This window comes from Zingiber officinale, chromosome 3A, assembly GCF_018446385.1.
Source record: "Zingiber officinale cultivar Zhangliang chromosome 3A, Zo_v1.1, whole genome shotgun sequence".
Lineage (NCBI taxonomy): Eukaryota > Viridiplantae > Streptophyta > Magnoliopsida > Zingiberales > Zingiberaceae > Zingiber > Zingiber officinale.
In genome coordinates this window covers 6,270,558-6,334,237 of record NC_055990.1, presented here as the reverse complement: position 1 = coordinate 6,334,237, position 63,680 = coordinate 6,270,558, and the positions used below count along the sequence as shown (strand labels likewise).

At 34.3% G+C, this 63,680-nt stretch overlaps 1 protein-coding gene across 3 annotated transcripts; it reads right to left on the bottom strand.

The window, feature by feature from the left end:
- Positions 1 to 5,612: 5,612 nt before the first annotated feature.
- Positions 5,613 to 47,350, bottom strand: LOC122051101 (phosphatidylinositol-3-phosphatase myotubularin-1-like). Of its 3 annotated transcripts, none has more exons than XM_042612056.1 (19): positions 47,184 to 47,348; positions 47,017 to 47,088; positions 45,191 to 45,265; positions 39,372 to 39,443; positions 37,895 to 37,964; positions 36,385 to 36,434; positions 33,229 to 33,518; positions 33,040 to 33,113; positions 32,839 to 32,899; positions 32,685 to 32,744; positions 21,355 to 21,466; positions 21,087 to 21,200; positions 18,819 to 18,988; positions 17,896 to 17,980; positions 17,131 to 17,358; positions 7,666 to 7,725; positions 7,487 to 7,551; positions 6,710 to 6,989; positions 5,613 to 6,575 (listed from the first exon to the last, which is right to left on the bottom strand). In XM_042612056.1, exons 1-19 carry the CDS (start codon positions 47,235 to 47,237, stop codon positions 6,066 to 6,068), a joined length of 2,502 nt encoding a protein of 833 aa, XP_042467990.1. In that variant the 5' UTR covers positions 47,238 to 47,348; the 3' UTR covers positions 5,613 to 6,065. The 3 variants fall into 3 exon arrangements, with proteins under 3 accessions (XP_042467990.1, XP_042467991.1, XP_042467992.1); XM_042612057.1 differs by having other exon boundaries at positions 21,367 to 21,466; positions 47,184 to 47,347; XM_042612058.1 differs by lacking the exon at positions 5,613 to 6,575 and having other exon boundaries at positions 6,709 to 6,982; positions 47,184 to 47,350.
- Positions 47,351 to 63,680: the final 16,330 nt, after the last annotated feature.

Below are 63,680 nucleotides of genomic sequence, written 5' to 3'. Positions count from 1 at the left end.
TTGACAGTTAAACCTTTGAGAGTAGTCGGGATGGTGAGACTAGAGGGAAGGGTTGAATAGCCAATCATTAAAATTTTAAGATTAATACATAAACAAAATAAGTAATGTAGCAAAAAGAAGGTAAACAAACTAAAGAATTTGGCAACACTAACAAAATTTTACATGATTCAGAACCTTTGATTTTTACTCCACGATATATGATTTATCAATGAATCACTCCATGATTTTTATGGTCTTCTTATTCTTACAAGGATGAAATCTTAAGCACAAAAGAAGAGAATACAAATGGGGAGCTAAGTAAAGATTATGAGCATTAATGAGTTTGAGTTTAAGATGTCAAGAATGAACGTAAGCCCCATATATATAGCTTTCAACTTAGTCTTGTTCCAGCCTAAAAGCAGCTAATTTACACGAGAACAATTTACTCCAACTTTATCAAGTAAATTGATTCCATTTGTATGTTAGTCTTTTATGCAACAATGGATACTTCAAATGACACAATCTACCATCAATCGACCAAACTATTATACCATGTAAACAATTGACGATCATAATCTTCCGCTTCAGTTCAATAGTCTTTTTGTTAGATAAACAATCAACTAAATCCAACTCAATCTATTGTCCACTCAACTCAACCACGTATAAAAATATTTTGTTTATTGGTTGATTAACTTTGAATCAACAACTTAGTTGATTGACAAAGAAGATAATTGAATTTTACCTTCAATCAAGTCAATCTTTAACTTAAATTACTTCTAAGGCTGAGTCTTTGCTTAAGTTTAGCCTTGTAACCCAAATTACAAGTTCATTTGACTGATGTGCCTTTGGGATTTCTTTGTGTGCTAAGAAGCTTTGCTTCAAATTTCAATTGTTTTCAACTTTAATGGAGGAGATATGTCCATGTAAAGGATAAGAAAATAGTACTTTCAGATTTGGATCTAGATGATATTCACTTAACCGATGATGAGCTATAACCATTTCCATCAGCCGAGAGTAAGAAAGAACTTCTAAGGTCCGAGATACGTTATCTTTAAAATCATCTATTTGTACTAAATATTTTAAGAAAATAATTCTTCTATCTGAAAAATAGGTGTAAAATATAAAATATTGCAGCACATCTTATATATTTCAATCAGATGATGATTATGAATTATTGAAGTGACATATTCAAACTAAGCACCAGTTGAGTTTGAAGTCCTTCTCCATCACAATTATCCAAATTATCACCAATTAGGGAAAATACAAATTTCTAATTTATTTAAATATTCTAATATTTAATTAAGAGAATTATTAGCTATCGTCGACGCTAGCACCCTGGTCTGCCTCGACTATTGTGGCTTCGGCTTGTTCTCCTACCTCCCGAGCTTCCAGGCCTGAGAGTCCTCTGCATTCAACGTGTCTTATGACGCCGAGAAAGGCAGGCTAAGTACGACGTCTAGACCAAGATCATGGACTACCTCAACATCCCCGACAATGAATTATAGTCTGGTGTTCACCTTCAGTCAGGGCTCTGCCTTCACATTGCTTGCCGAAACCTACCTGTTCCGCTTCAACAAGAAATTGTTGACGATGTTCTACCACGATAGCCAATCGGTGAACTAGATGGCACAACTCGTGAGGAAGAAGGGAGATGAGGTCCATAGCGCATCATTCAAGTGGTCGACCCTCAAGCTCTGCTCCACCAAGTTGAGGAAGCAAATCTTTGGCAAGAGGTGGAGGAGAAAGGACTCCGCAATAGGGCTCTTTGTGTTCCCAGCCCAATCCAGAGTCACCGAAGCTAAGTACTCGTACCAGTCACCAGTGGATGGCCCTCGCACAACATGACAATTGGAAAATATAATTTTATTAATTATAGTAAAAACATGATTATACTCATCCTATGCGCTCCTTACAGTCCGTTTCCAGGTTATATGAAGAGAGGTAAATCGCATGATCAACTTAAGGGTGTAAATGAGTGAAGCTGCTCATGAGCCACTCATGAGTGACTTACTTATGAGGGGAATATAATTTTATCAATTGTAGCAAAAAGGTGATTACCTTCACCACATACGCTCCTCATAGTTCGTCGAATTACGGAGTCAATTTAGAGGTGTAAATGAGTCAAGCCACTCATGAGGCGCTCACGAGCGGCTCGATCAAAACTTGACTTGAGCTCGAAGTTGACTGAGCTCAAACCAAGAAATCGAGTCGAGCTCGAGCCTAATTATTACTGGCTCGATGGCTTATTAAGTCAAACAAGCTAATAATAATATATATTTTTATAATATATAATATATTAATTTATTTATTAAAAAAATAAAAAAAATTGAGCTCGAGCTTAAGTCCATAATTAAATATCGAGCTCAAGCTCAACTCTACATACTCGAGCGAGCTCGAGCTCGAATCGAGCCAGTATAGATCGATTCGAGCCAAGCTCAAGCCTAGGCAGACTCGAGCTCGACTCAGCTCGTTATAGTCCTAGGTCAACTTATAGCCGACCATAAAGTTAGCTAGGGGGTGGGAGAGATTTTTTTCTCCTGGGACATGCACTCATTGAAAATTGATCCCTTACTCTATTATACCAAGTCTACCACTCTCTAGCCAACTAACATCCCACGGGGGCAATATAATTTTATTAAAGATGATATGGGAAGGGACATTGAACTTGATTATGATAATTCCTAATTGAAAATTCTTGACCTATTCATCAAACCCTAACTCAAAATGAATGTAGTTCGATTAAAACAGAAATTGGCAGAGAACAGATGGGGTTGATTGATGTTATTTATAGTTTTGTTGATAAGTACTTTTATTTTGTTTTCTTGAGTGATCGCATGATCACCACATCTCACATCATGATTAGAAATTTCCTTTTGTTCGGAAATTAACTAAGCTTTTATTTTAATAATACATTTTTTGACTATTGAAAAATACTATACAAAGTTTTGAACGATGTTGAAAATCATATTTGTCTTCAATTGTGTTTAATCAAGCATCCACTACAGCCAATTGAAGGAATAACAAAGACTGTTTGAGTAAGTGCATATATATTTGCTTTAAAGTGAAAGATTGTTAGTGGAAAAGTCTACCTGAAGCAGGAGAAGCATAAAAAAGAGAGCTCCATCATTATTATTATTATTTGTTGTTGTTGTTGTTGTTAATCCAAGTGTCCACATTCTTACGGATCTGGCTAGTCTCGAAGGTGGTCGGTCCTCCCCTAGTTCATCCATCGAATAAATCTAGAAGTGCTCATAGTAGTACATCAGCAGCCAACTTCCACATGTCATCTATCACAGTAGGATTGTGCGTGCCCCAAACCAAGTACTCAAACCATGGATCCTTCAACACGTCTTTTCCTCCAAAATTAAGTGTTCATGTCCAGTTGAGAATTGATTTGTGGTGCTTTGAAAATCCTTCTTGATACCTTAATCAATGTACCGTGCCCATGGAGGCAGGAACTCCATTATCATATTCTAAGAATAGATTACCTTAGGGGGGAGTTTAATGTGTTCCGCATATGCTCTATTCTATGTACTACTCCACATATCTAATGAGTGCATGAAAATTTTCCTAATTTATATTATTGATGTGGGTAGGAAGGAAAGAAGAGAGATTAAATTAATATTTTATTTGGAGAATGAGTGCCCATTCTTATGATTCTATGCTTTAAGTATGCAAAAGCAAGAACTTCAAAAATTGCATATCCGGGTTGGAAGTCTAAGTTAGTCAAAATGACTAGAGATTTTGATAGTGAAAAAGTCCCATTGATGCTGATAAAAATGTAAGAGTATCTTGCAAATGAAGAAGTTTTGGAGAAGTGAATTTCTGATGAATGTAGAAGTGTCCAAAAAATTCTTGGGAGATGAAGAAGTTACAGAGGGTGGTGGAGCAAGAAACTCTTGATTCGACAAGTGTCACAAAAGATTTGTATGTCTGTGAAAATATTAGTTCGATGGTTGAAAGATCCAAATCGAACAATACTCGAAAATGTAAGTTTAGCTTGGGAAGCTTGGACACTCCAAAGATCTAGAGGCTTTGTCAAGTACTCGAGATAAGAGCATTTTAGGCTTGAAAATATGTGACATGGATGAATGATGGCAAGTGAATGTTATTTGGGATATTTTTGGTATGAAATTTCTAATTAGTCATTTACTCGACTAGAGAACATATATTCTAGGTTAAAGTAGACGTGAAATCGAGCAGCTTCAATTAACTAAAGGGTTTATTAGTCAATTGAATAGCTGAGTTGATTTAGTAGTTGACTCATGTCTACTCATAGACACATTTATTATTTTGCTTGAGTCTATTAAATTGTAACTACATATCTTGAGTAATTAACTACCTAGTTAGCTTCTTGTGTTTTTGAATTGAGTAGACTAGAATGATCTTAAGTCGATTTAAGATTCTTTGCCAGATAAAATGTTTAGCTACATAATTTGAGTCTAGTGGGATGACCAAAGTTGATTAGAACTATGCCAACCATGAAATAGCCACAAGGTTATATAAGAGAGTCAGATAATATGAGATTTAGTTGATTAAAGATATTGTTGAGCAATCACGTCATTATCTAGGTAATCAATAGAAGAAAAGATCAGGGCATAACCTAGTTGGTCATCACGTGATGGATTTATAAAATTGAGCCAGGATTGATTTCCGATGAAGCCGGCGAAAATATCCTTTCACATGATGACCTACTTTGATTTTTTAATTTATCTCTATGTGGCTGTGAGGCTAATTGTGTGGGACATCCGAAGTCACCATATGACTTTTGCATAATAAAAAAAGGCCAGAAGTCAATTGACAAAGATTAAAGTAATTAATAAAGAGCCGATGAACAATGGGCGTCGACCGATGAGGATTGAATCAACTACATTCCCTTAGAATCAGATTTTAGAATCAATATTTCAATTGACTGATATAGAAGATTAAGTTGACCAAAGGCCAACAACTTGTGAATAAATAGACGACCGAAGTGACTTCCAACATGTCATCTTCTAATTATTTTCTGACATGCATGCCTCTCATTATTGTCTATTGATAAGGGATTTCTGCTAAAAGGTTTTCATTTTCATTTTTGTATTTCTTTTCCATGCTTGCATTTTTCTATTTATATGGAAAGGAGGAGAAAAAAAAGTATCCGATTTTCTTAACCTCCTAGGAGATTATTTTATGTACAAAAAATTCAAGAGGTGACCCAAATGAAACTTAAGAATTGTAACCATTAGCTTCAACTATTTACATTACTTTTTTGCCATATAATTTTTAATATTGATTGATAATATTTTATTGGGCTTGTATTTGCAATAGCCAAAAGACAAGATTTTAGAATTTCAAAGTTATGAATGCCTTACCCCAAACGCATCTGTCCTAATAGCTGCTAATATTATTCATTCTTGTCACCAAGTTCTGAAAACCAGACCAGTTGAGTCGATAAGGCTAAAAGGTCATTAAATTGACTGGTCGAACCAACTGAACTAGTAAACTAGAAAAATAACAAAACCATACATAACCGTTTGATTGGGTCATACGCATCGCTGCAATTCGTTAGTATCATAAAGGAAATCCAAATTTGTGAATGAATAAAAGCAAAGTCTAAACAAAAAATTACTCTAACAAGAACACAGTACGTGATGTCCAACGATATAAGAATTTGGATTGAGAATTCTCTCAAACCAATATTATGGATTAACTAATAGAGCAGATTATTTCAATCATCATAGCCAATTACATCCAGCTTACAAAGAATAAACTTGTTCACTGTTTTGACTCGTATACTCCTAAAACATGTGATGCGCTCTGTAAAAAATATTAACAGGGCACAGTTACGCTTATGGAGGACGTATGAACAAATGACAAGATATTTTGGATTATTCGTTCAGGTCAAAGCCAACCTTCCATTCACGGCAAAGTTGATACTTAGCCACTCACAGTTATCCAGCTACTTGTCCCTTGTATAGCAAGCTGGTCATTTTAAGTGGCTAACATATGGCTTAAGATGGTGTCGTCAGTGATTAGTGGATGTGTTCTTCAGACAACAGGAAGGAAGATGACCATCAATAGGATGCTAAGATGAAGGTAATGAAAAACTAATCGGCTCCAAAATAGCTATCATAAATTGAAAGTCTGTCGAATGCATCGAAGTTAGCCTTCAATCCAACAAACTGACTACCAAATTGAGCACATGCAGCATCAGGCCACTTGCAACCCTCTCTTGAACGCAAGGGACAAATGCTCTCACATACAAAGCTGTCGGGGAAGTCACATACCCTGCTATCCTCAGTAGCTGAAATGATAACAGATAGATCAGCTTTTTCGTCAGGATGCCCTCTGGCATCAGAGTCGCTTCTAGAAGAGAATGATGATCCTTCTCTTGTTTCTAACCATGAAGTATTCACTGCATCACTCCCACCCCCTAAAAAATTCACTTTGCAGCCAAGTGACTGTACTGCTCGTTTTATAGCAAGACATTCCCTGTTGGTTCTTTTAGCCATGGCTAAAGCTGAATTGCGAAGCTGTCTTTCTTTTTGTAATTCTGACACTTGTAAGTCCAATTTTAACTGGAGCTCCTTAACCTCCATTTCTGCTGTCTCTTTTTCCTGGAACAAAAAACATAAGAGAAGTCCAAGTGGGACATGGGAAGACGATTCATTGAATCATGCGAATAACTGCCATGTCATCAAAGAAATGTTTATAGACGAAACAAACCTAATGGAATAAGTGATATGGATACCTTTGTAGTTTCGGAGAATTTCTTAGTCATGGTACGCCACTGAGATTGTATCTCATCAGGTCCTGCTGCTGTAGGGCAAGCCCAACGCAGATGAAATTGAGGCCAAAGAGTGGGAGCTAATGCTGCTGCTGGAGGCAACAATGCGCCATCATATTTCACTGGATCAAAGAATGGGTTATAGTGGACATGAGAGTCTTCTGCACCAAATCTTAAATGTGCCAAATATACCCATAAACACCCACAAGTGTCTGCAACACCTTTTTGCTGCCTCTCCTTCTCGCTTGCCAATTGACACATTCCATATTTCAGCAAAATAAAATTCGAATATAATATGAAAGAAATAAGCAAATCAAAGCACTCCATTTGAAAGCATAAATATCAATAAATGGAAACATAATTGCAAGAATAAAAGATCAGATGAAATGCTTCAGTTGATTAGCATTCAAAAAAGTAAGGATATATCATTATATAAAATTTTACAATCCATAAAATAGTATTTACATAAAGAATATTATATATTTATAAATATTATGAAAACAATAACAACAAATTTAAGACAAAACCATATGATAAAATAATATTTTCAGTACTGCTACTTTTAATATAATATATTATCATGTGTTGTGACATCAAGTCATCAACAGTATATTGGAACCCACTGTCCAGCAAATAGCAACTCCATAATGAAACAAGTTAAAAGTCAATTGATGCAAATTATATATCCATATTATTGATTTAATATTTTCTGAAGCAAATTAAGCTATCTGAAAGAAGTACCTGTTAAACAAGAAGTTCCCAAACCGGTAAGAAAGCACACAGTCCAGGAAGTCAACCAGAAAAGCCTAAACAAACAAACAAAACCAATGATAAATTAAAGACATTCAATTGATCTCAATTGTTTGCAACTGCCATCATGCAATTCAGATACCCAAATCTGTCAGGATAGAAAGACTTACTGAAGAGAACTCAAAAGCATATGGATACATGCGTAATAGCTGCGAGACACAATCAATCCACTGGCAAAAGATCCCAAATAGGGGAAATGGTTAACATAACCAAAATAAAAGAAAAATCTAATGTAAAAGTTTACATATGAATGCCCCTATTAAAGTATATTCCATGCAATACAGTTCTATAAATTAAAAACGGCAAGGATAAAGATAGAAATTCAAACCCACCTGCAATTACTAGGAGTAAAATAAATCAACTTAATTTGAAAATAAGACATAAAAGGTACCAATGGTTCATATCTTCATTTGAATAAAGGGAAAGGGGATACAAGGAGAAAAGGATGATTCAAAAAAACTCAGGATCTAGTCATGGACTATTACCTACCCTACCCCTCTACCTTTGCAGGATACAGACACTTTGAGTTGATAATATCTTTTATCTTTATTGATCACATGTAAAAAAAATAGAAATAATTGCGATGGGTAGTTGGATATATATACATGTGTCAGTATTTATACCAAATCTGAGTAACATAGTTTAAGAAATAAAAGCAATTATTTCCTGACAAAATGCTGACGAAGTTTTCACTAGGGAATAAACAACATTCACAACTACAATTGATGTGCATATATTACTATGCAATTCAATTTCTAAGCTCATGATATATTACTTTCTGCAATGGGAAGGGCAGATCTGGGATCAAACTGAAATTCTTTGATTTTAATATTTCAAACCAAAATCAAAGGGTTAATATATAACTCTATCACAATCTTTTGACGTTTTTAAATATAATTCAGCCTTTTATTTTTTTTCAAATATAGAACATTTTTCATAAATTGTGCTAAAATCTAACCACTATTAAAAAGTAGATATGGAACTCAGGTGGCTTTATGTCAACAAAGTGCATATTTGGTGGTCTACGTGGGTATTAGAGTGTATAAAGATAGACAATCTATAAGTCATATAGGTATACCAATATGCACTTTGTTAAATTGGCATGATGTTAAATGAGTATCAAATTGGTTGTTTAATGGCCAGCCAAACAAAATTTGGTTGGTGGGTGTTAGATTTTAACACAATTTATAAACATTGAGCTAGTTTTTTTTTAAAAAAATTGAAATTTGTATTAGATTTGTTTAAAAAAATATGCCAAAAGGTTAAGTAAGATAATATATTAACCCTTTCATAAATATTCCAAACCCAAGATATCATTTGGCTTTGGTTCGGTTATGTTTAAATTGAAAATTGAAAAACAGATATATGTCAAGAAAAAGCAAATAAGAATTTCTTATAACTACAAGGTTTCTACTCTTAATAACAAGGGATATCCAATTAAAATATTTAATAACTGGAGACATATATGAAGGAAAACAAATCATAATATGACATCACAGATTCACAATGGTAGAATTGGGGTTGGTTATTTACGTGTATATACATCAGTATAAATTTACATTTGTTCATGGTTTGGTAGGATTTTAGTGATTTCTACATGCTTCAAAATAAAAGTAGATCAAACAAATAGCTTCAACTACTTTACAATTGAAACCAAACTGACAAACCACCATTTTGGTTTGGTTTAACAGTTTCAGTTTATGAATTCCCTGCATAACTCTCTGTAGCGAAAATGTATCAGTCTATGTTGAATGCTAGGGAGTTTATGCTGCATTAATATTAATTGACATAGAAATTAGTAGGACAGAGATGTGGGAGACAAGGCAAGAAAAGAAAAATAAACAAGAGAAGAAATGATTGAGGGATTAGATTATGACTAGAAAGAAAGTTGAGAGGAACTGGTATTCAAGAAAAAATGATATCAACCAAGAGCAAGACTCATCCTTTTATAATTCCAAGCACATGAAAAATGTCACCTAATTTACCCATAGGAATGAACTTTCAAATCATTGAAATATTCTAAGTGCCGGCGGATGTTTAAGCGCCCATAAGGTAAACAATCCATGTAATCTTTGCAAAATCTTTATTGTTCACATACAAACTTTGGGTCCTCATGAAGTCTACTGACTTTTTATGTCATTATGTGCTTGTTCATTGCACCAAGAATAAGCTCTTTAAAGTTCTTAAAGAACTTAAAGTGGTTCTCCATCACAGCGATAGCAATATTGGATGAGAACCACATATTTCAAGGGTTTAAAGAAGCCTAACCACTCATTTATGAAATAGGAATCAACACTTAATTTCAACGAGTCTCATTCAATAAATACAAACCCAGAGCAGTCCACAGTGAAAGAGACAACATTGGCACAACCCCCTTCATAGAACTAGATCATAACATTATGATCAGATTAGAGGATAAGTTCACCAGTGGAATTTCTCGTTTGTGAAGTTAAAATATGAATAATAAGAGAAGGAGATCATTGTTTTACTGAGAAGTTGAATGACTAAGAAGTGCAAGGCAAATGACCAAATCGGAATCTACACACCTTTCCAGTTTAAACAGATGAAAGAACACTATCATATGTCATTAAGTAAACAGGAAGAATAATAATTATGGATAAATTAGTTTGTACAATTAAAATAAATGAAACCTTCATATCATATAAAAATGTAGAAATTGTGAAAATTGATGCCTATCAACTAATAAAATAAAACCCAATGAACAAATTGCGAGCTGTATAGAAGTTAAATAAGGGTAATCATCTAAAACAAACCTCAAAATTCTACAAAGAAACATGCAAGCAATTTTTTCTTATGCCAGATTCACATGTCTAAATCAAATGGGACATCAATGGTAATGACAAGTTATTGTCTACAACTATCTCTTCAATCACCTATGTTACATAGATTCAAGTACAAGTATCTGACATGGAGGTGAATATAAACGTCCAACACAGCTATTTCTGAAGTGTTTTACATGCGATCAATAGGGATGTTACATGTTCATATGGAGTGTTGGAGTAGTGAGGTTCTACAAAGATACAAAAGGGATGATGAAGAGTCCAAATATCATAAATTATCACCTATCAACATAATGAATGGATGACACACCCTAAAGGATATGCCACTTTACACACTTCCTTGTATATCTAGACAAAGTTATTTATTCTATGTTCCAAAGTTTTCTTTCCTGTGACCATAATATCTAATCGCGCGTATTAAATACTTAAATTATTGTGTATCTTTCATCTTACTATATCTTTTAGGATCAACAGAAAGCTATGATGGTGGTGATCCTGAATCTAAAAGAGCGTGCTACCTTGATGGGTGACTTTATCCTTCATCTTTCTCTCAATACTAGAGTCATCCATTATCAGTGACAATGCTATGTCAGTGTACCCCTAATAAAAAGAGTTTGTAAATCTTTAACTTCACTACCAAGCTCCATTATGAACTTGATAAACAGTGTCATATCTTCTTCTTCCAGTAATCTTAATTAGAGCTTTTCTCTGCTTGATCTTGTCCATTCTGACATTTGAGATCTCAATCATGATTCGACTAATATTGGTTTTCCCTATTTTAGAAATTTCATTGATAATTACTAAAAAATGAACAGGTCTACTTACTCAAAGCTCGTCCAGAGATTCTTGATGAATATAAAGACATTTTGAAATAGAGATAAAGCTTCCTCTTCTATGTCAATCTTGTGCATTGATAAATACACTTGAGTACATGCCATCTTTCTTTCATGATCTGTGCTTCCCAAGGATCATCCACTGTAGTTGATACCTCTCAACAAACATGATCATCAAATGGAACATTCATCATCTTCTCAAGTTGCATACATTAATATTTTGTATGCATGTGCTCAAAACTTTTGAGAGATGCTATTTCTGCCCCCATCTTATTCATCCGGTTCTCCTTTTGTAATTAATGGCAAAACTAATTTTTTTTTCCCATGAGTTTACTTTGCATTTACCATACTGAATCTTTTGTTGATAATGTTCATGCTCTTTGCTATACTTTGAGTATTCAGGAATTCAAGGATTATCGTTGATATGAATCAATGTATTATTGTTCTTATACCTCCTCAAGTGTCGTATTCTTTGAGACTAAGCTATCTTGTGGGTTCTTCCTAATTGTTGTCTCCAACTGTATTGCTTATTCCACTAGCTGCCTCCAGCATCACTAGAATTGTCCACTAGCTCCCCTCTGCAATAGATGCATTCTCCACATAGTGAACGCCATTAGATCTCAGCCTCCATTGGCTTCTTTATCTCCAGACCATTTTCCACTACTATTTCTATCATTAGACAGATTTACTAACTGTTATTAAATCAAGTTACAAGCAAGGATGAGTGCAGCTCCACTATCCATCTCATTGTATCATTCTTTCTTCTTTCATATTGAATGCAGTTTTTTCTCAGCAAAGCAGTTCTATCACTCTAAGTAGTAGTTCATTGGTCACACCCTTGACTATTAGGAGTCCTTCCTAATTGAGTTCTCAAAAGCAATCCAAAGTATACCATTAACAGAGTCCAGATAGGACAGAATGAAAGTTGTATATACTTTCTTTTTGGAAGCCAGACAAATGAAATCCCTTGATTTCAGTTCAGTTTCAGTCAAGTGGAGCTAGAAGAGATTCCATTAGAGGGTAACAAGATTCAATAATGCACCAACAATGAAAGTTCTCTTCTCAAGGTCTGGTGTTTCCAAGAAAAAGTCCCATCCTTCAATAGTTTGATTAAGTCAACCAGGCTAGATCATATGTACTGGAAGTTACAGGTCTCTTTCCTCTATTAGTAGGCATGTGGTGTTGGAGTTTCTTCATAGGCCAAAGACATCTCTAAATGCCTCACAGTACAAGAGGGGAATGTTGGTGCAATTTCCTCTGGGTCAAGGTTGACCAAGTTGACTAAGCTGGAGTTGGCTCAAGCTTGAGTTTTGATGTTTGACAATATATGAAGATTGCAAGTACAATTGTCTATTGGCGATGCAATTCCCCTCTGGTCAAGGTTCGATCAGTTTAATATAAAAAAGAGACAAATAGGTCAAGGATGACCGGATACTTGATTGGGAAGTCCTAACTGGAGTTCAAGGCAAGGGAAAAGTCCAACGGAAAGGTTGGCAGAAGATGTAAGTCCAAGTGAGTCAGTGTTGACCAGATACTTGGTGTGGAAGTCCCGATGAGTGAAGTCGAGCAGTGGGAAAATCTTAGTGAGAGAAACTAAGTGATGGAAAAAGTCCTGGTGAGTGAAGCCACGTGAAAAGCCTAGTGAGTGAAGCCGAGCAGTGGAAAAATTCTAGTGAGAGAAGCTAAATGATGGGAAAAATCCTGGTGAGTGAAGCCAGATGAAAAACCCTAGTGAGTAAAGCTAAGTAGATGGAAGTCCTAGTGAGTGAAGTTAGGCAGATGGAAGTTCTAGTGAGTGAAGCTAGCAGTTTGGAAGTCCTGGTGAGTGAAATCAGGCAGTTTAGAAGTCCTGGTGAGTGAAGCTAGGTAGTTGACAAATCCTAATGAGTGAAGCCAGGTGAAAATCCTAGCGAGTGAAGTTAGGTGTTGGAAATCCCGAAGAATAAAGCCAGATGAAAAGTCTTGGTAAGTAAAGTCAGGCAGTGGAAATCCAAGTGGGTCAAGGTTGACCGGACACCTAGTGTTTAAAAGTCTAAGTAGGTCATGGAGAACCAAACACTTGGTACGAGATGGTAAGTCTAAGTGGTCAAAATTTACGGGACAGGCACGAGGAGAAAAGTCCAAGTGGGTCAAAGGATTAACCGGGCACTTGGTAACGAAGTCCCAGCAGGTCAAGGTTGACTAGATGCTAGGCATGAGGGAGTCCCAATAGGTCACACTTGACCGAATATTGGAATTTGAAACGCTAGACTTGAATTAGTTAAATAAGGATCCGTCAATCGATCAGTCGTTCGATTGAACCAGCGCCCAATCGATCAGTTGATCGATTGGAGGCCACTCGCGCGAAGAGCACAGTGTGCTCCCCAATCAATCAACTGATACTCTAATAGATCGACCGATTGATTAGGGTTGGGTTTCTCGTGATGACGCGAGGAAGCCAGAATCGATTGGTCAAATCGATTCCGAGGTCTTATGTGAGAACACAGAAGCGCACTGGATCGATCAGCCGATCAATCCAGATGCTCCCAATAGATCGGGCGATCGATTGGGAGATGGTCGTTACACGGGTTGCAACTTTTGGACGGCTGAGATTGCTCAGATCTTACGTGACAATCGATTAAGAGTAAGTCCAATCGATTGGGAGTCCTAGATCGCAGAGTATAAAGGCGACAACGAGGTTCAAACGCAACAGCACTTACACGATTCTCTCCACCACTTCTTGGATGATTCAGGATAAAGTGTTGTTGCACTTTCAAATCAAGAGCAAGCTAAGCAAAAATTTCATTGTAAAGTGTTTTGACTTTCATTTGTGCTTGTATTCTTGTTGTATTTCTCCGTGTGAAATTGTACAAGGTTTCTCCACCTCCGGTTGTTCCGAGAACGAGTATTTTGATAGTGGATGTGCGTGAGTGTGGATCCTTGGATTAGTCACCTCTTCTTGAGGTGGATACCAAGTAAATCCTTGTGTTAGCATTATGAGCGTTGCTTCGAGTTTTTCCGCTGCATCATCATCATTGAATCGAAGCGAGCTATTCACCCTCCCCCCTTTTCTAGCTCTAAAATATCCCAACAAGGAATATATTGACTTTTATCATATCTTCATTCAGCTTGTCATGTCTTTGCCCCGTGTGATGCTTTCCATCTCATACTAAGATGTTATTAATGATTATCAGTGAAGGCATGTCATGGAGGAGCAGTACACCCTTCCCACACATGACACATGGCAGTTATGTGTGTGTGTCTTAACATTTTACATAAAGGGCAGCCCGGTGCATGAAGCTCTCGCTATGCAGGGTCTAGGGGAAGGATCCATTGTACGCAGCCTTACCTTGCTTTTTGCATGAGGTTGTTTCCAAGATTTGAACCCGTGACCTTTTTGATCACAAAGCAATAACTTTACTGTTGCGTCAAGGCACCCTTTTGTCTTAACATTTACATATTTCATAATTTATGTGGTTGTGCATGGAATGATATAGAAGGTATGTTGCGTGAGATAAAAACTATGCAAAATTCAATAAGGCGATCTAGAGCTTCAAAGTAGAGTCCTCAAGCATGATTTGAAAAAACTTAGTTAGATAATTAATATTATGTAGCATCTTATCGGTCTCTTCGATGATTCTATCTTCAAAAGATAGATAAGTGTTATATACCAAGGTTTAAGGATCAGGCATTAGGGGATTGAGTGAAGTGAGAATAATTGACAGTAATTTTGATTAAATTGGGGAGTGATTGGGTTGATTTTATAGTAATTGAATCCAATTTGTGTTCAATTTACACTTAGGTTGTCCAATTAATAGTTCTATGAGGTGGAGATTGATTTGAGTTTGCTTTGGGCCAAGTCAAACTCAATTTGAACTCGAATTAGACGTTTTGGCTGAGCCAATGGTGAGACAAGCCGAACCAATTCGGTTTAGTTAGGTCGATAACATATAGGGGTGTTACAAATAAACCCGACCTGCCAATCCAATCCAACCCGAAAAACCCGACCCAATCCAAGTAAAACAAGTAGTTGAGCTCAATAAAAAGCTCCAACTCAACTCGAGCTCAATAAGATTTTTAATAGCAAAGTTAGAACGAGCTTGATAAGTAAATAAACAAGCTTGAACACAACTAAACTCAATTCGTCTCATTTACACCCCTGAAAATACCTAGCCCCTATTTCTCTTTTTCTCTCATGTCACAATTGTGCGGCCAACATAAGTATTGTATTTTATAGCAGTAGCTTTGCTGTTCCAGTTGTAGCCTCAATGCATTCTTCATCAGTTTTTTCTTTTCCAGCAGCCTCTGAGTAGGGATTGAATGCTGCATCATGGAGGTGTTCTTTCACCTAGAATGATATATTTGGCATTGTTTCAATGAATAGAGCCTGTATTGTTAGGTGCCCCTTCTCTTTTCCCTGACACTGACAGATTTGCAAGATGAGGCTACTACGAACCGATAGGGAATGCTAAATTTAACAATTGTGCAGAGGTGCATAAGAGGAGAATTGGTGGTTATAAATCCATTCTGTGAAATGAACCCTTCTGCTTTGCTCATAGTATCTTGGTGGTTATACTCTACCTTTGTTCGTTTTACCCATATCTAGCTTGTCTTTCCTTATTGATTCCCCATTGCTTACTTCTCCGAGCCTCGAGAAGAGGAGTTCTGACCTTTGGTGTGTTATGGTCTATTTTTGCTAGGAGATTTGCTTTAGAGACAATTAAGCAATTTTTATGAGATTTTTGGCTTTCCTTGATCCTCCTTCTTATCCTATTTTACTTGCATAGTTCAAGCAATATATTTGTTTTGATACTCATGTTTCACTTTTGTTTTTTGATCTAGTAAGAAATTGTCTAGTGGCATTTATATATAGTTTGAGCCTTTACTTAACAAATTTTTGTAGTGCGATCTAGTAAATGCAGTTAATATTAGCATATTTCTTGAGATTTGGATTATAGTTGTCTGGTTCCTTCCAGCTTAGCACGTGCATAGGAGAATATCATATAACCATAAGCATAGGAGAATATCATATGACCGTTATGGTTTCCATATCATACCAATAGTTGTGGCAACCTACTTGATGTGTGACAATTAGTCTTTCTTTCTCTTCAAATATCCTCTTTTCGAGTAGATATCACAATTGAACTTAGTCTCCTTTCTCTTCTCAGATGTAATCTATCACTTTTCTACACAACCTTTAACACATTACCATTTCATCCTTGCCAACTTCATAATCTCGGGCATCTATAGTTTGAAGAGAATCAAGAGAATATTTTCCTCATTTGATGATCATGCCAACATGTATCTTTATCATGCACACTACTCAACTTATTTAAAGATCAATCCAAAGCATCACATCATTATTGCTTTATGATACAGTTGTTAGATACAATAATTATAAGAAAAAAGTGATGGATTTAGTAAGGTATTTAATCTTGAGTACTATGCCAGAAACCTATATATGGCAAGAGTACTCTTTTACAAAACTCAGTGTTCTATGATCGTATTAGACATATTCAGGTTGATTGCAAAAGGCACATACTTTATGTTCAAGAAAATCAGCCTTGTCCACGTTAAAAGGCTCAGTTAACGTATCAACAATTTGGTCTTCAAAAGAGGGGTAAAGGCACACCTCTTTTGAAGACCAAATTGTTGATATGTTAACTGAGCTACTTGGTGGAACTTGATTTTCTGCTTTGTGTGAGAAGTTGAGCATGAATACGCTTTAGTCCTACATTGCCCAATCGACTAGGAGTTGTTGTAGTCGGAAATTAAATCTTATTTATATAAGACATGCGATTCTATTCAGACACTAATCAGATTGCATCTTCAACGTACAGGTGAGATCACAGCAGAACATCTTAAGCTATAGTTGATAAACAAACAGCTTGTCCACGTTTTAATAGCCAAGAAAACTCATTTGTCTCCAAAGAAATAAAAAGGAAAAGAAAAGACCATTTACCTGCAAAAATATGGGGGAAGAGTTAGTTGATGTCTGACCATGACTTGTATTACCAGCTGATGATGTGAACCCTGAACCCGAAGGAATTCTTAATGGTGATGATGACAAGCTTCCAACAGAAGATTGCCTGGTTAACTCAGGCATGCTGTTATTTCCAGATAATGTTGGAAATCCCATGCGATCTGCAAATGGATGTCCAAATGCAAGCCAATCCTTTTCCACAAGTGCCTGGTGAACAACAAAGAAAAGTTTATGCTCACAAATCTCATGGTAAACATTCTGACTTAAACATTTGCCAATGAAAAACACTACACCTGATATATAGATACATGGAAAAAGATGGGAGGATTTTAATTGGCTCATACCTCAATATGAAACACTAAATCTGATTTATGGATAATTGCTAACAGATTAGGCCCATAACAAGGAAGTACAAAAGCAAATTCAACTAGGAAAGGCATCTTATCCACTAAAAAGTAAGCAAATGCATGAAGCAAGATAGCTCATCTGAATTTCAATGCTAAAGAATAACAGGATCATGTTCCCAATAACTTTGACATGGCAGCATTGGGTGCAAATAAGAAAGCTTATTGTTTTAACACATAATGAAATGGAAATGGGAATTCTTAACCCCCCAAAAAAAATTTGATTAAAGATTCAAGCATCAATAGGAAAGAATGACTATACATTGCTGAAACCTACAAAGAAAGGAAATTGTAGATCACTAAACAAGCCCTCATAGCGACAATAACTAACAATTCATACCTGGAAACCTTCGAAGGTCCGATAATAGGGATCGAGCAATATGCTAGCAAGTGAGACCAGTTGAGTTGTTCGATCCCATCCATCACTAAAAAATATCATTGGGATATCAATACCAAAAAATAAAGATAACAACAACAACAAAAAAAGGCACTGTATGCTAAATTGTCAATAAATTTATGCTAAACAACTACATTTCCTTTTCTAGACAAGGAACCCAGATTGTGGGAAATGACTAGTGCTTTTTTGTTCAAAATTATTTTCTAAAGTTCCAAATATAACAAATTTGATCAAACATGACTTTTGATCAAACATGGCTTTTAGCTACTGACATCAAAAAGATACACATAATGTTCGCTGACCAATGTTTGAACAAAACTAACAGAATCTAACTGGCAATATATTAGCTAAGGTCAGAAAGCACTGCTAATAATGTGAACTCAGAAGAGGTTTAATTATTATTATCATAAAATAAGGCATGCATTTAAAATAAGTCCAGCTAGACCACAGAAACTGGATTACCTAAGGGCATTCAAATGCTATGAATTCACTGAAATATGCTGTAGCGATCCAACTTAGATAGGTTCTACCAAGGACAATGACTAATTCTAATTTAGATTCACCTTCATACCCCATCAACATTAAGTTTACTAAAATGCATTTTATTGTATTTGGGATCTATGAAGTCAATCACACACGATCCGACAAACCACGATTGTATCACTTGAAATAAATAAGGGGAGGAAGTCCATACATCCCCTCTTACATGGATTTGGCTCCCCTTAGCTGAAGTAAGATACAAATATATTCAGAAAATTTTGGATAATGAAGCTAAAACTAGATTTACAATATCAAACAAAGACAAGATAACTTTCAAAATCATAAATTATGAAAAACAATGACAAAGTTAGAACTGAGATAAAAACCTGCAATGCACAAGAACTGATGCAGATTCCAGTGCAATGCATGCAGCAATCCAAGCAGAGCCAGCCAGAACACTTTGTACATGGATTAACCAACCACTATCGCCAAGGGTGGAAACAGATGCAGACATACTACTTAGGTTGCCACCGCCCCAAGTAGAACCTCCATTTCTCTACATTATAAGATACACATTAGATAAATAATACTTCAACAAAATCATTCACACATATAAGAACAGAAAGTAAAAGCTTGAGATGCAAGACTGAGTAGTCATAGTGCAATATCTAATTCAACTTTTACCTAAAACGTTCTTTATCATAGATTAAATTAAATTTGTATTATATGTATTTGCTAAGGTAGTAGTGTTAATTGAATAATTGCAACACTTATTTAGAAATTATCGACTACAATGGCATTGATCTTTCCCAAATAATACAAGCAAGGTTTAAATTCTCAACCCGTGCCGAGGCTTCGGTCCCGGTCCGGAAAGATACAATTTTGGTATCGTATCGTGCCACACCGATATAATTTTGATATTTTTTAAATATAAATATAAATATAGATGTATATTAATATTTATTATTAAATATGTTTTATATTTTGACATATTGAATTTATATTTTAATATTTTCTCATGAGATAATGCCTATTAAATTTTTATAAAAAATATTTTAAAAAATAAGTAATTCTTAAAATTCAAAACTAAATTTAAAATTATAAAATTATTTAAAAAATTTAAATTAATTTTTTAATGTATTTGTAAATTTTTAATTTTAACAAATTTATTTGAAATGTTTAAGAATTATATATTTTTTAATTTTTTGGATTATTTTAAATTTATGATTAATTTAAAATTATTTAAAATATTTTTAAAATATTTATTAAAATTTAAAATTATTTAAAAAATTTTAAATAATTTTTCATATTTATAATTATTAACAATAGTTTATTTATAAAAAAAATATTTAAAAAATAAAAAATTAACTAAATAAAAAAAATTAAAAAATCACGGTTGCGATGACCCGCAGAGACCAATGCTACACCGCTATCCCTAGAGAGTGTTAGGAATATATAATATTTTGTTAGAATTTTTTAGAATTTTAAATTAATTTTTATATATTTTAATGGGATAATTTAATTAGAATTTAAAAAAATATATTTGATTATTTATTTAAATTAGAGATAATTATATCGTTAAAAAAATAATAACATAACTAAAAATAAATAAATAAAGTTTTATTATATTTTTTAAATTTTAAATAAATAAAATATTTAATTAATTAAATAATTTTATTAAGATTTAATTAAGCCTCTTTTAATTGTCTCCATATCCTGGAACTGTTTTAATTAAAAAACATTTAATTAAAAAAACCTACCGTGACCTCAGGCACAGTCGCGGGGTCACGAAGTCCCTCTGGCGTGGCTGCAGGTGTTGCATAGCCCCTTCCGTGCGGCTGCGAGGGACATGCGGCCCCTTCCGCGCAACCGTGAGGGTCGTGCGACCTCTCCGACGCGGACACGAAGGTTGCGTGGCCCCTTCCCCACGACCGTGCCCCTCCAGCCCAACCGTGGGCATTGCAACGCCCCTCCGGTGCAGTCGTGAACGTCGCAACGCCCCTCCGGAGCAGCCACGAGCATCGCGACGTCTCCGTGGTTGCCGGTTGGACTGGTGTCGGGTTCGTGCCGGTGTCAATCGGCGGGCAGAACGAAATGTTTCACCCATTTCGACCGGCTCGACACAAGATCTCAATCCCTGAATACAAGCTACAACTAGACAAGAACATAGAGAGATGCTAACGGAGTTTGCAACTATCACTAGTAAATTCCACTTAAGATAACGAAACATAGACATAAGGGGAAAAATGATTTTTAACTTCTTAATTTACTATTGTCAGATTATTTCCATGGGAAAAACATTGTAACCCAATGATTCTAGGCAGAACTTCCTTTTTCTAATATACATCTTGTATTGGCCTTTTAAGATACAAACCCAGTGCCATTTTATTGATATAAAAAAGACTAGGTCAAACCCAAAGCTATTCCTCAAATGCATGTCTAGCAAATCAAGAAGCAAATGAGGCAATTTCTTCCTTGGGTATCTCATGCTCACAAGACAACATACACAAACCAAGAAAGATAAAAAAAAAAGTTAAGAAAATAAGGAATTATTTGATAATCATAATATACATAATGAAAGAGCCAGCAGTACTTCATATTCAAGTAACAGAAAAATAATGGTAACTGAGAAGATAACAAGGGTAATCACACACCAGAAAAGATGACATTCCATCAGATGATGTTGTTCCATGGGTATCCAAATAGTCTCTGAGACGAACAAGACTATCTCTCATAACATGAATGTTTTCAATGCCCAGAAAAAAAACCTAAAGGATAAAAAACAATAAAAAAGTAATGTAAAATATGATGAAGAAACACAGTGGAAAGTTGTCTGAAGTGATGGCTACAGAAAATCAATTTATGACCATGAAGGCATGTCAAAGTTCCCATATACAGATAAATGCACATTGACGCACTAACTTGAGTGCAAACCTCAGATTGAAAATAGTTAGCTGATGACTCAGAACCTCCTCCCATAGCACCATTGGCAAGAGCATTCTTCCTAGGCCTTGCATCAGCGATATAGAGCTTCCTGAAAAACATATGGAACTATGATTCAGTAAATTTTCAACTAGAATATAAAAAACTAAAAAAAAAAAAAGGGGTCCAACTTTGTTCGATAAGTATTAAACGATCTACAGTGTAAAGGATCAACTTCTAGGCTTGAGGTGGGTGAATAGATGGTGCTTGCAAATTTCTCATGCAATCAAGGTATAAAATTTTGAGCCGAAGTTTGGTCTCTGACTGGAATAATATGGTTGCATACCGTATTGTATCATGCTGGTACGGTTCCGATAGTTGTTCAATTTAATATTAATTACATTGCTAATATATGTTTGTGTTTATTTATATTTGTTAATGAATTTGATTGCCTCAATCTTAAAAATGCTTGCAAGTAATTAAATTATAATCTTTTTTTAATTGTCCCCTTGTAAAGTATATAGTTCTTACACTTTACGCCTATCATCTATTTAACTTTTCCAAGTAAATTACTTGAATAAATAATGAGGAAAGGAGACATTTCATGTTTTTATATAAATTAGGGCACATTTTCTTTTGAATTTTGTAATATTATGTAATTTCAAATTTGAAGGTCCAAAAGATTTTCATCATTAAGGATGTAATTTTATTTGAAATGAATGTATATTTTTATGGGTTTATGTAATTGTGTTTAAAATTTGTTCATGGGCATTTGTAAGAAATTTAAACAATAAATATATTCTTGTTCGATATGTATTTTGTTTAATAAAACATAACTAAAATTCTTGAATACAATGAGTGAAATAATTCAAAATTATATTATCTTCTTTTGTTTTTAACTATAATTATAAAAAGAAAAGAAAAAAAAAGTGATTTAAGAGTTTTCAAATTTTGGAATGTAAAATATTATATTAGGCTTAAATTAGATTTAAAATTTTGTAAGTAAATTTTTTAATTCTATAAATATAGTTTTTAAAAATGAAAAATATATAATTTGACTCGAATTCAACTCAATAAAATTTGAAATTTTACATTCTAAATTTAATAAAATTAAATTTGAATTTGAAAATTTTGTATACTTTCAAATTGAACTGTATAGAATTTTTTCTTTAAAAATAATCTGTGTTATTCAATGATAGTTATCAAGTATCTTATATTATATTTTAATAAAATAAATTTAAAATAATAAAATTAATAAATAAAATAAATTTTCATTTAAAATGTAATGCCAAACTCTAATTATTTTTTGACATTCAAACCAAAGCTAAGAGAAGACACAAATGATATCGTTGAATCCTAGTTTTCACATTTTGCTCATTTGAACACAAAAAATATATATATTTATAGATATTAGTTATCATATTTTGTGTTTGGGTCAACCTACCTAAAGTCTTAGATAAACCTAACTCTAAGAAATCTAAATGTTAGAAGCTAAGTCCAAATCTTGATGGACCTACAAAAGTTTTAGAGGCCTCAGCCAACTTAGGTCAGCATACTGACCCGAACTACCGAATAGGTTTTAAGTTGAGCTAAGTTAAACTTTGTAAGTTAGCTTCCTAGCACTACTACTTAAGTCAACCTAGTAGAAATCTTAGGTCGACCTAGATAAAAATTTAGGTTTACCTAACTCTATCAAGAAGGCTAGCCTAGCTAATTAGAATGCTTTATCTAGGTTGTCCATACAAACTCATAGATCACCGTAGAATTCTAAGACACATAGTTGAAGCTATTTAAGCTCCAAATCACAAACAATATGTTTAAGAATAAAGCTCCCTAGATAACACTTATGGCTTAAGGCTAAATCGTATCTTTACAATAGTCTACCCCATGGTTTAAAATTTCGAGTCAGGTAGAAGTTTCGATTGAGACCGAAATGATCCACTCATTATTAAATTTATTTTATGTGTTTATTACTGCATTCAGATTTCGACATATTCACTTAAAATGTTTTTATTATTATTGATAAGTTACAGTTTATAAATACATATATTCTATATAACATATATAAAAAAATTATAATTTATACGTTTGTATATATAATTTATATTACAATTCTAAAATTAATTTATTAAAAATATTTAAAATCATATATTTTTTTAAAAAAATAACAATAAAAAATTTTAAAATTGTTTACTACTTTTAGAATTATATTTCAAAATTTTAAATATTTATTAAAATTTAGAAAAAAATTAAAATTAATTTAAGATTTGATTGATTAGCATTTGAATAAATTATAAATACAAATTTAAAATTTTTAAATTAAATATTTTTTTACTTTTTTACTTTAACTTACATTTTTATTTAATATAAAAAATCATAATATAAATTTATGTATTATTATTATATTAATTTAGTTGATAATAATATATATGTTTCCTCGATGTTAAAACGGTGTTTACCCTCGTAAAAGTATAAACAAGCAAAAAAAAAATTAAATGCGAAGGAAGAAAAAAAATTATGAATAAAAAAAGAAGGTCAGCTAGAGGCATGCAACTCCCACAAATGCGGATCTCGAAGAAGGGTCTATTGTATACAGTCCTATTTTATTTTGCAAGAGGTTATTCTCAAGACTCAAATCTATGACCTCTTAGTCACACAGCAGCAACTTTACTATACAATCCTCCAAAAAAAAAAATTAATAAATTAAGTAGAATTTTTTTAAAAAAAAAATAAAGGAAGGAATTTAAATTATCAATTAGAAATGAAAAATAATAAATAAATAATTTTAAAAAAATTATTTATATGAAAATTAATTAATGTTTTTGAAAAACGGAGGTAGCAATCTCACGAATACCTCAACAAGAAATTTAAATTAACCGTTAGAAATAAAAACTAATAAATAAATAATATTAAAAAATAAAAAAACATTTTAAATAAATGAAAACATCCGCAACCTCGCGGCATTATCTTTGCAACCTCACGATGGGCACCGCGAGGCCACGACTTCATCCACGGCACGATGTTGGGGTAGAACGGAAAATTCTACCTATGCCGACCAACACAACACAATATTTGAATATGCACACTCTAAAAGATTATCAAATATAAATATAAAAACACCATGTCTAATCACAAGGAATAAATTTGTTTCCCAATACAACGTAGGAACGCATTCCTATGTTTTTTAACTATGATTAGTAAAAAAAACAATCCCAATATGATCACGTTAAATCAAGTGTGGTCGATCCCATGCTAGCTGAGATCTTCGACACGTATCCTACAATGACTAAAAATCATGCAAAACATCACTCAATTTGATATATTTTATACTAAATTAAGATTTTAAATCAAATTGATTAGAATTGAAATAATTTTGAATTTAATTTAAAGAATTACCTACTTAGGTGACCTAGAAAAAATCTAAGGTCAACCTAACTCTTTCGAGAAGGCTAGACAGCTGGGATGTTATCCGTCGGTTACCCCTCCACACTTGTAGGTCACACTAGAACTCTAATAGTTGTGGCTATCTAAACTACTTAATAGTCATACAATATATTTAAGGATAAAGCTACCTAGATAGCATTCTCTACCTATAATCTAAATTATACTTTTCAATAGTCTACCCAAAATAAAATACAACACAATATGTCTTCGGGTCTAAACTTTAACGTTGATATTCACAAATTAACATGAGTAAACTCCGCCCATGACAAATTACTCCATCATAGCCGGTCTTAAGCCTGTATAAAGGAGGGTTGTGTTAGCGTACCAAGCAGTATTAAACTAAGGCAAATGTTCAATGAATGGCTCCATTAAACGATTGTGTTAATGTAAGTTGTTCCCTGTAAGGAACGCGTTGCAGGGTCCGACTCGGCAAGGACCGCTACATCTCCAGAAGTCAAGTATAGTATTAAATATGCAAGAGTTCGCGTTGTAGAGTTCGATTGTAACGTATCGATAAGGGTCTTGGGTGTAGTGTTAAATAGACAAGAGTTCTCACACCATATGTTAAATAAGAACAAATATTATAGGAAAACTAATAATCTAAGATTTGAAACATAAGAACCCTAATAAAGTAATGGAGTTAGTAGATACAACGATTTGGAGAAGAATTAGTATTTTGTGTATGCAAGAAATAAAATGAGTAGGTGAAAAGGCAAAGATGATAGAGAACTCGAAAACAAGAAAGAGTAAACCAAGAAATAGAGCGAGTATTAATGTCAATAGTTTGTTAAATGATGAAATTGTAAGAGTAGTTAAAAAATAGGATAGAATTCTATCTTTCAAGATAGCAGTGGCAAAAGAAACTATAAACGTAATTAACATATATGCACCTCAAGTAGTCTTAGATGAAAATATTAAATCAAGATTTTAGGACGACCTAGATAAAATATTACAAAACATTCAGTCAAATGAAATGATTATATAATAAGAGGCGATCTAAATGAACATGTTGGAGTGAAAAAAAAGGAATATAAGAAGGTGCATGAGGATTATGGATTTGGAACAAGAAATGAAGAAGGAAAAATTATATTAAATTTTGCAATAATATACGCCCTTATACTAGCTAATATATTTTTTAAGAAAAAAGAAGATCACTTGGTCACATTCATAAGTGGGAATAATAAATCGCAAATTGACTTTCTTATGATTAGGAAGAGGGATAGAAAGATTTGTAAAGATTGTAAGGTCATCCCTGGAAAAAACTTAACTACCCAACATAAATTAGTAGTGTTGGATATACACCTCAATTATATAATCAATAAAATGAAAATATACACGACTTCTAGAATTAAGCAGTGGAAATTAAAAGATGAGAAACAAAACATATTTAAGAAAGCAAAAGTACAAATATTAGATAAAATATACGGTGACTCTAATACTACATACGATAAGATGGTATCAAAATTGAAAATAATAATCAAGAGTGTAATCGAAAAGTCAAAGGGGCATGCACCACCAAGGAAATTTGGTGATAAAATGAGAAAATGTAAAAGAAAGTGAAGAAAAACAAACAGACTATAAGGAATTATATATTTGTAAGAACGAGTAAAACTTAAAAAAATACATATAATAGACAAGAAAGAGGCAAAGAAAATCATGAATGAAACAAAGAATAAAATTTTTGAATGGTTATATCGAAAACTGAATACAAAAGAAGGGGAAAGAGACATTTATAAAATAGTTAAAGTGAAAGAGATGAAGACAAGATATTATCCAAATATGATGTATTAAAGATGAATGCAATAGGGGACCAATAAAGGATGGAGAAATAAAAGAGCAGTGGTAGAGGTATTTTTATCAACTTTTAACGAAGATTTTGATGATCAACTTAACTTAAGTAATTTAAATAGGTCAAATGAGTATACAAATTTAAAATTTTATCGTAGAATTCAAACTTCAAGTAGAACAAGCTTTGAATGAGAAGCAAAATGGAAAAGTTGTTGGACCAGATGATATTTCGATAGAGGAATGCAAGTGTATGGGGAAACAACGTATTGAATGACTTACAACACTATTTAACATAATATTGAAAACGAAAAACATATTTGATCAATGAAGATAAGTACTTTATTTCCCTTATAAGAACAAAAGAGACGCAAACTATAGAGATAATAAACTAATGAGTCATCCTATAAAACTTTGGAAAAGAATAATAGAAAAAAGATTAAAAAAAGAGACCACGAGACCAAAAATCAATTTAGATTCATACCTGGAAGGTCGACAATCAAAACTATGCATCTTCCCAACAAATTAAAAAATATAGGGAGCAAAAGCAAGATTTGCACATAGTATTCCTTAGGAGTGTCAAAAATGAACCTGACTAGCCAACCCGACCCGAGTCAATCCAAAAAATATTGAGTTAGCGTTGGAAGTTTTCAGATTCGAGTTAGGGGTTTTGGGGTTGTGTTACGATCGAGTTGAGTTTGGATTGACCTGGGTTGACCTGAATTTAAGGTTTAGGGTTTTTTGGCTAAATCAAATTTTATTTTAAAAATTAAGATATTTTATGTACATAATAGCAAAAGGTTAGTATAATAATGATGAAGTATTAAGATAAAAGTGAAAAAATTATAGGGAAAATAGTAAAAAAAAATACTTTTAATCGGGTCGGTCGAGTTATTCAGGTTGGTCAGGTTATCCAGGTTCGGGTTTAGGGTTTTCGGATTCAAGTTGAGATTTTTTGTAATATCCTTGCTTCAACCCCACCCGAATCCACCCGAATAATACCTTAGTATTAGAAAAAACTTATGATACAGTCTCATGAGAAGTTATATGGAAAATTCTAGAAAAAAGAGGTTTTAACGTAGCATATATTGAACTAATTGAGGATATGTATAAAGATGTAACAACCAGAGTGAAGACTTTAGACGGATTCACTAAAAGCATTTCCAATAACAAACAGGGTTACATCAAGAATTAGTCCTACTTTTTACATTAATCATAGACGAACTCACTAGACACATTCAAAACACAATACCATAGTGCATGTCATTTGCAAATGATATTATTTTAGTAGATGAGACAAATGAAAGAGTAAATACTAAACTAGAATCTTGGAGGGAACACTAGAAGTGAAATATTTTAGGCTTAATAGAGTAAAACGAAATATATAGAATTTAAGTTTAGCAATATTAGATATAATGAGACAATTGTTAAAATAAGAAATGACAAGTTGTCTAGAAAGGGCTTTAAGTATTTAGGATCATTTTTGCAAAACGATAGAGGGATTAAGAGAGATCTTATATAGAATACAAACAGGTTAGTTGAAATGGAGGAGAGCGTCAAGTGTTTTATGTGATCCTAAAGTACCTCTAAAACTTAAAGAGAAGTTCTACAAAACGACGATAAGGCATGCTATGTTATATGACATTGAATGTTAGACTATAACTCAAGCACATGAGCAAAAGATGAGAATATTAAGGTGGATGTATGGGCATATAAGGATAGACAGAATAAGACATGAGAGCATTCGAGAGAAAATCGGAGTTGCATCTATTCAAGGAAAATCCCGAGAGATACGTTTAAGATGTTATAGATATGTACTTAGACAGCTAATAAATGTTCTAGTTAGGTAATGTGAAACTATAACAAATACTCACATTGAACAAAGAAGAAGACAAAAAAAAGACTTAGTTATCAATAATAAAGCAAGTTAAAAATTTAAGAATAGATGATGATATAATAAGAGATAGGCCAATAGCGTAGAAGGATCCATATAGTTAACCCCACATAGTGGAATATGGCTTGGTTGTTGTTGTAAACTTCCACACTCTAGAAGATTATCAAATACAAACATCAAAGCTAATGTAAAACACTTAACAAACATCACGTTGCGTCTAATCACAAGGAACCAATTTCCCAACTGGGAGTATAGACAATGCATTCTTAATGTTCTTTACCCATGGCTAGCAAACTCAACCAATCCTAATACGATCAACCAAGTTGAATCATGATTAGCATAGGCAATCCAACTCTAGTTGATTTCTCAGACGTGTTCTAGAATGACTCAAATCTTTAACCATCAAGTTACTTGATGTATTTTACACTAAATTGTGATTTTAAATCGAATTAAATTAAATTAAATTTTACTTCAGATTTAGATTGAATTAGTTAAATCTAGTTTCAAATATAGATTTTAGAATAAGTTGAATTTAACTTAAATTAAACTTAAAAAACTAAATCAAATTTAAATTAAATTTACTTTTAAATCATATTTTAATTTATTAAAGAAAATTAATTTAATAAATTGGCTCTTATTTTGTTAATTAAAATTAATTAAAGTTGATGATTAATTTAAAATAATTTAAATAATTGAATTAAATTTATTTGAATCATTTTAATTAAAGTGATTTAAATCAGAAATTATAAATTAAAACTAAATTGAAATTTAAATCATAGATTTTAAATAGGTAAGTCTACAAAAGTTATAATACAGATATAAAGTACAACAATGAATTAAAATTTTATTTATTTTTTGAAAATGAAAATTATTTGTGATTCTGAATGAAGTTTTGTGGCATTCATTTTGTTTTTCCTTGAAGAATTTTATTTATCAATTCTGTTACCACAAATTTGATATAGCTAATGCCTAGGTTTTTGAAAAATTCAGATGCCAATATTGATATTTGATAACCATGGGTTTGAGCTTTGCACTTTGAGATCAAGATTTGCTGTATGATAAAGCATTGAACCCGAAATGCAATTTTTGATCTTTTCCCACTGCAACTAGGAGGGTTCATTCTCATAGCTGAATTTCTAAAGCTTAGTAATTCAAGCATGGTCTAGAAAATCATTTTGTCAATTTATTTTATCAATCAACAAAGATAAAACATATTGCTCCGTTGGCTGATGGACACAGAATGAGTTTGAAAACCAGTCCAGCTCAACGCACACAGGTCTCTCTCCACCTTATGTACGCCCTCTAATTTCCCCCTTTCAGAACGACTTCCTTCAGATCAAAAAAGATGAGTTAAGGCAATAAAGCTGCTCTTGTTGTTATTGAGGCAAAGCGAGGTGAGAACCAAGACTTTGTCATGCAAAACAACTAGAGTGCACAGTTGCTTCTTGTTGACGCAAGACAAGAATCAGAATGCTTCTTCTAAGTATGCTGATTGTGAGTTTCAACTCATTCAAGTAAGGTACCCTTGTTCTCGATTCCTCCATACTTGATGCCTCTTTTCTTCTTTCTTTTCTTCTCGTTTCCTTCTTCCCAATTCCACCCTCCTAATTAAGGTACTAGTTGTGTAAGTGTGTGGGCACAACGTTAATACAGTTTTCATTCCAACAGGGAATTAATTCTTCTCAACTCAACCCTGCTAACTAGTGGCATAGACACCTCGTGTTGGCAGGTCACCATGATAGTGGCACAGTATAGTTTGACCAGGTATTGTTATTCGAATTGAAACAATGCTTTAACCTTGGTTTCAAGTTCTAATCTACCACGTACAACTTACAAGTAACTCAACATAATCAAAACTAATATCAATATGTGGTAATAACTAAAAAATTATAGTTTCAATAGGAAAAATATTATAACAAAAATTAACTACAAATATGTATAACAAAACTAATTTATAAAATCATTTTTGTTTGAATTTATATGATCAATGTATATCGATACCATAAGGAAACATATAAATTATGTCAGATAACCTTAAAATAAAATCAGGTAAAAATATATAAATTAAATAACAATAAAATATTTAGAGAATGAACAATGTTGTCATTGTAAAGTTTATCAATGTTATAAAATTAATTTATTGTAAATAAGCTTAACACTAAAAAGAAATTTTCCGACTAATAAAGTTGTATTACTACATGCCAATAACAAGTGAGAAAAATATATAATAAAAAGATACACTTTATAGTAAAATAAAATTTACAGTGCATGCAAAGTCATTTTTGAGGTTAGCTAAATCAAGCTTATCCTTCATTAAGCTCTCTACAAGTTATATGAATAGTATTTTTTTCCAAATTAATTAAATCATTTTACATTGACAAATATTTTTTAGCCACCCTCTCTACAATTTTAGCTTCAACTATTATAGATTAACTTTTCTAACTAAAGAATCAACCAACCATCTTTAAATATATCCATATTATCTCAATTTATTTTCCCTCATTTTATCATCTCCTATCCAACCCCATCTAGTGGGATAATGTTTGGTTGTTGTTGTTGTTGTTGTTGTAGTACCATCTCCTATAGAACACTTAATTGCTCCTAAATATTAGTTTTTATTTTATTTTTTCTAGTAATTCTCAAAACCATTTTAGTATTGTTATTTTTGTACATATTACTTTCTAATAGCCTAAAATTTTGATCTATACCATATATCAAATTGTACCATAGACATGGTTTAAACATGTTGGGTGTAACATTCAAAACATATTGTTATGATAAATTGTCAAAACTCAATGCTACTTTTTTTTTTTGATAATCCAAGTGTCTGAACCTTTAGTCCAACTAGTCTTGGAGGTGGACGACCCGTCCCAACAAATTGACCACCAGACAAATCCAAAAAGCAGCATCCTTGATTTTTTATCCCAATGCAGGAAAATTTCTTATAGTATGTCGTAGCTGAGATTCGAACTATGAGTACTTGGGAAGCTAGTTGAGCGCCTTGTCGTTGCACCATAGCTCGGGGCCCAAAACTCAATACTACTTTATGCATGCAATGTCATGTCATTGTGTCAATCATTTTGTTGATGAATATTGTGTCATGTTATCATCAACACCCTTTGGCATACTACAACACACGTGAAGATGAATTAAGATAATGTTTTTCTTGTAGTTGTGTTCATACAAGATAATACTTTAACTGTACCATTCTAGATATAGCACAAAATCCAAACTAGTATATAGTTGTCTTATCTTTATTTTTTCTCCTTCAACATTTTCATCCTATCACCTCCCTTCCACCTCTAGTTCACCATCGACACCATACATCAAAACAAAAATCCTTTCACCTCCCTTCCACCTCCAATTCACCAACACCATATATCATAATATCGGTATAATACAGAAATAGTATTACTTAGTCAAAAGACCAAAACTCTAGCATGACTCGAGATTTTAAAAATTGACCATAGGCTTACGAAATTTTCTTTTTAGCCTTAGGAGACATGACAATCACATAAGACTCAAGTTGATCCTTTTTATTTTGATCATCCTTTCTTTATCATATTATTGTAGTGATGTTATCTTCATTATTATTCTCTTCTTGAATAATATATCCAAGATATCTAAATCTCTTATATAAATTTGATAATCTTCCATTTTAACTATTGAATCAAGTTTAACGAAAATTAAATTTCATAAATTCAATTTTCGTTCTACTTGAGACTTGGTTTCTAGAGTTCTTCACCGTAATTAAGAGCATTCTCATCAATTCACCCAATCTCATCAATAAATGATATGTATCAAGGAGATTACTATCTGAATATGAATGGTTAGTTCATCTTGTACTAATGTAAATATAAAATTTTCTAAATACATCTAACTTTTTAATGCATTTGTACTTGCTATTAAGTTCATAAAATGTTGCTTATTAATAAGCTTTTACCAAATGCATTATTTGGCCCAAGAACTTTGCAATTTGAAATATGATTTATCAAACAATAAACTACTTTTGAAATGGCCCTTTATTTCAAAGTATGCAACTTGGACATGATAAACAAGAAGCTGTCATACATTGCTCCAATAAAGATTAAAAATGCAAACAAATTATAAAATCCATAAAGAAATAAGGTGAGTGGATGTAATCAAGTTAAAATTGTATAAGATGACAAAGCAATAAATATTCATGTAAAAAAACTACAAAAATTACCTTCTGGTACCTCTATGGCCATTTGTACAAAGAGCAGCTACAAGCTTCTCATCTGCAAGACTGGAATTGAATGTATATAAATGCATCGTTGTTCACTATAAAAAGTTAAGTACTGAAATGAATGTGGACAAGGACTTAAAAAGAAATATATTACTTCCTCTGACTCATAAGACCAACTAATGGCTGTGAGGATCGTGCAAGAACAGCGCCATTTCCTAGAATATCAGAGTTGGTTCAGCATTAAATCATATTATACAAACTTATCATTGAACATGTGTTCATCTTATGTTAGTGTGTTTGCAAGTGTTCAAAAATGTCTGTGTGCAAGAGAGAAAGAGAGAAAAATCACACTTACCAGGGTTACACCAAGAAATTGCAGGAAAGCGACATCTACCACGGAAACTAGAAACTTGAAGTATTTCCTCATCACTATTTCCATGAAACCAGCATCATGATAAGCTTAAATTGTTTAGGCACATACTATAACAGACATGAAAATCAAACAAGAAATTGAAGAGAGCACTTATGAAGAACAGCAAAGTACCTTATACTCTTTGGAACAATTATTGCAAAAGGGTATGTGGAACATAAAGTATAATTGTAATTGATTGAAGTAACCCTCCACAAACCATTTGAAGCAGACAGGGATCCATCTTCAACTGCAGTGCTTGATACATCGACAGACCCTTTACCCAAAAGCCTATAATACTCCTTAAGTAACCGTAATTTTGGATTACTATTCTTAAATGTAGAAGGACCACAAGAAAACACATATAGATCCATCAGCTGTTCTGGCTTTGTAAGTCCACAAAGGGCATCAAACACCGCTCGTCTCTGCATAGGGTAATTACTACAAGCTATTAGTTGACAAAAGAATGCTTGTTACAAATTATTTATCCACCTACAGATGTCCTGATTAAGATGTACAAAAATTGGAGATTCAGATTACTTGTTCATAGCTTATTGGCAGACCTACATCATGAAACCATTATTTACATTACCCGTTATGAAATCAGTAGTCATGCATCAATAATGTCGTCTATAGTGATAGATTATTAGACCTCAGATCAGAAACCAAAACAATAGAATTCCCACTTTTCAACAACAAAGTCATGCAAGTGTAACCATTCAGCTATCGAAGCCATAAGTTGATATTTTCGCTTAGGGTACATCTACAAGAATTGATTCCAGATTTAATTGTTGACAGTCTATGACTTGTGGGCAATCTTTGACCTCTTAGAAATATTAAAATTCCTATTAGAATCATAATTGTATATTTAGTTAAATAAATTTAGTCCCCACATTGAATCATATATATATTGTGTATATTTCGGAGAAATACAATATCTAATCCCACATAACTTGGCATCAAAACCAGATCCTTTCCCAGAGTTTGATATGACAGCACGACCGCAATGAACCCATAATTTCCTCTCCTCAAAATCCATGCAGATGTTTTACTTCCTAACAAAATAAAGACTCCTTCAGCCTTCACATCAAGATCCTATACAGAAGAAGCTACACATGATGTGCTATGAGAACAAGGAGATGAAAAGTGTAAACGAACGTGGATTGTGCAACATGGGATTATTCTTTGTCCTTCACAAGGTAAGCCAATAAGATTGTGAAGTTGGATGGAGAAATTAGCAAGGTGAAGCTTGGAGGCCATCTTCCTCATCTCCCTCTCTGCCAGCCTCTTACTTGGAATCTACCAATTAATTAATTCAACACCTTTCATAGCCATCATAATTGATCCCTGCAAAATCAATTCCCACTACAGAAATCACCCAACATCCATTCGCCTACATATATAAGGTACCTTGATGGCTCAAACAACATTCTATAGGAGCCTCCCATGCCCTATTGCATTATTTTAGATCTACAGAAACTATTCCTTATTTCCCATTCAATCCCTTATTCTGCGGCACCCACCCCAAAAAATAATAATAATAATAAATAAATAATAAGTAAAAAAATATACAGGAGCAAAGATGGCACAGGTATTGCTTCTAAAAGCAGCACTGCTTATTATATGGTGGAAGATCCTATGTTAGATCCCTATGGGAAACTTAGTCCTTGTACAAAAAAACTTTTTCCTCTTTCCTCGACTTCTTCCCAGCATTATAAGACATTAAGATCAACCATCATAACCCCAAACTCCCTCAAACCAACCATGTTGTCCACCTCCATCAACCAGATCATTGATCTCATGTGTCAAATCCATTATTTTTCAAGTCCACACCACCTTTCCATTAGGCTACAACTAAGGTTTAAAATTTTGAGTCATACAAGAGTTTATGAACGATATTTTATATTGTATCATGTCATGCTGATACAATTTTGGTACTTTTAAAAAGATAAAGGGCAACTCAATGCACAAAGCTCTCACCAATATGAGATCCTAAGGAAGGGCTGAACCATACTGAGTCTATTTTATGCAACCTTACCCTATTTTACAAGAAAATATATTTTATTTTTAATGTATACAATATATTAATTAAAAAACATTTTCATTAATATTTTATTGCTATAGATGTTTATTATTGAGTTATATTTGAAACGTCGAATGTTTGATTTAAATTTTAGTATTATCTCATGAAATATTTGATACTTATTGAGCAAAATCGATTTAGGATTAACTAAAGTAGACATGTTAGAATATAGTAAATTTAAATTGGATTTATTTTAGTCAGTTTAAAATTAAACCAAATTTATATATAAAATAATTTAATTTATTAGTAGTATATTTTAGAAAGTTAGAAATTATATTATATTTATTTATTTTTTATCTTTCTTTATAATTTGTTTCCTACCTCCTTAAAAAAATTTCTCTATGTTTATCTTGTGGATGAATAAAAAGGAAAAAAGAATAATCATTCTTGAAGAGGTTAAGAAAAATCTCTATTCACCTTGTGAAGAAATAAAAGAGAAAAGAATTAACCATCCTTAAGAGTATTTTTTACCCTTTATTTACCTTCTTGTGCAATTAATAATGAAAGCGAGAAAAAATTAACAAGGAATAAAAAAATAATGGATGAAAGAGGCAAAAAAAATTAAGAATAAAGAAAAAATCAATAGGAGAAAGGAATTACAATTTAAAAATAAAAATTTTCAATCTAAAATTTTAAAAAATAGTAAAAATTATTAAAAAAATACGGAAGCCTTTGCAACCTCATGAGACCATTGCGAGGTCGCAACAACCTTTGCGACCTCTGGAGTCCTCGCAATCGCAGTGTCGGTCAACGGGTGGAAAGGTAAATTTTGCCCGTGCTAACCAGTATGGCACAATATTTAAAACCTTGACTCAATGTATCTACTTATAAGCATCAATATACAAAAGTTTGCATGATCATTCGTATAATCAAATAGACTATCATGGCATTGGCATCCTCATCTCAACAATTTATTGGCCACTAATTTATATTTTGACTATGGTCCTCAATGAATACATTCAGCTTAGCTCACCAAGAAAACCAAGGACTTGATCACATGAGAAATAAAATACATATAGTTTATATCATTACATCAGCATAATTTCAGCAGATCTCATAAAGAAAATATCAACCTGAAACTCATCCATTGTAACTAACCTGCTTCGATTTCCAACATATCTCACAAAGAAAATACCAATTGAAAAGGAAACTCATCAATTGAACGAGTATATGAAGCTATGAGTAAACACAGAAGTGTTGTGACTGACCTGCTTGGATTTCCGACGAAATGCAAACATAATTGTTCTCATGTCTTTCCCTACAAAAGAAAAAAAAAGTCATTTAGATCTTTTTTATATTAATTCAAATTATGCAACGTTCTTTTGAGGAATTTTCATCCATAAAGATCAAATAGAAATTTAGAAAACAATGTAGGAGAAAAAATAAAAAAGATCAAATGGGGAGAAAAAGTAACTGCAGTTAGGTACTACTCAGAACCTTGCAAATATTTGGATATAGATATTTACCTAACAGGTAACTAGTGAGCACAACTAAAAGAAGAGAAAGATGAGAAATGGAAGGGATTGGAACAAAGAGCAGAATATTTTTCAGTAGGATATAGAAAAAAAAGAAAATTGCAATTGAAATAATTCTCTCAAGTCAACCATTCTTTGGTAAGGAAAACACATTAACAATTACTTTTATATAGTTAAAGCTTCCATACCTAATTTTTATCAAATTAAACAGGAAAGCTTCATGTTCAACTTTCATTTGCGTTTTCATCCATCCAAGTAAATAGGATAGGAGGAATACTTCCCATTTTTTCCCACATCCCTCAAATTTGTGAATTATTAACCCTCACTCAATTCACATTCCAAGTAAACATGTCCGGAGGCTCAGTTTACTTGAGAGGAGAGAAGGGGGGAGGCAGAGGAGAAAAGGCTCAATGTTGACTTCTTGGTAATGGGAAGAAAGGCAGGGAAAGTGGGAGGACCAAATCAACCACTCATCATTATCTTCTTCCCTATTCTCCACCATAACTGTGAAGATTGAAAGATGGTGATTCCTTTCCTCCACAACCTTGAGATGGAATACAAGGCATTCGAAGTGTGGTGCCATGACTGTGACTTTGAAATCCTGACCCTTTAATATATTACTCCCTTGCCTCAGTTGCTAGGAGTCCCTTTCTTCCCAGATCACAGTCAACATCGGCAGGCGCAGCAGTGAGACAAACATGGTCAGAGGCCCCTTTCCAGACAATCAGAATTAGCAGCAAGGAAGACAAGGGTCACGGCGGTGGAGGATTAGAGGTCCTTTACACTCCAGTTACAGTTGGCATTAGGTGGGCCTAGCAGTGAGACAATGTGATTGCAGATAGGGAGAGATGGGTCATAGAGGCGAAGGGTGAGGCAAGACCAACTCTTTGCACTTTTTGGCTTAGTCCTCTGACTTAGTCAATATTTAGGCTGAAGCACAAATAGCCAAAACTGAATTTGCAAGGTCATTTGTGGACAGATTCCCTTCCACACATCACATGTCACATTGACATCAAGGGGCATTCATATTACTGCCTGTCTGCAGAAATCAAATTCCTTCTCTGAAGTAATCATGGGATTAGGAAAAGCTTGCTTTCTCCAATCAATGACATGGAACAATCTAGTGTGATCTTATGCTTTAGTGCATCATATCGAGTAGAACTAGTACATGTTAATATCTTATCTGCATTACAAAAATAATATATATATATATATTCCTCGATACAAGTATCCTTGAACATACCAACAACTTGAAGAAGACGACGGGATGGTGCCTTAATAGATTGACGAGGAGCTGATGGGAGCTTCACAGCCTGAAATAAGTTCAAAAGACAGAAAGCACAAGGAAATACTGCTTCATATTACATATCCAAAAAATCTACACAAAAAGAGTTGACAGAGCAGTCCATAGCAACAGGAGGATATTGCAATGTTGGCACATAAACATGCTACACTTTGATTTGCTTTGATTTCATTAATACATGCAAGGTTTAAAATTTTGTGTCGTGCCGAAATTTCAATATATGACCCAAACAATACAGTTTTGGGTTTATAATATCATGCATGCCGATACGGTTTCAAAACATTTTAAAATATAAAATATATAGTAATTAAAAATATTTTTATTAATATTTGATCATTATATATATTTATTATTAAGTTATATTTGAGAGTTGAATGTTAATTTAAGTATTGATATTATACCATGAAATGTTTGATTCTTATTGAGTAAAAGTCAACTTAGGTTAATTGAAGCTCATTAAGAAGGTTTAAGCTAAATTTTTTTTAGATATATTTTATTCAGTTTAAAACTAAATCTAGTTTATATATAAAATAATTTAGTTTATTAGTAGTAATATATTTTATAAAGTCAAAAATTATATTATATTTAATTTTTTTATCTAAGAAGGGAAAAGAATAAAGATTAAGAGGTTTTGGTTTTTCTCTATTTACCTTAAGAGGTTTTTTTTTCTTTGTTTATTTGATGGAGAAAAAATAATAATGAATGAAAGAGGAAAAAAAATTAATAAGAAAAAATTAATAAATAAAAGAGAAAAAATTTAAGAAGGAAAATTTTAATAGGAAAAAAGAAATAGCTATTTAAAAAATAAAAAAAATCAACCCTAAAATTAAAATTTTTAAAATTAAAAAAAATGGAAAATAAATAATAAAACATGAAAAAAAATTAGAAAAAAAACAAAATCTTGGTTGCTGCTGTGAGTGTCGCGCGCCCCCCGGAGGCCGCCGCGAAGGTTGCGGCACCCTCTGTGACCTCCGAAGGCCGTTGTGAGGTCACAACGGCCTCATAGTTGTAGTGTCGTTACTATGTCGATGCCGATCAACATGCAGAATAGTAAATTTCGCCCTAACATGGCACGAGATTTAAATCCTCAAATACATGTATGCAGTTCTCCTTTAGTTTTTTCTCCTTTCAATTGTGTCATCCAGTTTTTTTCAGATCATTTTAGTTTATTAAACAAAGTAGAGAGTGTTGCAAATAAATGCTGATTAAAAATGCCTAGATCAGCTAGGTTCAACTTGGCTTAAACCCATATGAATGAAGTGTGCATGTAACCGTTTTAGTTAGGCTTCAACATACATTCAGTTAAATAAGCCTTGGGCATACAACAGTATAAAGACGCTTAGAATTTGGAAAAAATCTGCAAACACTAATCCACCAGAAAATGTAAAAGATTAATGATGAAGATTTTTTTACTTACATATTTACTGAATTTTTCAATTGTTGCCAATGGGATGGTACCTAATTCAATTACCTGCTGTGACACCTCACTCTGCCAAAGAAAAAATGGGCAAATCATGCACAAAAAAGAGTGTCATCCACAAGATATGATAGCAAATAAGCGCATATCAACTGTCAGACCAGAATCGCATGGCTCTGGATTTACATTTATATAAAAATATCCATAATTCCTAATCTTCAGTGACAATGATAGTTGTTTCAGATAGAAACTATGCAACCCTGATTGCCTAAACAGGACAAAACTAATCACTTGTAAGCTTATTTAAAGAAATAAACCTCCTTGTTTTATTTCACTAAACTATCTAACATTATTTCGGGCCTGGTAGTTATTTAATAGATTATGGAAATAAAAGTAATATAGTGATAAACTAATTAAATTATCTTCTGGTATTTGGAATTTTCAACATTACAATTTTTTTAAGACTGGGGTAATACATGTTCTATCCAAAAGTTGAAAGTATTGTGCCAGAGTTTTCAATCATCAGTTGGCATGTTACACTCAACACACCTGAAAGCATGAGATCAATGTAAATGGGTTTTAATACTATAATCCTCTTTAATTTAGCTTGTTTACCTCCAAATATATTATAACATGCATCTCAACTAATAATTATATCAATACCAAAATGAGTATCATACATTGGATGAGCGTTGGTTCTTGTAACCTCTATGAGATTAAATATTTGAAAGACTATCTAGTAATATAATTGGTATCGCCACATGGCCCTAAATATATCTTGGTTAACTATTGGAATTGGACTGACCACACTATAATTGAAAGAGGCATAGGCACGAGATACGGATATCTTACATCAACTAATTTTGTATGATGTTTCCCAATTTTTCCAACTTTGGCATCAACTATTTTTGTAGTTGGTATGCTCTAATTGTTGATTCACCTCTTCCTCTCCCCTCGCTTTTTACAATGTTTCATCTATCATATACGGTATTAACTCTCATTTTATGTCAATCAGCACAGATGTAATGTACTGTTTTACACCATTTTGATTGTCGCTCAGCATACAAAACACTTGATACGCTGAAAATTGGCTTCGCAAGCAATCTTCCTCTATGAAAACTTCCTCAAGCAAGTCTTGTTCTGCAAGAGGATTTCGTAGGTCTTTCGCAGCTAGTGATCTCACCTTTTCTCAGAGGCTTTCTACTTTTCGTGAACTAAGGTTGCACTGGAGCAATTCTATCAATTATGTCCATGCCAGCCAGCATATGGAATAGTCAACCAACTTGATATTGACTTCTCAAGCAATTTTCATAGATAAAGCCTCCCCAAGCATGCATTCTTTAGCAAGCATTCCTCAAGCACATCTTCCATGTGAGGCTTCCCTAGGTCTTTCATGACTCAGATCTCGTCTCTTCTATGAGGATTCATGTTGATGTTCATCTTCTGCAAACTAGCATTCCATGAAAGCAGTTATGTGGTCTCACGATCTCAGCTCTTTTGTGATGGTTTCTACTGGAGGTCGATATGTAATGTTCCTCCCTCGCTTCTTTTTCTCCTTCCCTCCTTGATTTCTCCTCATGCTCATCAACATTATGGAATGTGATACTTAACCAAAAAACTATGGCAGGTACTGAAGGTATCATCCCGGTGCACACTTCATAGTCTTCAAAATTCTACCAAGATTACAACATGGTCTTTTCTTTCAGTGAAATGTATGATTACAAGAACCTAAAGCATTTCATCTCTCATCAAATCCATACAGATAATTCTAAGATGAATTTCCACTTCAGGACTATTTATGGTTCATAACAAATAATTCAAGTAGGATTATAATCCCAACGGAATTGACTTAACAAGTATAAAATCATAGATTAACTCAAATCAAAATAAAAATAATTGATAAACTGATCCTCATTTAGATTCACTGGCTTACCAAATTCAGCTGTCTTATGTTAATCTGGCCAGATATGATTCAACTGATCCTCATTCAGATTCATTATCTTGCTAGATCTATAAATAAATCCTGAGTGAATCTAAGCTGATAAGATTCCATTTCCAATTAAACTTCAAAAAATATCCCAACCAAATTGAGGATAAAACAAAATAGGAAAAGGAAATGTTAATACTGTCAGTGTATGTCAACTCTATGGCAAATTTACCTCCAATCTAATTTCTCACTGCATTTACACCATGGATATTGTGAATTGAATGCTTAGGCCTTGTTTCCATGAGGCAATGAAACCTCTGAGAAAAGAAGGTTGAGAGAAAAGGCGTTGGAATGGAGTCATGGAATAGTCCTCATTATGATTTCCTAGGAGGGAATGAAAGAAGTGAGTTTTCCTTCCAACCAGTTCCTTGGAGGGAGGGAAACTTAAAATTTCAAAATTTTATTGGTTAAAAACATTAACAAAACAGAAATTTAAAAAAAACTTGAAAAATAATTTTGAATTTTATAAGGTCAGATTTGAGCTTCATTTTTACTTAGTCTTGCGCCACTAGTTTACAAATATCCCCCACCATGTAGGTTGGCACTTTGCCTAACATGTTACAGAGTCAGATTTTTATTTCTTGGGTCTTAACAGTATATGTTTGCAGCTCTCTTCGACCTTACTAGGTAGCAGTTCGTTTAAGATTCCTTAGTCTCATATTGCCACTTTGTGGTTGTTATGAGCCGTTTAAGTAAGGTTTCATTCTCTCCCAAATGATACTCATCTTGGAAGTGAATAGTAAACACAGACAAAATGCAAACATCTTACGAAAATTTGTTCTAATTAAATTCTTATCAGTCACCATAATCATGTACGAACAATATACACTATTGAAGTCAATCTTCAACAAGATTTGTAAATTCATCTAATATCTATATACAGTAAATCCTTGATGTAAGCTTAAAATAATAAAAAAAATATTGAGTATGCTTTTAATAGTTGATTTAAAATCTCGAGCCATACCGAGATTTCAGTCCCGAACCAAAATTTTACATTTTCAGTAACGTATCGTGTCATGCTGATATAATTTTAGTATTTTTTAAATATAAAATATATTAACAAAAAATAATATATATATATATATATATATATATATATTAATGGGATAATTTTATTAGGCTTTCATTAAATCTATTTAAATTATCTCAATCATAACTAAAAGTTGATTAAAATTATTAACCTAAGTTATTTATTAAATCCTAAGTTAAAAATCACCCCCTCCAACCTTTGTTCGGTTGTTCCACGACGATCGTGGGCACACGCAGCGCGTGGGGACACATCCGGATGCGTTGTCGGGACCTCGCAACGTGTCTGTACATGTCGACGGGCCCGCGGGACGCATCCGGATGCATCGTCGGGATCACGCAACGGTTTGTACACGCCGTCTGATCCGCGTGATGCATCTCGTGTTGTGTCGATGTCGGTTCATGGGCAAAACAAGATGTTTCACATGTAATGAGCAAAACGGCTCGATATTTAAATCTAAGGTTCTAACTAGAAAATATTATGATTGACATCAACAAAAAAACACTAGATACTTCTTTTTTAAAAGATCTATCACTGACATACCAAAGATTTTTTTTAAAAAAACTTTTTTAAGTCAATAAAATCATGTGTATATTATTCTCCTTTTTTATGTCTCCATTAGTTAATTGTTAAATAAGTGAATATTTATAATTGATCTCTTCAGGATTAGACCAAATTGACTTTTGAAAACTGTTGTTTCACTTCTCTTTTCATTTCTCAAATGCTCTTTTAGGAACTCTTATATAGTCACTTATTAACGTATTCCTTTATAATTAGGCAACTTGGTACTCCCTTTTATTTTTATGAATTATTAGTAAAGAGTTTTTCAAATCATCAGGTATCTTCCCAATTATCAAAATTTTTGTTGGATAACTAAGTTAATCAAATTACACATGGATATCATAAACTTTTTCTGCATCTACAAGAAAACCATTCAAACATAAAACCGTTTACCTTTCTTTGTTGTTTTAAGCTTCATTTACCTCATTGATCAAAAACACTTAATTCTAAAGTAATTTTTCAATAGAATGTTAGTTGAGTAGTTCGTAATAAGTTTTTTTTTGCCATCTTTCTTTAATTTATTGATCATTGAAAAGAACCATATTGATCTTAATCTTTTATTTTCCGTACATTTAACATTGTTGATTCCGTATATTTTTCCCTAAACAAATAAACTTTGCACCTATAACAAGGTTTGGGAGTTGTGCTAGAATTTCGAACTTTGAGCCGAACAATTCAGTATTTCAGTTGGCAAAAGGTCATATGCTGACCCCGGGCACCCCCACATGGTTGCCCCAAACATGGCCTCCCCGAAACCATTTGTAGAGAGGTAAATCAGAAACTGAGCAAGCCACCACATGAGAGGGTATTTCTCCCGACTTCACCAGGAATCCACCCTTGCTTGATTTGGCAACTCTACCATGTGGTGACCAACTCAGCCAAAGCTCGGGGGCTAACTATTAATTAATTTAATTTCACATCAACTTATCTAGTTTACACATTTTGATTAACTATTATATAAGCTTTGATGAAACAAAAGTATAATTAAAGTTAAAGCTATACACTAATCCATTTTAACAATTCAAATAAAATCAATTAACCAAATCATAAACATTAAAATAGTTATTCAAGTTATAATTAATCAATTGATTTATCAATTAAATCAATTAACTGGTTATACCAATTAAATCAATTAATAGATTACATCAATTAAATTAACTAAATCAAATTATAACTAATTCATTATAGATAAATGATTTAATTGATTATGTATCTCAGGATCTCTTAAAGACCCAAAGTTTCTGAGACCAAGATCTTCCTCCCAAATCCAACGAGGTAAACAAATGAGGTAAGAAATGTCACTCACCTACCTCCTGACGGAGTGTGAGCATGTGGCATCATTCCTCCTCCTCTTGCGCCAACCAATAAAAGCATATTACCTCAACATTGCTTCCTCTACTTCTCTGATATCACTTCCTTGATGTTGTCAGAACCTACTTCATTCCAGTAAGCTTGTTGGCTTCTCTTCTTGTCTACTCTCTCTTTTTAACCCTTTCTTCCCCGTCCCTTGATCAACAATTGGATCCAATTTCACAAATGCACAGCTAAGGCAATTTCCTCAAATATCAGCCAATACCAACCAGAACTAAATGAACCTCATCACATATTAGCGCATGCAATGTGCCAGCACATGCAGAATAGGTACGCTTTGCCTGTGTCAACCAATTTTACGTATCACTCCCATGAGAGAATGCCAAATCTCAATCATGCCAGGCGGTACAACTCAAGATTTCAATCATTGTCTCGTACCACATCAACTCTCTACAAAAGTTATTCATCTATTATTCTATTTTCAACCCAATAATGTATTCCCTTGCAAACCTATTCTTGTCTAGTGAATAGGTTTATAGTGACCTAATATAGAGAACATGAAGTATTGTTGCCTCAATCCATTGTAAATTATGGAGTTTTGCATATTCAATATCCACTCACCCTAGTATTAGAATTAAAAAGTTGGCATGAAAATTGATGAAGGGTTGCAAAATGGTACTTAACAAAGTTTTCAATAGATATCTACTTCTTTATAACTAATACTACAAGGTCAACTTCACATTGCAATGATAAGACTACATAATCAACATCAAAAAATAAATAATGAACAATTGCTACAATTGTCAACTATATAGATTAAGAAGATTAAGAAGATAAAATTTATATTTTCCATTTGAACAAATTAGAATAGCCATCTAATGTTCTTTTCACAATTTTCTATATTAAGAAGTCAAATATGTTGAGACTTCATACCACAAAGAGAATGCGGAAGTTTGTAACTGCTAGTGTTCCCGCCACATCAGTATTGACTAGAACAACACCGTGTCCCTACCAGAAGTAACGAGAATTGTTAAACAATCAAGGACAAGCAAACTATTCATGAAGATTATTTAAATGGGACCAATTTCTCAAGCTTCTCAATAAAACAATTGAAGAATTACTCGTCATAAGTAAAATATAATTGTCCATCTATTTTAAAGTAACAAAACATTATCAATAAAAGATAAGAAATACTTAACTTCTTAGCTGTCAAAATGATTTAGAGAGGGAAAGCAACCATCACATCATCCCAACAATCAGAAAGTCATGCCTACCATCTTGTAGAGAGAACAAAATAGACTTCCATCTGAAATTCCTGTCAACTTATCTAAATTTCAATGTGAAACGATGCTTATTGTTCCGTTCAATATTTCATTATGATTGTCTAAGTACTCTTTAATAACTAAAACTACCTAACTTTGCTAGCTCAACATCACCGTATCATTCAATGCTTATCAAATTCACATATGTATTATGTAACTAAACAAAAATAATGTTGTCTAAGCCCATATGTAGTCAGTAACTCCTCGTCATATACAAGGAGTTACAATTTGCAAAATGGATTCACTAATTCACCAAAAAGCTTTCCCTTCTTTTCATTTTATCATCCAATCAACAGTAGCATTATGGAATGAAATTTATCACAGAACTGCTAAAATTAACCCACTTGTGCAAAAGTATCTGATTTCTGTGCTTCATTTTGTTTTGTTTTCGTTCTCATTTATATCATTGCTCATCATTCTTACTAAGAGAATTTTTTTCTTCAATGTGGTCAATAATATAAAATCATGTGAACTTAATGTAAAAAAGAAGGAAAAATGGAGGAGATGTAAGAATAAAAAATAGAAATTTACAGTTGCATTTTTCTCCTTGTTAGCTTGCTCAACAGAGGGCCAGTTCACCTAGAGGCGACCTGACTTGTGCCAAACTAAAATCACTCACCTAAAATGAATTTGAGGTGTTCAAACCTTACCTAGTCACCTAGGCAGCAACTGAGTGCAATTTGGCTTTTTTTTTCTTTAGAGTGCAAAGCACACAATAGCATCACACAAATTGGAAGTCTCAAACTGTTGGATAAATGTGCCGGACCATCAAACACTTATTCGTCAAGCACCTATTCAAAGGTGGTGTTATATGGCAGAAACAGAACTTAACCATCTCAATATACAATTTTTCAATGGTGAACAATACTCTCTGTCATATCCCTTTGCAATACACCATCAAACACTTCCATCGTCCACATTTACAGAGTTTTTCCCCATATTTTATGCCTTAAAATAGATTTCCTTGAGAAAACAACACTTAACTCCATTATATACGATCATAAAAGCTTAATCACACGCTGCCCAAGCTTCCCCAATGATATTCAATATCAGCACGCTCTCTTTTGAAATTCCTCATAATTATTTTTAAAAAGTGATAAATTATTTGCATCAGACTAGTAGGAATTTTAGCGGCTGATTATATATTTTGCCTATCATACCAAAAAAACTTTCATACGGTTTGGTCCCTGATATGCTCAAAGATGAGCCTAACTTATAAAGCTTTGGCCCTTCAAAAGATAATTCTTCGCGACCAATAACAGTACACCAGAGATATTGTCGTAATCACAAAGAATGGGACAAAGATATAGGGCATAAAGAATGGTCGATCAATACACACAACGAAAGGTAAAAATTATAAAGAGCCAAAGATATCTGCTAGACTGAAGACGACAAATGCGGTAAACAGAACAATCGATAGATACGGAAGTCGCCTACCTGCACGAGAACATCCTCAGACTCCAATAGGAACTCAGTCATGCCATGCGAATGCGACTCAGACTGGCGCAACTGCGACAGCAAGAACACGCCGTGGAAATTGGATGAGTCCGTGAATTAGGGCACGAGCATGAAAGAATAGAGAGGAGGGAAGAAGGATGAAGAACCTCTTCCGGAGTCCACTCGACGAGAAGAGACTCCCAACTGCCGGAGCCGTCCATCTCCTTCTGCCGCTTCTCTCTCCAGGCTCTCCGGTGCCTGCACGACGGGGCTAATTCACAATGGGGCGAACCAGGAGGTTTCTTTCGTTATTTTCCGATACCTTCCTGCCTCTATTTCTTCCTTTTTGGTTTTTTGGAAAATTTTGTTTTAACCCAATACGTTATCTTCTTTTTGAAATTGACTCTGAAAGATTGCTTCCGGAAGTTTCAGAAACTTCAAAACACCCCTAATATTTTCAAATTCTTATCATTTCATTTTATTAAGCAAAAATGATAACACTTATATCAGACGGTCCAATATCACTTACCTCCTAGTTATATACAAGCAAATAAGTTACGAGAATATTTTACTCTAACACTGACTCTTTACACGGGAGAGCTCAGACGTCCAATGTGATATTTTACATCCATTGAAAATTGATCATAATATTCATTGAAGTAATCATTCATGTAGTTACCAACTATGTCAACCCATAGGGGTTATCATTTCACTTTATAATCGTTACCATTGTGATTCAACTAATGAACTATTAACAGAGTTGTATTTCAAATATGTGTCATGTTTCTCTGTATTATTTTATAATCCAGGTATATAAGTTTTCAATTCAACTAGTCCTAGAGATGAATAGATCAGTCTTAGAAAATAGACATCAGATAAATCCAAAAGTGTAAGCGACTCCTCGTTCAGTAGCTCCTCCAGCATCAGATACATCCTAGTTTTTCATCCCACTAGAGAAAAATATCTTACCATATGTCTATAATTGGGATTCAAATCGTAAATACTTGAGAAACTACGTGAACGCTTTACCGTTCGCTATGGCTTGGAGGGATGCATCGTGTTACTTTTGGGTCTAGTGAAGTAACATTGATAATTTTGTTAAAAAAATTTTTGAAGTTGATCCAACTAGCTCTGTTTTGGTTGATGAGTATGTGATGCGATGTGATAAAGTCAATTGCTTTTATCCAATAAAATGTTAAAGCAAAAGATGATATTGTTCATCCCAATCGATCCAGTATCATTGCTCGCATGAAAAGATACAAACAAATAAATCACATGGCCATTTTATCTTAGCGTAACGATCCTTTGTATTAAAAGGTCAGATACTTAATAAGATATTTTGCATGCACTGAAAATTAACTCTAAGATTTATCGAAACAAAAACTTAAATAAGTACCAACTATATCAACTCATGAAATTTTATCTAATGAAAATGTTACTATGACAATGTGTACTAAAGTGTTGTAAGCTTTTTTAAGTACCCAAGCCTTGAAAACCCTACCCTTATTAATACCCTTTATTGCATTCCTACATATAAGAGATGACTTTCTATCAACCAAAGAAATATAAGTTACTTCCTTTTGAAGTTTTCTAGACTCTATATTTGCCTTATAATATGCCACATTGACTTTAAATATTATATTTAGATATTTGGAATCCAATACAAATTATTCCGAATTATTTTTTCAACTCATCCACTTACAATTTAAACATTACATTTTCTTCCTAAGTTTTTCAACTTGGGTAGAATCTTCCTCTTAACCTTTCTAATGGAAGGATAAAATGCTTTCCTCCTTGATGATCCTAAATTCTTTCTTAAGCAATTTAACTTTGTCTTAAGATTTAGCTAAAGAGTTAAATAAGCATGTAATAGTTTTATACAAATTTTCTAGCTTCAGAGAGGTTACTATTGGATATAAGTATCTATATTAGGTGGACTTATTTGTAAGTTACACATATAAATACGATCCAAACTCTTTAAAATGATCTAACTTATGTTTAGTGGATTTAGGTTATTAGATGTGAGTTAAATATGTAAAACCCTTTAATCTGATCTGTTATCATCTATGGGCTAATAACAGATTGACTCTTATATAAGGTCGTCCCCAAAAGTTTTGGGAATCATCTTAATCTAATTTCTTATTCCCCATCAACAAGAAGTTTTACAGCGTCATCATCCCCTAAGCCCTTTAGAAAACCTCTTTATTTTGCTTCCGCTTCTTCTTCTTCCTCCTCAAGGATTATTTATGGATGACGCTAAAGATAATGACAATGTCTCTTCAATTAGATTCCCTGTCATATTTTTATATTGTGCTTTCTTATACTATGTCTTATTTATGACGTAACTAGATCTTGATTAAGTTTGTTGTTTATCTCTTTGGATTTCTTATTTGTTCTTAGAAATCATAAGGTTAGGGAAAACAATTAACTCTATTAATTGGTATCAGAGCCACAAATTATGTTTCGTCGTTTTTATTGACAATAAAGTTTACATTTTTTATCAATTTATTGTTTGTAGGTTAGATCAAGTTTTTCTAAAAAAAATTGATAATCCCAGTCAGCCTCATTGACTATCCTTGAGGTGACCGGCCTGGCCCAACGGAATTTTTCACCATCCACTAGGGTAAATCGAGAAGCACACATGGTGGCTAGATCAAGTTTTTCTAATATCATAACATTGTTGATGGTCAAAAATCATACAAGAGAAAAAAATTAGGATAGGCTTATTATAATTTTTTTCGAGTTTCTCGTGTTTATGCGAAGAACGATGAAAATCGTCATTATTTAATCTAATTTTAGGTAAAATTATGATGATTCAATCGATTGTTTTGATCGAGCAATCGATTACTAAGTCTAAAATTTTGAATAGAAATGATTAAAATTCAATCGATTAATAGTCTTAAATTCGTGACTACATTAATTATCAATTGATTAAAATTATTTTTAATCAATTGAAATTATTTGTTTCGATTAATTTCTTTTTATTTTTAATCAATCTCGTTCGTGAAATAATTAAGTGTTTTATAATTTTTTTTAAAAAAAACTCTTTCAAATCGAAACAGTATTTCATTAAAAATAATAACAAACTGTTTCAATATGAAGAGAGAAAAAAAATTTACTATCTGCTTGGTTAGAACCATGGAATGGGAATGACATTGGGATTGATTAAAGTGGATAATAGGAATGGATATGATTGATAGAAGTGTGTTGTTTGGTTAATATTAGGGAATCATTACCATTGTCATAGATGGTGTTTGATTTGCTAATGAAGGAATCGATATCAATATATATGTTACCTATATTTTATTTACTTTTCAACATGAAATGCTAATACAAATTGTTCATTAGATGAAATAAATATTTCCTAAGATTAAACACATCCACAACTTCTAGAAATTCCACAGAAACTAACACAGCAAACCACCAAATAATAGCTTCATTTCTTCACCGTTGCAGTATAAGAAAAATAAATGAGATACACCATCCAAAAGCCAAAAGCCAACAACACCAAATTCCACATACAAAATATCCAAATATCAGCAAATCCAATGACAATAGAGAGCTTTTGAGAACCCAAAAACCTGCATCGTCATAGCCACTTCCCTAAAGAAATCTCCAAACATCAACCTGTAAACTTAAAAACACCAACTTGCACACAAAACACAGCATACCACATCTCATACACAAGAAATCCATACACCAGAGGCCATATTCACCAACACCAGATAAAAATCAAGCACTACAAAACAAACTTATTCAAAGCCACACCAATCAATGAATTCCATTACCAGCTCAGCAAAGCTCCCTCATTCTTTTTCCTGCACTATCCGAAAGCCAATAAACAACAAATTCCACACACAACATACACCAACAATAACTTCATCAAAATAAAATAGTATCTGAATCAGCAAGTGCTAAAGTTGTAGCATTGATACAAGCTTTTGTCTAGCTGATGCCTCAATATTACAAAATATTTTTACTGACTTACAACATAACTAGGTTAACACAATATTGCATGTGCCTAATTACAATATTACAACTTCAAAAATACCGAATGCAATTCAAAATAACCTAGTTATTTAACATCAACAAAAAAAACATGAATCCACACATGTTTCATGGAATAGAAGATGGATAGATAAATCCAAGCACATAGGATCGCCGCAAATGGCTTGGCAATGCAAATATAACTTGAACTTTGGCAGGGTCATTGTAACAAATTTCAGCAGCTCTACCAACATCCATTGGAGATATGCCAATTTTAAGTAGTTCAACAATAACCTCTTGCATTTTTTCACCACCTAAGGATTCTGGCTTGGATTCTGCAATCAAAGCATTTGTAATAGTAGCATATTGTATTGTCATTTGATCGCAAATGACCTCAAACTTATTAGTAAAGTTGTCCAATCTCGAGTCAATGGTTTGTTGGGGTGTTGATGCTTTCATTTTCTTGTAAAAACTTTCCCTTCTTAGTGAAAGTTATTTTCTCTTTTTCGATCCATTGTTACATGACGAACTCGAAGGTTAGCCTTGTGATAGGATGTCCAAAACAAGTTCATCTTCATTGTCCGAGGAAGAACTCACATTCAAATTCTTTTGCCAATTAACATCCATGCTTGCGCCAACCACATCTTCAGCACCAAGTCTCATGGCTCTGTCCTTTCCCCACACAATGTTCAGTTTGCACAAATATGAAAATTTAAAATTCCGCTGTCCAACAACATTGGAGTGAGTCTACACAAAAGAATACAAATAGAGGTACAAAATAAAAAATAATGTTTTAGAAAATGTATTGCTATTAAGAGAAATAATCGCTACAGTACTATCTTAAAAAAATGATTGATGCATACAAAGCTCTTACCAGACACCATTCATCAAAACATTATTTTTCACAGTTAATCTTGTGCTCCATGTCATCCCACTGACACCCACTTTGCATACACATCTCATAGAGGGGATTGTACTTGGTTTTAAGATATTTGATCTTGGATTTAATATGAGGAATAACTGCTTTATTGAAACTTGGAATCTTACCCAATACCATTTTGTGTATTTGAACCATATAACCATTTTTAAAACCAGTATCTACCCTCCATAAAGGATCGGAAGCCAGTTCTATAAGAGCATCAACCAACACTTCTACCTCCTCATCCGTCCAATATTATTTGTTTTTCCCTCTTCCACGTGCAATTGATGGAGTAATTGTAGTCATCCTAACAAAAAAGATGACAGTGTAAGAAGTATGAAAGGAATATTATATTGGCATAAAGGAACTTTTTTAATCATTAGTAATGACTGATGGATAAATCTTATAATGTCAAGTACACATATAAAACAGAACACCACATAAATATATCAATATATGAATCTTATAATGTCGAGTACAACTAGTACCATTTGAATACATATATAAAATAAGAACACACAATTGTTATAACATGCTTACAAAATAGAACTCAATCATTAACATTGCCACTATTTCTAGTGGACCATGTGTTATACATATTGGTTGCCATATTATTTCTAAATGATGACCACTCATTGCTTGGATTAATTTACGTAATATACTCTACTTCTTCATCGTCACTTTCCCCATTAGATTCCTCTTCCTCATCTGCTATAAGTGACTCTTGTGGATTAAAGCTCATAAACTTGTGAATCAAATTATGTATAAGACAACATGCCATGATAATGCGAACTTGGGTTTGAATGGAGAAAAATGATGGTGATGCAAGAATCTTCCATCTTCCCTTTAACAACTCAAAACATCTTCCTATAACATTCCTAGCCTTAGAATGCTTCATGTTGAAGTATTCCTCTGGTGTCTCTGGTCGATGGCCATGAAATTCTTTTAGGTGATATCGTTGTCCTCGGTATGGGACAAGAAATTCATTTGCATTGCAATATCCAGAGTCAACCAAGTAATAACAACCTTCATTGTTGAATAATAAATGAAATTGTTTAGTAACTGTTCCTGTTCGAAAGCTAAGTCGATAGATGCTGGGGATATGGCGCTCCCGTTGACTGGTCGAAGACTCTACAACCGTAGATCTCCCGCCGATGTGGACCTGCAAGCACAACGCCGAGCCGGGGAGGGGTTCCCCGACGATAGCCCTCCGACGCTCAAGTAAGATATCTGGCAGAAAGAAGTAGAGCAAAGAGGAAACGAGCACTGTAGCTACAGTAAAGAAGTAGCATACCTCCATCGAAGTCTGGGGGTCCTTATATAGGGCTCCTAGAGGCGCGTGCACGATCCCCGAGTCGTGCACGCTCCTCAAAGCATACCTGGAATGGATGTGTCAGAAAAGCGTGGCTGACGCCATACCTCAATAGCACGAGCATATCCCTGACGAGACAATAGAAGCTACCTCCGTACGATTCTCTGTCTGACCATGCCGCCGACCATGCCACCTATCGGCGTCACTAGTCCCCAAGAAGATACCGTCAACTACTTCCTTTGTCCTCTACCGGGCCGAGCGGAGGGACTGTACGGCTGGTGCCTTTCCGATGACACTAGGGTCAGACCGAGCGGGATGTCCGCTTGGCCAATCATCTTATTGTCTCGGTTCTGTCCCGCCGAGCAAAGAAACCATATTCACAGGGTCAAAGCTGCGCTCCTCGATCGATCGAGCGGCGAGGCCGCTTGGTCGCTCGACCCTCGTTCCTCCTTGCTAGTCATGCTTGAGTCTTCTTAGCGTCGGAAGCTCGGCCTGATGCCGAGTTGTAATGCAGAATCGGACACACATACGTCCACTCGGCCGGATACTCATAGCGTTGACCGTTGACTTTCCACATGTCATCGTCCCTACTTATTACCAGATCAGTAACATTAAAAAATAAAAATAAAATTCATAGTAAGTTATACATTGCAACACAAATGAACCTCAAGGGACCCTTAGACCATGCGGTCTTGATATCGCATCTCGAAGCACACGACCATCATGCGTTGATCCCTCCCAACCAGGCAATACATATATGAATTACATGTTTGGGCAACAAAAACCTAATATATTTGTTGAAATACACCCTTTTCTAGTGCGATAATGAGGTTTATCTTTGGTACGAGATGTAACTTTAATTAATGTTCCATCTAACGCTCCTAAGCATCCCTACAAAGTTAACAATTATACGATTAACACTTATTATAAAAAAAATATGTATTAAAGTTGATGTTAGATGTAAAAAGTACCTGAAAACATTTCCATTTTTCATCTTGACAATCCTGAGTAATAGATTCTGGCTTCTTGAGCAAAATATGATATAATTTTAAAATTGCATTTAAGAACTTGATGAAATTGCCGACTTACTGTTTCTGTACTACGGTAAAAAAGTAGGCTAATTGTTCTACTTTTCTGTGATGAGCCGAGGTATATATGAACATTGCTACAACCTCCTCTATGGATGTGTTCTTAATGGGTTTTAGCCCTCCAATGTTTGCTACCATATCACACAATATCCTAAAGGTTGCTCTATCCATGCGAAGTTGACTAATGCAAGCAGAATCACAATCCATTGCCAATCTACACATCCATCTCATTCGATTGACTCTTTTTTCTTCTTTTGTTTTGATATGACGAACATTATCTCGAAGGTACAAACAAATGAGTACATAATATAGAGCAAATAACAAGACCAACATATTGTTGGTTATTTGTTGAAGTAATAATAGTTTCTTTAGTTTTCGTCGTTGTTCGGTAATAGGAAGGCAAGCCATTTGATCTACATAAAAAAAAATCCAGCAAGTAATTGTAACTTCTAGATTGGAAGATAGTGCAAGCATCACTAGTAACAAGCAAATTAGTTACCATTTTTAAAACAAGAAACAAACCATGGGCATCATATATTGCAAGCAAATCTCTCAAGGTACATCTTCCATATAAATCAAATAACCATGTGTTTCAAGTTCTGTCTTCCATATTCGTCTTCATATGAAGAGCTACTAAAAATATTCTTCTTCATATCATATAAAGATCAAGAGTGCAAAAAAAAAAAAAAATGCCAGGGCAACGGGAAACGCTGAGACAGTGCAAATTGACAAAGTTGCAAATGCCAAAAAGATGACTTGGAAGAACATTCCTTGTTGGAATTATTTGGGCATCTACTATTGTTTTATGAAGAACCATTCCTACCTCTACCTGGTTACCAGTTCTAAATATGAGTGGAAAAAAATGCATTCTTATTAGCAGCATGCGTAGAAGACTACAAAGAAAAATAATGCATTTTGATTACTTATATCAGTACCTGGTTAGTTGCATGCTCACAGAAGAATACAAAGAAAACAAATGCCAAGGCAACTAGATAGAAAGATTGAGACAAAAATAAAAATACCTAAAGATGACTTGAAAGAAGAATGTGTGCTCAGTTTTGTGGGGGAAAAAAATTAGATCAAGATCACAGAACAAAATCAGATAAACATTCAAGAGATAGCTCACCTGGTGAGGAACTGCGTTGAGGAGAGGGAAGAGTCATGGCGAGAACATGTCACGGAGAGGGAAGATTCGCGACGAGGATGACGTTGAGGAAAAAACCTAACGTCGAGGAGAGGGAAGAGCTATGGCGAGAACACGTTAAGGAAAAAACCTAACTTCGCGATGAGGAACGATGTCCGCCAACGCATCACGGAGAGGGTGGAGTCACAGCGAGGACAACGTCATGGAGAGGGAAGAGCTGTGGCGAGAACGGGTCGAGAAGAGGTGTGACGATTTGGATGGGAGAAGAAAAGAAATAGGGTAGATGGAGGGAAAGCAGGCACGCTAAATCGGGATCAGGAATGAATAGTATTTTTTTCATTCCCCCCAATTTACTACAGATTGGAGAAAACTCATATACTAGTATATGGAATTTACTATTTAGTAAACAATCCCACTCACCAAACATACCAATTGATTCTCATACCCTTTCCCATGGTCAACTCCCTCTAACCAAGTAGGCGGTTAATGTTTTTTTTTTTCTATTGACACTGTTTCAAAACAGTATTAAACATTTTTTTAACAATGTTTACTAAAGGTTTATAAATAAAAAATAAATTAAATAAATTTTAATGGAATGATTAAGGGATTAAATAGTACTATTTAATTATACAGAAAGATTTAACTTTTTAAGGGAGAGTTCTATATATAATAATATAGTCGTATATAGTAAACTTTTAGATCGATTGGGATAATCGGTTAGATTATACCAATCAATTACCATAAGATATCAATCGATTAATAAGCCTAATTTTATGGTGGTATGGCTGATTAAGTAATTTATATTTGAATAAAGTTTTTAGAGTTTTCTTGAGTCTATTTACATAACGTGCTACTAAGTTGAACTAATGTGTCAGCCCAAAGGAAGACACCTTAGGTAGCTTTAGCGCATTTTGTGTTAGTAGATGTATATATATGTTAATAGTACTCAACCCAAAATAATGTTACTTGTATGACAGATATATGCACATAGTAGCTTACAACTATGGAACAAAATATTATTTTGTTCAGATCATACACAAAATTTGTCGGTCCAGGAGGATATATTGCATGGTAGATTAAAGTGTTTGTAAGCTATGAACCAATATATACCTTATATAAAGTGTCATATTATGCGCATAATGGGTCGACTTAGAGGAAAACACATTGTGTGGTTAATTAAAGTTTGAGTTATATCAGAGAGTATCATTAACAAAGAATGTGTCAACCCCAAGAAAGACACATTATGCTGTATTTGGTATCTCATGAAGAACTCATTTATATGCATTTAAAATTTTATTTTATTTGCATAATTTTATGTTACTTATACGTTCTTAGTTTAAATAAAATTTTCTCTTTAAATTTTAGTGCAATATGTAACTGTCAATCTTAATAACATCCTCATACTAACTGGTTCAAATTTTGCTAAGTGGAAAGAATACGTTATCGTAGTCTTAGGCTGCATGAACTTAGACTATGTATTAAGGAATGATCGTCCCACACCTCTGACCAGTGCTAGCATTATAGAGCAGAGGGTTAAATTTCAGCTGTGGGAGAGATCAAATCGTATGTGTCTAAGTTGTTGGTACAATATTCCTTGGGTCAAGGTTGACCTGGTTGACTGAGTTTGAATTGGGTCAAGCTCGAGTCTTGTTGTTTGGGTTTCAATATTTGACAATACATGAAGACAACACATGGAGATTGCAGGAGCAATTGCTCATGTGGAGAGTTTGTGAAGGAAAGTCAAGTAGGTCAAGGTTGACTGGATATTTGACTGGAAAGTCCTAGTGAGTGAAGCTAGACAGAAGGAAAATCCTGGTGAGTGAAGCAAGGTGAAAGACCTAGTGAGTGAAGCTAGGTAGTTGGAAATCCTGGTGAGTGAAGCCAGGTGAAAGACCTAGTGAGTGAAGCTAGACATATGGAAAGTCCTGGTGAGTGAAGCCAGGTAGAAGGGATGACCTAGTGAGTGAAGCTAGGCAGTTGAAAATCCTATTGAGTGAAGCCAGGTGAAAGACCTAGTGAGTGAAGCTAGGCATATGGAAAGTCCCGGTGAGTGAAGCCAGGCAGAAGGGAAGTCCTAGTGAGTGAAGCTAGGCAGAAAGGAAGCCCAAGTAGGTCAAAGGGATTGACCAGATACTTGGCACGAGGAAATCCAGATGCAAGGCTGATCGGACATCTGGTATTGGGAAGTCCAAGTATGTCAAAGGGTTGACTCGATACTTGGCACGAGGAAATCCAGATGGGTCAAGATTGACCAGACATCTAGTGGAAGTCCGAGTGGGTCAAAGGGATTGACCGGACACTTGGTGAGGGAGTCCTAGCAGGTCAAGGGTGACTGGATGCTAGGTATGATGTACCAACAGGTCATGGTTGACCGGATGTTGGTTTGGGGGACTTTGGACTTGGTTTTGGGCAAAAACCTTGAGCTGGATCGATCAGTCAATCAATTGGCTTATGCCCAATCGATCGGCCGATCGATTGGGTGAGTCCCCACGACAAGCCTCCTCCCAATCAATCGGTGGATCGACTGGGGAGAAGTGTCGCGCGAACAGAAAGCCTCCCAATCGATCAGCCGATCGATTGGGAGCTGCGATTTCGCGCGATAAGCCTTGGATCGATCGACCGATCGATCCAGGCAATTCCAGAGAGCATAGAGGTGCTCTGGATCGATCGGTCGATCGATCCACCTCCCCAATCGATTGGGAGCAACCCAATCGAATGAGATTCGATCGTTGTCGCTGGATAAAGACGTTAGCGTGCGATTTCGTCGGTAGAACTTTCAGCTTCCATCTCCGATCTTCACAGCGCTTCCACAGCTTCTCCATAGAGTTCTGACCGCCAGATCTTGAAGGTTCTTGGAAGCATTTTCAAGTCAAGAGGCGGATTTACATCAAGAAGAAGAAGCTAGGGTTTCTTGTGTAAACCGTGTAAGCTTTCTCTTGTATTTACTTCTTTTTGTTTCTTGTTGTATTGAGAGTATTATAGGGCTTCTCCGCCTTCAGTAGTTATCGAAAAGGAGTGTTTACATAGTGGAGGGTGCGTGAGTGTGTGGATCCTTGGATTAGTCACCTCTTGTGAGGTGGATACCAAGTAAATCCTCGAGTTAGCGTTGTGTGTTTTGTTTCTTTGTATTTTTCGCTGCATTTCATCGCAAGAAGCAAGCCACGACGAGCACGAGATCACGGCGAGCTATTCACCCCCCCCTCTAGCTACTTTTCGGTCCCAACAAGTGGTATCAGAGCAAGGTTGCTCTTCACCGGAATCATCGCCGGAAGGGGCAAAAAGCTAGAGGGTGAAGAAGTTGGAGCAATTCTACAAGTAGAAGACTTCATCAAAAAGCTCAAACTTCAAAATGGAATTCCAAGATGTCCTTGGATTTGACACAAGGGTGCCTCCACCATATGTATCTACAAGCTTCGATTCTTGGAAATCAAGGATCGAGAATTTTCTTATGATGGAGATAGAGCAATGATTTGCTCTTATGGAAGGCTTCAAAGCTCCAACAAATTCAAAGGGCAGAATCCTCAAGAAGAGCAAATGGAGCCAAGAGCAAATCCAAAGATGTGAGACCAATGACAAAGTGACCAAGCTTTTGGTCAATCTATTGCCGAGCAATATCTTGGAGAAAATTGGAGAATTTGAAGACGCCAAAGAGCTATGGTGCAAATTGGAAATGATTCATGAGATCCCCTCCACTGTATCAATCCAAGAAAAATCCAAAGAGGGCGACTCATTGGAGCAAGACCAAGAGGAGGAGAATTCCGAAGTTGAGAGATGCTCAATTTCCGAAGAAGAAGTCCAAGAAGCTTCATCTTCAAAGGAATACAATGAAAAAGGCAAAGAGGGAGCATACTCTTTGTTCAATATACAAGATGAAGATGAAGAAGCCTCCACCTCTAGGATTGAGGGGGAGCTACTTTTGGTGACATCGGATCAAGAAGAAGGAGAAGCTTCTACATCTGAGTCAAAGGGAGAAGAAGACAATACATCCTCCAAAAATCAAGAGACATCAAATGGAGGATCAAGTGTCATCCCTACATGTGAAGGTATAAATATTTCATCTAAAAATAAAGATCATATCATATGTTTTGAATGTAGGGGGCATGAGCACTACAAAAGCAAGTGCCCTAAATTGACCAAGAAAAAGGGTCAAGTGGCACCAAAGGGTAAGGAGAAGCCCATAGAGACCGCCCCTACAACAAAGAAGAGCAAGGAGCACATTGTGTGCTTCTTGTGCAACCAAAAGGGACATTATCGGAGCCAATGCCCTTAGGGGAAGAAAGCGGTCAAAGTCAAAGGAGGAAGCACGAGTCAAGAGGGAGCTTCCAAGGTAAAATGTAAGGTATCATTTATTGAACCTATTCCTTTGACAAATGGTAAAAAGCATGCTAATTCCAATTTGTATCATTTTAATACTATTTACCATAAGAATAGAAAGCATGATAGTTTTAAGGAAAAACATGTAGCTCTTCATGCTAAAACTACCACACCTAAGGTTAAGAAGGTAGATAACCAACTAGGAAATAATTCTAAGGGTTTTAAGCATATGCCTAAGGAAAGGAAAAATCAAGATTATGGAAGGAAAATCAAGTCTTAAGGTCAATACTTGATAAAATGGAAAGGATTCTTAGAAAAATTACAAATGAAACACAAGGGTCCAAAAATCATAACCTAGGTCTAGGAGTACAACAAGGGTCATCCAAGGGTCAAAGAGGTTTGGGATATAAACCAAAAATCAAAAAGGATGTGCCTTCTTATCATAGGGTTCCATATACCTATGGAACTAACCCTAAGCCTAGTGGTCAAGTCAAAAATACTAGGGAAGTTATCCCTAAGAGTATTTTTACAACAACAAACGTGACTAAGACTTCTAAGAAGTCTAAGAAAGTCACTAAGAAGGTATCTAGGGAAGTTATCCCTAGTGAATACCTAGAACATCCAAGGAGCACCAACAGGTTTTGGGTTCCTAAGAGCATTTTCTCTAGCCCTTAGATGGGTTAGAGAGTGTCAACTCTGATTAGAAGGGTAGTTAACCCAACTTTGGTGAAGTTGACACACGGAGAGCATTTTCAAAGTTATTGTTAACCTTTGAAAATGATATGAATAAACGAGTTACTCTTGGAAAGAGTAAAATGTGCCATGATTTGAGCATTTGGATATAGTTTTAATTGGCACAAGAAACCAAATCATAAGAAATGTCAAGTTGGGAGTTTGACATTTTATTAGGGAGTTAAAGGCAGTCTAGGACTTAAATTTTAAGTTAGCTAAGACTTAAGGATACTTAGATAGGTAATTTAGGTATATTTTATTTATGCTAAAACTTGTCATACTTTGTTTGCCCATCATATGTCATGACATCATATTTATTCTTGCACTCATGCCTTATTATGAAAAATACAAAAATATCATGTCATGTTATACATACATCATGTAGTTGTAGAAAATTTTCTTTTGAAAATTATTTATCTTTGATGTATGCCATAACGCATCATGTATTATTTTAATTCCTTGCAAATTAAGGACAAATGACATTCGTTAACAAGTAACATCCTTGGTGGATGTTCATAACCTCAAAATACCTAGATAGATATGCATGATCCCTAGATTAGGGCAAAACTAAACTTTACATCTCACAAAAGAGCTATAAGGTGCCTTGTATGTGGTTTCGTACACATTAAATACAAGTGAGATGCTAGGATAATGAACAAAATTCAAGATGTTGATTTAATGCATTCTTTTGAGTTTTAAGTTTATCAAAACACATAGTTATGTGTTTTCCAATCATTGGGAAAGCTAATGTATAAGTCATGTGCATTGAGCCCAAAGAATATGGTTGGATATTGGTTTTGAAAATGATTTTAAAATACTTTTGGAAAACCTTGATGAAGACTATCTTTTGATAGTAATCATCATTGAAGAGTTAGACACAAACTTGAAGAAAACACTAAAGTTTTTACAAGTTTTCAAGTTTATGTCAATCTTTAAAAATATGAAGTATTTTCTTAGAAAACTTTTTTTTCATGATAATATATACCCTAAATAATGTCTACATGAATTTTCATGATTTTTAGAATTTTATAGAATTTTATAAGGGTTTCTGAAGTTGACTGAAATGAAATTTCAACAACTTCAGACCTTCAATCGATCACCCGATAGATTGAAGGGTTTCAATCGATCGGGCGATCGATTGAGAGTGAGCTTCTCGCGAACAGAAGCTCACTAGATCGATCCACTGATCGATCCACACTAACTGAATCGATCAGTGGATCGATTCAAGCAGGTTTAATCGATTGGGACCCAATTCCAATCGATTGGGGATGCTGATTTTGGCTGGAAAAGCTTATTTTTAGCATTCTAAACCACTTTTAGTCTAGGTAACCATTCACTACCCCTCAAAACACATTTGTATATATTTAGGGGGAGTTTTCATGATGAAAACAAGGATGGATTGGTTAAGGAAGACTAAGTAGAGGTTTAGGTTGAGGTTTGGTTTCAATATTGAATTTATGAACCTCAAAACTTCTAAATTTGGGTTTCCTAAAGTTTTAGGGATTCCAAGTCATTGTTGGTGCAATGATAGAAGTTAAGCGCATATTTTTAGGAGGAGTTACTCTTTAAGGACATGAAAATCTATTTTTCATACACCTTGGAAGGTGGTTAACCTTCTTTAGCAAAAATGCTCAAGGGTGAGCATTTGAATATAATGGAGAGTGGATATCTTCATTATTCAAGTGGTGTATACTCATGGATGAGCATTTAATGATAATGAAGGATATGAGACCTTCATTTGAATCGTGTGTGAATATACCAGGTGGTATATGCTCAATGGTTGAGCGTTCAGAATAATGAAGGGTATGAGACCTTCGTTATTATGTTGTGAACAACGAGTGAAGTTGTAAACAACGTTGGGTAACTCTTCAGGGGGAGAGTTTTTGATGTGTGCCAATAGGAGGATAATGGGTGGTTAAGTTAGACCTTCATTACTTGTAGAGGGAGTTTGCCCTCTGGTAAAGGGGAAGAATGAAGGAAACCATCATTATCATTCATATATTGGCATGAAGGGAGTTGAGGCTATCGGATTAGCCTAACTTAAATGTGATATTGTCAAACATCAAAAAAAGAGAGATTGTTGGTGCAATATTCTCTGAGTCAAGGTTGACCTGTTGACTGAGTTTGAATGGGGTCAAGCTCGAGTCTTGTTGTTTGAGTTTCGATGTTTGACAATACATGAAGATAACACATGGAGATTGCAGGTGTAATTGTTCATGTCGGGAGTTTGTGAAGGAAAGTCAAGTAGGTCAAGGTTGACTGGATACTTGACTGGAAAGTCCTAGTGAGTGAAGCTAGGTAGAAGGACAATCCTGGTGAGTGAAGCCAGGTGAAAGACCTAGTGAGTGAAGCTAGGCAGTTGGAAATTCTAATGAGTGAAGCTAGGTGAAAGACCTAGTGAGTGAAGCTAGGCAGTTGGAAATCCTGGTGAGTGAAGCCAGGTGAAAGACCTAGTGAGTGAAGCTAGGCATATGGAAAGTCCTGGTGAGTGAAGCCAGACAGAAGGGAAGACCTAGTGAGTGAAGTTAGGCAGTTGGAAATCCTGGTGAGTGAAGTCAGGTGAAAGACCTAGTGAGTGAAGCTAGGCATATGGAAAGTCCTGGTGAGTGAAACTAGGCAGAAGGGAAGTCCTAGTGAGTGAAGTTAGGCAGAAAGGAAGCTCAAGTAAATCAAAGGGATTGACCGGATACTTGACACGAGGAAATCCAGATGGATCAAGGCTGATCGGACATCTGGTATTGGGAAGTCCAAGTAGGTCAAAGGGTTGACTGGATACTTGGCACGAGGAAATCCAGATGGGTCAAGGTTGACCAGACATTTGGTAGAAGTCCAAGAGGATCAAAGGGATTGACCGGACACTTGGTGAGGGAGTCCTAGCAGGTCAAGGGTGACTGGATGCTAGGCATGATGTACCAACAGGTCATGGTTGGCCGAATGTTGGTTTGGGGGACTTTGGACTTGGTTTTGGGCAAAAACCTTGAGCTGGATCGATCAGTCGATTGATTGGCTCATGCCCAATCGATCGGCCGATCGATTGGGTGAGTCCCTACGACAAGCCTCCTCCCAATCGATCGGTGGATTGATTGGGGAGAAGTGTCACACGAACAGAAAGCCTCCCAATCGATCAGTCGATCGATTGGGAGCCTCCAATCGATCGAGCGATCGATT

Excerpts from the sequence above, each read along its gene's own strand:
- LOC122051101 (XM_042612056.1), bottom strand. The coding sequence starts at position 47,237 with ATGGACGGCTCCGGCAGTTGGGAGTCTCTTCTCGTCGAGTGGACTCCG. Across the intron at positions 36,435-37,894 it reads TCGTCTTCTTCAAGTTGTTG|GGAAAGACATGAGAACAATT; the intron begins GTATGTTCAAGG and ends TTTCTTTTGTAG. Across the intron at positions 32,745-32,838 it reads GGTCTTATGAGTCAGAGGAA|TCTTGCAGATGAGAAGCTTG; the intron begins GTAATATATTTC and ends ATTCAATTCCAG.